Here is a 72,089-nt window from a genome sequence, read left to right as displayed (position 1 = left end):
ATATACAATAAGCTGATTGCATAAGTGTGCACACCCTTAAACTAATACTTTGTTGAAACACCTTTTGATTTAATTGCAGCATTAAGTCTTTTTGGGTACACACCTGCCATCAATTAAAGAGACTGATTAACACCAAATAAAGTTCAGCTGTCCTAGTAGGATTTTCCTGACATTTTCTCAGTTGCCTGCTACAGCAAAAGCCATGGTTCGCAGAGAGCTTACAAAGCATCAAAGGGATCTCATTGTTGAAAGGTATCAGTCAAGAGACGGGTACAAAAAAATTCCACAGCATTGGATATACCATGGAACACAGTGAAGACAGTCATTAAAAAGTGCCGAAAATATGGGACAACAATGAGGTTGCAAGGAACTGGACGTCCCTCCAAAATTGATGAAAAGACAAGACGAAAACTGGTCAGGGAGGCTGCCAAGAGACCTACAGCAACACTGAAGGAGCTGCAGGAATTTCTGGCAAGTACTGGTTGTGTATTACATGTGACAACAATCTCCCATATTCTCCATATGTCTGGACTATGGAGTAGGGTTGCAAGACAGAAGCTTTTTCTTATACAGAAAAACATCCACAGGCCCAGCTAAAATTTGGAAAACAATACATCAAGTCTCCCAAAGGTATGTGGGGAAATGAGTTATGGTCTGATGAGACCAAGATCGAATCTTCTGACCACAATTCCAAAAGGTACGTTTGGCACAAAAACAACACTTCTCATCACCAAAAGAACACCATCCCCATGGTGGTGGCAGTATCATGCTTTGGGGTTGCTTTTCTTCAGCTGGAACTGGGGCTTTAGTCAAGGTGGAGAGAATTACGAACAGTTCAAAATACCAGTCACTTTTCCCCAAAACCTTCAGAAGTCTGCTAGAAAGCTGAAGAGGAATTTCACCCTTCAACATGACAATGACCCCAAATATACATCCAAATTAACTAAAGAATGGCTCCACCAGAAGAAAATTAAAGTTTTGGAATGGCCCAGCCAGAGCCCAGACCTAACTCCAATAGAAATTCTTTGCGGACCTGAAAAGGGCTGTGCACAAGAGATGCCCTTTCACCCTGACAGATTTGGAGTGCTTTTGCAAGGAAGAGTGGGCAAATATTGCCAAGTCAAGATGTGCCATCCTGACAGACTCCTACCCAAGAAGACTGAATGCTGTAATTAACTCAAAAGTTGCTTCAACAAAGTATTAGTTTAAGGGTGCGCGCACTTAAGCAAACAGCTTATTGTACATTTTTTATTGTTTATATTTTTACCCCCTAACATTTTTTTAATTGAATTGTACATGTTATAGGTCACATTAAAGGCGGGAAAAGTTTTCTAATGATTTATTGTGGTCTTATTTTTTTTATATGACAAAAAACTGGCAATTTAACAATGGTGTATACACTTTTTATATCCACTGTATGTAGTATATTATGTATATAACATGTAAAGAATACTGCAACATTGAATAGAAGGACATCCCTGGTTATTGGTGGACAGGGTGGAAAAGTAGAAACACTCTTATCCATGGGAATGAGAAAGCATTGGTCTTCCAGGCCTGTTTTCAAGGAATCCTGGTGTAGAGTTCCTTTCACTGTCTGTTCTGATAGGAGAGAAACTAATCTACTTGGGGTGAGATTTACAACAGTAGTTCAGTGATAGAGTTCCTGGCGCCCATGCAGAAGTACTGGGTTCATTCCTCAGCTGGTACAGGGCCCTCTGTCTAAATCTGCTGGCTAACAAACTTGCCTCCAATTTTACTCCCCCCCCCCCCCCCCCCGCTGCCCCACAGAAAATATCAAAACCCTTCCCACTACCGCTAAGGAGCAGGTTCTAGATGCACTCTTCAAGGCCAAAAAAAGCACTGCATTGATGGGACCTGATAATATCCCAGGATGCCTCCTCAATAACCTGAAACAAAAGACTTAAAGCCCGCTGGAGTTGCTGCTTAACTATAGCCTTCAGACAGGCTTTGTGCCACGAGAACAGAGAACTGCAAAAGTCATTCCTCTGCACAAGGGGTGGGGGTCAATCAATGGACCCTGGAAAGTACAGACCCATAGGTTCTAGATGCACTCTTCAAGGCCAAAGAAAACACTGCATTGATGGAACCTGATAATATCCCAGGATGCCTCCTCAATAACCTGAAACAAAAGACTTAAAGCCCGCTGGAGTTGCTGCTTAACTATAGCCTTCAGACAGGCTTTGTGCCACGAGAATAGAGAACTGCAAAAGTCATTCCCCTGCAAAAGGGGTGGGGGTCAATCAATGGACCCTGGAAACTACAGACCCATAAGTCTACCTAGTCTTATATGCACAACCATGGAAAGACTCATGGAAATGATTAATAAAGACACAGAAAACCTTCAAACACTGGATCCAACCCAGTTTGGTATAGTCAAGGGCAGATAGTACCTACTCAACCTGGTGGAACTCTAAGAAGGTTACCAAGGCAATGAATGAGAGCAAAATTGTGCATATACTTGAGCATAGTAAACAAATTCCTGGATACAAACATAAAACCCTATGTTATGTCCTGGACAACCAGCTGGCTCTCATACAGGAAGTTAAGATAGGAGAGACCACCTCCACAGAGAGGCTGGCCACTAGCAGAGTTCCTCAGAGCTCTTTGCTCAGTACACTTCTTTTTGGCATCTCAGAAGTCAAAGCTAATGGCAATGTCCTCTGGCTGAAAGTTTGCAGACGACTGCAAACTAGGTGCAGTCCTAGAATTTCCCCCAAGACACTAAGAAAGGACTAAAATAGGCAAATGACAGGTTCCAAAGCCATGGCTTAAAACTCAGTCAAAGAAATGCATAATGGTACCCTTTGGGAACCCAGCCATCCTAGGAAATGACCTCATCGATAATACACCCCTATCAGCTAAAACAGTAATCAGGAATTTGGGTACTTATGTAGATAATAACCTGACTTTCACCGAACATGTGTATAAGGTAGTAAGGAAATCATTTTATGTTACTCAACATGTAAGCAAGGGCATGATATCTAGGTCCAAGGAAGTCCTTGTTCTACTGTATTCGGCCCTCATCAGTTCCATCACCAAGTACAGTGCCATCTTTGGTGTATACTTGGCTATACACAAGCAACAACTGGATTGTCCACAGGGGTTCCACATAAAAAGAACAGGATGTCCTATGCAGATCACCTCAAAGTCCTGTGTCTACACTTGTTTCCTATAGACTGTTGAGAAGTGATCTATGCCTGGCATACAAGGCATCTTTGGATCCCACTCTGATGGACCTTTTCCATATTCACAAAATAAATAGCATCAGAATTACTCAATCTAGGGATTTAAACTTTGCTTATGACAGGCTTAAGCTGGTTTCCTCCCTTTCCTGTAACTAGTGTTCCAGATACACATTTGCTGTATCCAGGACTGTATGTAAGCTTCTGAGCCCCCCAAGCCTTTCTGTGTTGGAGGTAAGCCTTCTAGCTTATCAGTGGGAGCGGTAAGCACTAGGTAACCTGTCTACCACATAAGGAGTGGTTCTGTTCCAGAAATTGTAGTTACTGGACGTTTGGGCAATCTCTTCCATCTCACTCAACTTTCTGATTTGAAAGCCTGCATTTGCACTTGTTTCTGTCCTGTAACTCATCTAGTGCAGATACAGATTCTTAGTTTTAGCACTTAAATTTGCTTATTCATGCTCAGCACTTGTTAGCACTAAATAAGCTACTAATTACTATAACACTCAATCTTCCTCATTACCTAGAGGAAAACAGATTTTGTACTTACTTTTCTCACTTGCTTAGAGAAAAACAGCTCTTGTACTCACTTTCCTCACTTATCTAGAGGAAAATATTTTTTTTTATTCAGGCATGTCCAAGGCTCAGCTCCCAGTGTTCTCTCCTATCTGATGAATCTGGGCATCTTGAGGCAATGAAAAAATTGCCTCATGTACACAGACAACCCTCTCCTCCTACCACCCAACACTACAACCTGTGAGAGATGCACTTATCTAGCCAAACTGGAAGTAAAGCTCTCTCCAACCAAGACTGAACTTGACAGTCATGAGGAGAAGGTAAACATTTGCACCACACCACACTCATCACATAGTCTCACTAAATCTACACCACCACAATCCACACATAGTAACACAAAAACATTCGTGGAGGCTCTCAATAATAATCTGTCTAAGCAACAGAGACCTCCAAAGCAGAAACGCAAGAAACCTCCATCCTTCAACACAACCCAAATGACACACAGCCCACAGACTCAGTGTGCTACTCAACCACAGCCAATAAGGCAAAACAATGTACCCAACACACTAGTCCTAGGTGACTCTATAGTCAGGCACACTGATGTCCCACTCACCAGGCTAAACAAGGAGGAGGTTACTGTCAGCTGCCTGTCGGGTGCCAGGATCTGCCACATAACCCACACACTCAGGTCTCTCCACAACAACTACAAATATGACTCTGTCATTGTCCATGTTGGTATGAATGACCGGAGACATACCTCCCTGGACTACATGAAAAGAGACATGGAAGAGCTCTCCGATCTTGTAGCCCAGGCAGGTATGACCCTAACCCTGAGTAGCATTCTGCCATTGCCCCAAATTATACTGCAGTACAAGGACAAAATGATTGACTTCAACAATTGGCTAAGCTTCTGGTGTCATTCTAAGGGGATCCAGTATCTGTCTGCTTGGGATGACAAGGTCGGCAGACCACGATGCTTTGCCACAGATGGCCTGCACCTGTTGCCCCTGGGATTCCGGATACTGGCTAAGGCTCTTGCTGCCCCTATATTGACTTTTTTAGGCAAGGTTCAAATAACAAATTCACCACCATAACAGGAACAGGCAAGCAAAAACTGAGGGTAATGCTACTCAATGCTAGAAGTCTAAATCTCAAAATGCACTCACTCGAGGCACTCCTTAAAATGGAGAACATCAATATCTGTGCAGTGACTGAGACCTGGTTCAAGGCTCCAGACAGCACCCCTGCACTATCAGGCTACAACTCATACCACACTTTTCGGCCATGTAACCTGGATCAAAACACCACAGTTGGAGGTGTGTCCATATTCATTAAGGATATCCACACCTCCAGGCTAGTTGCTCAGCATAATGCATCTGAAGTTATCCAAGTGCAACTAACTCGGGGCAAAACTGCAATCCAAATTGTAGCTTGCTACAGATCCCCTACCATGCCCCAGGATTCCCACTCCTCTTTTCTTGATGTACTGGAAAATATTAGGGTTCAACCAAACACCCTAATAATAGGCGACTTCAACTACCCCACCATTAACTGGGAAAACTACTCGTGTGCCAACTCCTTAGCTCAACGCTTTCTGGAATTCATAAACTCCAATGCCCTGGATCAACTTATCCACACCCTCACCAGGGGCAGCAATATCCTAGACCTAGTCATTACCAACATGACTGACCGGTGTTCCACACCTGAAGTCACCTCCTCGTTGGTCCGATCAGACCATAAGCTAATCACCTTTGATATCCACATCCCGCCCCCATTAAGGAAACCATGGTAAAAAATTTCTCCAAAGCCAACTTCATTCTTCTTAAGACAGAAGTGGTGAACTTCATGACACCCATGCAGATGGACAATACAGTTACAATTGCTGAATCCTACACAAATGCACTCTATAAGCACTTACACGAGTGCATGGATCGTGCTATCCCAAACACCAAACAAAACCAAGACCGGACAAGTTGGGTTGGGAGGGTGGCCTAATGGTTACTGTGTTTGCCTTGCAAACACAAGGTGCAGGGTTTGAATATCACAAGGGATAACTGGCTAGGCTTAAAATGAATCACAAGGGCAGTTAGCCTAGTACTAACCTATGAACCTATGAACATCCCAGGTTGCGTTTTACATGAACTTCAGAACGAACTGGCTCCCCACTTAAGCACCATGTACAATAATAGCCTCACATCAGGCTTTGTGCCCACTGAATGGTGTACAGCAACAGTTATCCCACTTCACAAAGGGGGAGCCATCACTGATCCTGGGAACTATCGACCTATTAGCCTGACGAGCCAGGTCTGCAAGGCCATGGAACGTATCATCATGGAACTCAAACAAAGACATTGGTAATCTCCAAACTCTGGATCCCACCCAGTTCGGGTTTGTGAAAGGCAGATCATGCCTCCTGAACCTGATTGACTTCTTTGCGGCAGTCACCAAAGACGTAGATGAGGGTAAGGTGGTTCACACAGCCTATCTTGACCTTGCCAAGGCTTTCGACACCATCTCCCATTCTGGAATTATAGCTAAACTCACTAAACTAGGTATAAATCCCTATGTCACAAGATGGGTTGCCAACTGGCTCACTGACAGAACCCATGCTGTAAAAGTTGCAGACTCCAAATCTGACCACAAAGCAGTGGACAAGTGGAGTACCACAGGATTCCATCCTGGGACCTCTCCTGTTTGGTATCTACTTCTCTGAAGTACAGTCTAACACAGAAGGCCTCTGGCTAACTAAACTAGGAGCCATAGTCAAGTTCCCAAATGATGTGGACATCCTACTGAAGGGCCTCGCTGAGACAGATGCCTGGTGTCAGAGCCATGGCCTCAAGCTCAGTGCCAAAAAGTGCAGTGTCATCCCCTTTGGTAAAAATCTGTACCCATGAACTACCACATAGGCAGCAATCTACATAACACTGAATGTGTGATAAGAGACCTCGGGACCCAGGTGGACAGTAGTCTCTCCTTTGACAGTCACATCGCCATAGTAGTCAGGAAGTCCTTCTACATGGCACACCTCATCATAAAAGGGTTCTCATCCAGGAAAAAAAAGGTCATTGTTCCCTTCTACTCAACACTCATTAGACCCATTATAGAGTACAATGCCTCTTTTGGAATGTACTTCACAAGACATCTGCAGCAGCTGGAAAGGCTACAGAAGTACCTCACAAAGAGGATTACTGGCCTCAAACAAATGCCCTACACTGACTGCCTCAAAAAACGCCAACTTTACTCTGTAGCATATTGCCTACTCCGAGGTGATCTCTGCCTAACATATAAAGCTAGGTCAAACCCAGAGCTGTTGGACATGCTACACCTAAAGAAATCCCAATCCCTCCGAGCTACACACTCTAGGGACCTAAACCTTGTCACCATAATAAACAGGACATGCTGCAGGGATAGATTCCTGTCCCAGAGACTTCCCATACTCTGGAACAGGCTACCCATCTATGTCAAGCAAAGTTCTTCATAAGTACTCAAGAAAAATCTTGATGAGTGGATGGGAAATAGGAAATACACCCCGGGATCACTTCTGTGTCTCTACTCGACAGTGGCACAGGAAAATAACTTTCTTGGGTGGTGTAAGCCAGGGAACCTTGTTGGCTAGGCTTACGTACGCCCTTGGGCCCATAGCCTAGTACCTACCTATGAACCTTTAAGTAGGACATATTGGAGGGACAGGTATGTGTCTCAGAGAATTCCCCCTCTCTGGAACAGGCTTCCCATCCATGTGAAGGAGAGTTCTTCCCTATTCAAGAGCAACTCTGACCAGTGTATGGGAAATTGGAAATACACCATGACTCTAGCACCTATGTCTCTAACGGATAGAGGTAGTCTGTAAATCTTGCTAACTTAATACCCCTTACAATAATCTATAAGGCACAAACTTGCAGGATACACTTGGGATGTTTGGCTAGGCTTACAAAGGCCCCAGTGGTCATTAGCCTAGTACACAGCTATGAACACGTTCCCACAGTTGGATCAAGTTTTAGTAGACCTCAGGATAAAGTTTCCATTCGTTAGTTTCTTGTCTGGTCTTACTTAGCTTGTTTACTACAACTCTTTGCTCTGACTGAATGAATGAAGCCTGAAGAGTCAAAATGAGTAGAGTTGCTGCCTCCCAGCCTACCATAGCAAGTGTCCAAAGGGAATAAGAGTTGGTACCCCCAAGCTTGTTTATCACATCTCTGGGGGTTGTCTGTGAAGACTTGCAGAAGTCCTAGAAATCAGAGATGATTTAGGGCTTTCAAAGCATTTATTACTGCTAATATCTCTGAGATTTATATGCTATTCTATCCATTTATCTTATTTGTTCCACATACTTTGTGCTTTCATTCCCTTTTGAAACTGTCCTCCAAACCAGTCTAAAGCATCTGTTGTAGCAGACTGAAAAGGAGGCAGAAGTGAAAAATGGGAGACCTGGTTTCCAAGAAAACTGATCTAAGCACCACAGAACCTCTCACACCTTACACACACCAAAACAGGGATCTGAAAAGAAAGGTGAAGATCCTGAGTCCAGACTGATCTGAGGTACCACTGAATTTTTCTCATATGAAGTCTGGTCGGAGGGAACAGAGAAGCCATGCAGCCCAGAATCCTGAAACATTTCCTAGCAGATGCAGAGTTTTGACTGGGAAATCTCAGGGATATCTTTTGGAATTGGAACATCTCTACTTTGTCTGGAAGAAAAGCTCTTCCCCAGGCAAATATAACAGACAAATAAGAAAAAAATCCAGTGAGACAGGATGACAGAAGATTTAAGTAAGTTCTACTGAACAAAAAATTCTGAATACTTTTCAAAGACTTTTGACAACTGGAAAAAAAAGAGTCTGCAAATATAAGACAATCATCCAAACAAGGAAAATGTGAATGAATTGAAGTCTGCAATGAGCAATTACTGGAGCCAGACACTTGGGAGCAGTAGGTAGTCAAATTGGTTAGGACAGAGAACTGATGATGCCATCCAGAAAGAGAAAACCTTAAAAATGAAAGACTGAAATGTTCGTTGATAGGTATGTTATGGTATGCATATTTTAAATCTAGCTTTAAAATGAACGCTACTAAATGAGAGGTAATAGAGTCTGAAGGGACAGTTTGAACTTTGGGACCTTTTGTAAAAGATTAAGAAAGAAGAGATCTAGCACAGGCCTCCAAGTTTCTTCTTTCTTTGGTACCAGAAGAAAACCATGAATAAAACCTTTTGCTCCTGTAGTCTGCTTGAACTGGCTATGTAACTCCCAGAGTTAACAGTTGTTGTACGAGGAGGAGGAAACAGGGATATTTGTTTACTGGGCAAGGGAAAATCCCCTGGAAAGAAGGGAGGGAGTTCCATTGACAAGTGGACTCATGTTGAATGACAGTCAAAACCAGACTGTCTGCAATAATGTAGTGCCACAAGGGAAAATCAATACCTAGGGAGATGAAAAGGTTGCTAGGGAAGTAGGGAGCCTAAAGAGACAAATGTTTGTGAGGCCTCCTATCTATTGCTTTTTTAAGTCCAGATTATTGGTTATTTGCTCCTTAAATGGCTTTTGTGAAAAATGGAACCAAGGTGCAAGGAAACACTTTACTTGCCTTTAAAGGGAATGTTAGATTCAACTTGCCCTTCAGAGGGGGGGTTACTTTCCCAGGACGTGGCATAATCTTCCTTGATGAAGGACAGGACCCCTTTTTCTGTGGTAATAGCTTCCTACTGGCCAGGGGACACGGTCTCTTTTGAAAAGTGGAGTCATGGAGCTGAGGGCAGGGGGAGCAGTGCTTCAAAGGTAGTTACACATTTTTGTTTCAAAAGGAAGGCCTCAGCTGCATGTTCCTTATTGGGTTATTCAGAGTACATTTTCAAGGGGGTTTTCTTGGTTTCTGAGATGTCCTAGAATCCCTTCTAATGAATGAGGTAGATTTAGATGTGTAGTTCCTATTGTATCTAGGAACTGAGGAGAGTAGAATCTACCTGCAGTCTTTCATGGTCTTACTACGGTCTTGGAGAATTTTAAATATACTGGCAGCCTGAGGACCAAACAGTACGCCTTTGTCCAAGAGAGAGTCTAAAGGTTTTGATTTGAAATCCTCAGGAATAAGCTGACTGCAAAATCATGCACATATGTGAACAACAGATCCAGTGGCAGCTGCCATAGAGCAAAAGTACAGTAGTGTACACTTACCATAAATGTAGATGTTCAAGTATATTCACTGTTGCAGTCATCACCTGTGGGTTATCCCTGGTGTGGTAGCCCTCAGCTGACCCGAATACCAGAGTCAATGTTTTTCTGCGTCGGCTGCTGTCGCTTGCTGCCTGACGTCAGGTCGTCAGTGCTATAAAAGAAGGCAGCAGATGCCATTACATCAGTTTTTCTTGCCCTAACCAGCTAGAGGCCCAAGTAAATATGGTAAAGTGGTCCTGGTGGCTAAAAGCCACTGTTAGAAACTTATGTCTACCTAAAGAAAGAAGATATAAGGGGGAAGGAAAGTGGGAAACCAGGACTGCAACAGTGAATACACTCGAACATCTACATTTATGGTAAGTGTACACAACTGTACTATGTTCTTCGTGTTTCACTGTTGCAGTCATCACCTGTGGGAGGATTCCCAAAGCCGAGGAGGAGAGGGGTGGTAGGATTAGTAAGAGACCTAGGAATGGGTCAGCATGCCCTGCAGAACTGCAGAGGCAAACCCTGCTTTAGCCTTAGAAGACAGAGGTAGGTGGTAATGCTTGGTAAAGGTATAGACAGATGTCCCTTTTGGAAACTCCTCTGAGGAATACTGTGGAAGTGGAGGCTGCCCTAGTGAAATGGGTTCAAATAATCTTAGGGGAGTTTCCCCAAGGAATCTGTAGCAGAAATGGATACAGTGTGATATCCATTTACCCCTGAAGCAAAGCTGACAAGTAGTTGGTCTGTTTTCCTGAAGGGTTTAGTACAGTCCATAAAGTATCTGAGCTGTCTGTGCACATCTAGTGAGTGCAGGATTATTTCCCACTTGTTTTGAAGGTTAGGAAAGAAGGTGGGTAGATGTATGGCCTGGTTGAGAGTTACATTAGATACCACCTTGGGCATAAAGGAGGGATTAGTCCCTCAGGGAGACCCTGTCTGCATGGAAGATGGTGAAAGGCTCAACGGCCATCGGTGCCTGAAGTTCTGAAACCCTTCTGGCTGAGGTGATAGCTAGGAGAAAAGCAGTCTTCCAGGAGAGGTATCTTAGTTCTTCTGAAGCAGCAGGTTCGAAGGGTGGTAAAGGTAGCTTTTCCAAAACATAATTCAGGTCCCAGGCTGGAGTGGGTGGCATCCTGGGAGGTCTGATATTAGAAGCCCCTATGAGGAATTGTTTAATCAAAGGATGTGAGAACAGGGGCTGTTCTGTATCAAAATGAGCTGAAACTGCTGAGATGTGGATTTTAATAGAGAAGGACAGGCCACTATTAAGTAGCTCTGCTAGGTAGTCCAGGATAAGAGGGATGGAAGGTTGTGAGGTATTGCCCCCTCTGGACTGGCTCCAAGAGCAGAATCTTTTCCATTTTCCTGCATAAGATTTTCTGGTGCTGGGCGTTCTGGCCTCTGTGATAATGTCTAGGACCCGTTTGCTTAACAGAGGCCCCTTTGTTTGCCTTTAGAGTATTAGCCATGCTGACAGTCAGAGTCTGCAAGTCTGGATGCAGCACCCTCCCACCTGAGTTAAGAGGTATGAGATCAGGGGGAGCTGCCTGGGAGAATGTAAGGTCAGGCTGTGCAGTAAGGGGTACCAATGTTGTCTGAACCAGTCTGGAGCAATGAGGATGGCCTTTGGTCTCCCCTCCCTTATTGTGATCAGTGCCTTGGGAATAAAAGGCAGAGGAGGTAATGTGTACACAAAAAGGGTGTTCTGAGGGAAGGTCAAGGCATCTACATTCCACGCTAGGTGGTGATATTCCCTGGTACAGAATTTTTTCAGCTGATGGTTGAGATGCGAAGCAGAGAGATCCACCTCCGGAGTCCCCCATGCCAGAGTGATTTGTAAAAAGATTTTTCTGTGGAGCTGCCATTTGTGGCGGTCCAGTAAGTTTCTGCTTAATTGGTCTGCCAGGGTGTTGTTGGTCCTGGTAGGTATTGGTCTATCAGGTGTAGTCCCATGGCAGAGGTGGTCAGCCAGAGGTTCATGGCTAGCCTGCACAGAGGGTAAGGATTGGGTCCCTCCCTGTTGGTGTACCATATTACTGTGGTGTTGTCTGTTTTGATACAGAGAACCTCTGGCTTGAGATGGGGTTTGAAGGGTGTCCCAGCCTTTTGTACTGCCATCATTTCCTTCTGGTTGATGTCTAAGGGAAGGTGCTGGGCACCCCAAAGACCTTGGGTGCACCTGCCTTCTAGGTGAGTGCCCCAAGCTATGTCTGTGGCGTCAGTGGTAATGGTCTGCCCGGATGGGTGGAGGGTGACGGAAAGACCCTTGTTCTGGGCACAGGCCTCTGCTCACCACAGAAACTCAGCCCTTAAGAGGTCTCTAGAGGTTGAGAGTGCTGACACCAAAGGTTCTTTAGGTACCACTGAAGTTTTCTCATGTGAAGCCTGGCCAGAGGAATTAGAAGGATGCAGGATGTCATGTACTCCAAGACTTGCAGGAACTTCCTCGCAGTGAGTTAACTTCTGGAAGCCAGCTGGGTAAAATAGAGAGGCAGGAAGCTCTGCTTTTCTGGGGACAGGAAGGCCATTTGGGATGCTGTGTCCAGCAGTGCTGCCAAGAAAATGATCTTCCTGGAGGGTGTTTGTCTTGATTTCTTCTCGTTGATGGTGTACCCTAAGGAGGTTAGGAGGGTTTTGACAAAGAAGAGGTCCTTGAGGAGCTTTTCTCTGCAATCTGCTTGAATGAGGCAGTCATCCAGATAAGGGTAAATGTGTATATTATTCTGTCTGCAAAAGGCTATGGCTGGGGCTAAGCATTTGGTGAATACCCTGGGAGCAGTATAAGCCAAAGAGTAGCACAGAGAATTGAAAGTGTTGTGAGCCTGTCCTGAAGCAAAGGAATTTCCTGCAGGATTTCCTTATGGGTATCTGAAGGTAGGCATATTTTAGATCTAGGGTAACTAACCAGGCATTTTCTTTGTCAGCATAGGCAGCAGCTGCTGCAAAGTTAGCATTTTGAATTTGGGGACCACCAGGAAGGTGTTCACAAAGTATAGATCCAGGATAGGGTACCAAGTGCCCTCTTTTCTGGGAACAAGGAATGGTCTGGAATAAAAGCCTTTGCCTGTTTGATCTGAGGGGACAGGTTCTACTGTCCCTTGGGATATGAGTTTGGATTTCAATGCCTCTGCCCACTGACTTGGAGGCAAGTCTGGGTACCCTCTTGGAACTGGGAGTTCGTTAAAGGAGAATTTGTATCCCTGAAAGATGATCTTTAAGACCCATTGGTCCTTTGTTAGAGTAAGCCAATTTTCTTTGCAGAGGGAGAGCCTTCCTACTAGTTTTTGGTGAGTGAAAAGAGGGCACAGGGGGAGAGGGAGTCATTGAGAGTCTTTGCCATAGAGGGATGGCTCCCTGCCTTTGGAGTGGAAGTGGTCTACTGTTTAGTTCTCTGCTGTCCCTGGGATAGGAGTCTGGGTGGTCTGTCCCTGCGGTGCTTACCTTGCCCCTGTCTGCTAGGTGCAGGAAAGGACCAGTGTTTTGAGGGAAAATTCCTGCTGAACCTAGGAGGTTGTATCTGAAGGAAATCTTTTACTGTTTGCATAGATTTTGCGTTGTCTTCAATCTTTTTAAGCACCTTTTCTGCTTTTACTCCAAACAAGCGTTCCTTATCCAAGGGTGCATCAAGTAATTTAGATTTGACATGATTAGGGAGAGGTTGTTCCTTTAACCATGCATGTCTCCTAATGACAGATCCTGACACTGCTGCCCTGCTTGAGGCTTCTAGGACGTCATATTCACACTGTAATGAGTGTTTAGCCACTTGACAAATAGACTGCGTAAATCTGCTAACTCTTTTGAACTGGCACAGTCAAGAAAGGTTGAACTCTTTTGCTTTAATAGTTACAAAATGTGTTGATGATATTTTAACACGTGGAACTGACAGTTGAGTGCTCTGCTAAAGTTGCAGAGGTGTATACTTTTCTACCCCATATATCTAGAGCTACTTACTAACTTACAAGTTGATTTTATGCAAACAGCATAGTATTCATAGTTTATTTTTATGACCAATTAGTTTTGTCTGTTCAGTGGTTAGAAAACTTGTCATGTGACTATGAATTAAAAAAAAATAGCATGCATTTGTTGATACAACTCAGTTCTGACTAAATCGTTTGTAGATGAAACTGCTCAACTAGTTTTATTGTGAATAAAGAGAAGAGCAGTTTCCATCTGTGTGATTTTATTTTTAAGGAAATATAGTATGTGTGATGACTGAAGTGTCTGAATTCCACTATGGGATAGAAGAGGCAAAGTAGATCTCCCGACCCCATTCTGAAAATGAGGCAGGCAATATGGTACCATTCAAGAGCTTTACTGAGATGGAATGGTACACCACAGGAATTCCATGTGGGTGGATTTGTGAACTACAGCCCACTTACCATAGTTTTCTACACCAGGGGCAGTACAGAGAACTGATCACTGTACACTTCTATACCAGAATCAGGATGGTTGTTGCTAATTAGCACTGTCATCTTCTAGAACAAATTAGTTGGGACAGAAGGGAACTAGACTGCATGACTCCACCTCCTTCTTTGGACATCAAGAAAACTTCCTCCTCTTTTGAAGTTAGCTAGACTTGGATGAGGAAAGGAGGTCGAAGGATGGGAATTGTAAAGGGCCTCCATAGTGGTAAGAGTTTGTTTCAGAAGTTCATCAAGCAGGGCCAGTGTGATGGCCATAGAGCAGAGATCCAATGTAAAACAGGCTTACAGAATGTTAATCTGGATGAAAATGTCAACAACTCCATCATGTGTAAGCGTATATAGACCTGTGTCTCTACAGAAGGCATCTGGAGAGTCAGAGTTAGAAATTCAACAGAATCTTAACAAGGTCCTGGTTTGACCGTTTCCAGCACCTTATTTACAAACTGGAAATGGAATTTTGAAAGGTGAAGTGAAAACCTATGAGTCTTATGCCCCAAAGTGGCAATGGAAAATACAATCACCTACCATACCTGTTCAAAGCTTTAGACTCATTTGGCTGTTGTGATCTCGGACATCTACGCTGGACTGAAGAGATCAGACACAAGATTCAGGATACTCAATAAGGGACTCTACCAACTCAAAGTGGCTTGGAAAAGGCATACACTCTCTCTAGGGGTGAAGAAGCAAAGTCAGGATACCTCAAGGCTGCCTATTTCTCATCCTTGACCACTAGCTCCAAATGGGGGTATAACTCCAGGGTTACTGCAAGGTGCAGGATAAGCCCAAATACCTATTCAAAGAACAGCTCAAACAAAAAGGAGGAAGATGGATGAGATGACTCATCCTACTTGACAGCCTCAGTGATAATGGTCCATGGAACCTTAGGCTCTTCAGTAGACCTCAAGAAGTGAGTTGCATGCCACTTGCTGTCAGCAGGCATAAACCTGTGTATGGTCTCCAGCAACAATAACTGTGCACCTGAATTGTGTTATGATGACATAGAAACTGACCATTAACTGAAGATGCAGCATTGGGGAATAAAAGCCTGTGCAGAGTCCAGCACTGGCTTTTAACCAAATTACCTTCAGTGGCAGCAACAAAATCCAAAACTGCAACCACTATCCAAAATTTACTACACAGCTAGGTCTTAAGCCACAGACCTTGACTTATGATGATTAAATGTACCCTCCCTCCAAATTTGAACCAGTGAGCCTGGATGGATTTGGAGATAATCTTAGGACGGCATTCTTCAGCCACAAGTCCTAACCCATGACCTGCTGATTCAAGGAGATACTTTCCAGGATCAAGCTGGTCAGTCATTGGCTTCAGCTGACTAAACAGGGGGTTGAGTACTGCCTGGGCCCTGGAAAGTAATCCCCATGGGGTCCCTTAGCAGAACTCTTTCTGTGGGAGAACCTGTGAACTCTAGTGCATGGCGGAGAGTGATCACACTTACAAGCCACTGGTCCTTTGTGATGGTTCTCCATGTGAGAATGAGGAGGAGAAATGCTCTCTCAGGCAGTCCAAAACCAAAATCAGCACTGCTTCAGTGAACTGGTGGGATCCTTTTCAGCTAAATTATCTGGCACATGGAGATGGCATAACTGTCCAAAGACACCTCCTTCCATGGGCAGCAAGGAAGTTTCCTCCTCTTTTGGGATAATCTAAACTAGGGTGATGAATAGGGGGTAAACAGAAGAAGATACTAAAGGCCCTTGGGTGATGTGAAGGCCTCTTTCCTATTCAGGAGGCTGTCCATCATGTGTTGAGAAGACGGATCAAAGAGCTCTTCCAGTTTAAATTCAGCATCCAGAATGTTATTCCCTACTTCCTACTTTATGATGACAGTCATAGCCGTGCCTTTTTGTGCAGGTGCATGCCTAAACCTAATGTTCCAGCTAAGGCATGTGGTAGCCCACCATGGAAATCATGGTGGGCTAGCACCATGACTTCAATAAATGTCATTGACAAGACTTCAAGGAAGTTCTCATCTTTTCCAGCACCTTACACACAGGGTGAGACTGGAACTTAAGAGAGGAAGTCTGGAGGGATTAAAGGCCTAAGCCTCAATGAGGCAGAAAAGTACATAATACTCTTACCACACCTGCCCAAAGTTTCATACTCCTTGTCAGGATGTAAGATGGCAAACTGTGACCTCTGGGGCTTGTGCTAGATTCAAAAGATCACAGAAGAATAAACTTCAGGATGCTACCTTTACTCATTCAGGCAAGGTGTATTTCCAAAAGGATTAAAGTTTACATGGGGGATGAGAAGGAAGTGTAAGATTGCCACCAAGCTGCTTGCATAGCATCTTTGATCACTGGCTTCAAAGGTGAGGTGACCCATGTATCTTCAGAATTCTCCAGATATGCAGCAAAGTATTTTCTACGAGGATGGGATATGCCCAAGAACATTTAGAAAGGAGGCAGAGGACTGGGTGGACTCAATATCCTTGCCTATTTCAGTGGCAATGGCCTCTGGGTCCTCCAACTTCTTACCGCTGAAGTAAGAGGAAGTTCACTGCCCCCGATACGAGCAGGCATAACCTCATACATAGTCTCACGATTTAATTTCTCCAAGTCTTTTTGGATTCTAATACCATGATGGGAATGAACCCCATTAAGTCAAAATCAGATTAAAGTTCATGAAATTACTATTGTTTCGATATTTGATGTTAGCCAAAAGTGCACTTCACAGCCCCCGCAATGTGCCTAGCATTAACTCCTCCTGTAATTCATAAGGAGTTTTGTGTATCAGTAGCATGTCTTAATATGACTGTACATTCATTTTTAAAAGACTCATTGCTCCTCCTCCTACTACTACTACTACTACTACTGGAACTATCTGGGTATCCTTCCACATTGTCCTTGTTTCTGCCTGCAAGTCTTTGTATTTTATGATGTCTCTCTATACACAAGACACTGTAATCACTGTGTTGCAATTTCAGTGATCGGTGCTACTTTTGTCTTTTCATGGACTACTATATCTTGTTTTCTCACATCTATTTTCTGAGCTGTTGATAAAGGGTAATCCCATGTGATATAAACTTCATCATTCTCTATAATGTTTCGTGGCTCATGTTTCCAATGCTTCTCAGCTACTTCAATATTGTAATGTTTGCACAATACCACATGCAACAGTTTTGTCACATTATTATGCCTTTCAGTATACAGGCCCTCTGCCATTACTGTATCACACCCAGCAACAAGATGTGCAACTGTTTCCAGTTCTGTTTTACAGAACCTGCATTTGTCTTTTTCTCCTACAAGTTCAACGGACTTTGTAAACCAAAGTAGCCTACTACCCTGGGCCTCCAACATTAATCTTTCATTTATTGGTTTAAATTTACCTCTCCTTAACCATTCCTGCATCAGATCTTTATCGACATGACGTTGTTACAGCCATTTTTTGTACTTGCAACTATATTTATGCCTTTTCCATGTCTTGCCTTCTCATCTGATCCTTCTCTTTATATTCTTTCTTTTGTTTTTTTGGCGCATTCAGTTGCCCGATTTCTGTCTATTAACGATTTGATTTCTATTCCCACTTGACACGGATATACTTCTGCTGAATAAAACAGGGAAGTCATTTTTAGATTTCTTTTAAAACTTTCAGTATGTTTGGATCTGGTGAAGTCAGCATATATGTATGCACTCTTATGAGTGCAGCTCTATACAAGTAATCAATTTCATGGAGGCCCATACCTCCTTCAGAATGAGAAATACATAATTTGGTATATAATGATTTTTATATCATTTGATAAGCTTGAAGCATTTCTCCTGTTTTTCTGTCCAACTGATCCAATCCTTTTGGAGCCAATCACCGCAAAACTGTAAGTTAGAACAAGAAAAGCATTTGGTTTACAGCTTGGACTTTGTTCCTAAATGTCAGGGCTGTTTTTAGTACTAATTTTAGTCTTCTAAAATACTCCCGAGTTTTATTCACATTTGTATATGTTTTACTGCTGATCCTTCATCAATTCTAAGTATTTATGCACTCCCTCCTGCTCAAGTTACTTAATATTACATTCCTGTCCCAGATTGAAATTTTCTTGGTGATGCAGCTTTCTTGCTTTAAATGTTGCTTTTGCACATTTACAAAGATTAAATGAACTTCTTATATCATCTTCGACCACTTGCAGTTGTGCTTTTTTGGTCATCTGCTGAACTGCATAGTATTAAATCCATCCACAAAAAGGTAAGCTTTTACACTTGGTTACAATTTGGCTCAGAAAGCAACTGTGACCCAATTAGTTACGTAGATAGCTTAATGGGTTAAAGGGACAATCCCAGTGTTTAAAATTCGGGTCTAAACTAAAGCTGACCAAAGTTACACCCACTTTACCACGTCACTCACTTTCCCACCCACAGTGTCATTTTTCTTCTAAACGTCCTGTATATCTTCAATCCCATTTGGCTCCCAGTGTTAACTGCATCCCGGATTTATGTTCCTATTACATTTAATTCTGACTTCCACTTCCAGCTTTTCTGTATCTTTGCGCCCATCTGTCTCTGCACAGGCAATAAATGCACAGCTGTTCAGTATTTTTTTTTCTGTAGTATCCTGAGTTATTTTCCATGTTTTATTTATTCATTTACTTTTTTTTGCTGATGTAGTTTCTGTCCCAACCGCAATGAACGAACGTTTAAAAAAAAAAAAAAAACTGTAATGCAACCAGCAGTTGTTGAGCACTTACATGCACATGCAGTTTTACTTTTAGTGCCTAACAACTGATGTTACATTAAAAGTTTGGTTTTAAGAAGGATCGTTCATTGTGGTTCCCTTGTGCAGGTTTTGAAGTTGGTATGTAATGACATGCTTTTTTCATTTCCGATTTCATATCCTTCAGAAAATCGAACCTAACACAAGACTTGCTATTTTAGCAACTTTCTAAGCTATCAAGGTCAGTATTTAAAATCTGTCCATATTTGTGGTTTTTTGCTCCACCCATTACTTTATCTTGCTCTGAGCAGCTGAGAGGTATGGCATGGAATTTCTCATGCTTTTCAACTATTCAACTTTAGTTTTTAGAATGATCATTCATTGTGGTTCATTTGTTTAGCAACCACCATGAATGACAGTTCTAAAACAAGATTGTAATATACGAAGCAGATGCTTTACCTGTAACTGCTTACTGAATACTCCTGTACTTTTTAGAACGATCGATCGTTGTGGCTCGTTTCTATAGCAACCACAACGAACGATCTTTTTTTTTTGCAGTTAGCCTGAAGACTGAATAGGAAATGTCTTGGGTTAGTAAAATAATCCTGTCCTACAGCTGCTAAGCTGCAATGTGAGGACCTGTTTTGAAATGGTAATGTCGAGTGGAAGAAGTAGTGCATGGTGTTACAAAGGATGTATAGTACAGCGCTGTGAACGCTAGCATTTTACAGATCACTGATGATGGCAAAGATGCACAATAATACAGCTTTATGTAGGACAACAGTGGAAATCCTGATTAGGTTGCACTGGTGTGGTGCTGACACAAAATATGAAATTATTACACAATTTCTTCAGGACAACAGTGGAAACACTAGCACATTTTGCTGGTAACATACATTTTATAGTTGTACTTCTAAAAGTAATAAATATGTCTTCCACCTGCAAGAATGTGTATTGTACAAACTGTAAAACATTAATGGCTTGCTAAAGTATTTATATAAGGCAGTCTGTTTAGTATGAAAGATGTGATTTATCTATTTTATTTATTTAATCTGACATTTCATTATCGGGAAAGTTTGAGTAGGTCTGGGACAACCTATTTTAGCAGCGGCACAGGGAGAAAAGCTCCAACAGTAAAACACATTATATAAGTACATATAATAATTAATACAGAAGTCAAGAGGCAAAAGTATAAAATAAACATAAACAGTAACAAAATGAAAATATTAAGTTACAAGTAAGAAACTGCTATAACAACATAATATATTATTCTAGGAGAGAATAGACTACAAGACAAAATATGTTAAAGTAAGTGGCAATCAGTGGAAAATCAAGTAGAGACAAAAGGGTAAAGGATGTGATAGGAGTGAGAGCAACGGGGTAAGTGCATAAGGAAGAGCACCAAAGTGAGATGAAGAAAGGCATGGAGTAGGGCTGTACTTTCAACAACAAATATCCCTAATGGTATAACATGTTTTTTCTATAGCGGGAACTCTAAAAAAGTATGTATGTTATACATAACAAATTTATATACACACGTGTGTGTTTGTGTGTGTAGATATCAATATTTTAGCCTGAAATATTACACATGCAATCAGTTCAAGTGCTTTTCACACTCTAAGTGACAATAAGCTAAGAATAAGCTTGGATAACTATCTTAGTTTTGATGGTGCTTATTAGAATCAGTACCTCCCAGTCATAAGTCCCTCAACTTCATGTTTCTGCAAACAGCTCCAGAAAAACAAATTTTCTTTGTGAATCAGGCTCATAATTGAAATAAAATAAAAAATAAAAACTGTCTCCTCTTTGGGTTACATCTGCCACCTTGGGCTTACATCTGACACCTTGGGCTATCTGTTAAGCTCTCTACTCCAGCTAGACATCAAGGGAAATACTTCCAAAATAATGCACTTATTTATTTTCTGAAAACATCCACCAAATAAAACTATGTCCTTCGATCTAGACATGCTTCTAGAAGTCTTTACAAAATATCAGATTCTTCTCAAGTGAACAATACAGATTGTGAGTCTATCACCTAGCTCTCACCAGCTAAACTAATTTCTGGAAATAATTGAGTGAAGATTGATTGCTTCTACTGTGGTTTGTCCCCAGAAGCTAGGATTACAACGCCAGCAAGGCAGACATGTTACTGGAAATAACTGTAGGAATTTGAGGTCTTTCCAATGTGGACCACCCCAACAGCAAAGGCTATGCCATCTCACCTAATTCTGTTCCTTGAAAGGTTTTGAAAACACACAGTTTTCCTTGTGAGCAACATGCAGCATCCAAAAAATGTATACTGTCCTCTCCATTTAGCCTTGTTTGTAGAAATGAAGGAAGAAAAAAATTATAGTGTCTACAACATGCTGCATCTGATAATATACAGTATTCCAGTAAGCAGCATATCAACTCAAATATATTTATTTATTCTAATGGTTGTAGAGAGACAAACTGTCCTGTTACACAAATCACCAAAAGTTATCCCTTGCAGATAAAAATGTTACAGAAAATAGCGGATCAACATGGTGCTAAATACAGACGGGCCCTAACAATTGAAGCTATGTCTTCCCATATAATAACATCTCTTGAATGTCTGAAAGAAAATACTATTGCCCTTATGGATTATACCACTTCCACATAGCTACCAGAACACACACACACACACACACACACACACACACACACACACACACACACACACACACACACACCACTGTAGACACAGAAAAGCTTTGAAGTGAAGTCATGCAAAATCTGACAATGCAGGTAACTGAGTCAGTTGATTAAAACATGTGTTAACTGATGATAATAAAGTTTGATTGCACTGTTTATATAACATTCTGGAAACACTTCTGCATAGTTTTCATTTTGAATGATTTTGCAGTACTGGATTAAAAATGAAGGTAAAATTACAATGCAAGAATGATGTATTACATCATTTTCTGAAGAGTTTTGTTTTTGGTTGCTTACAAGAGGCCTTTCTCTGCTAGTCAGCCTAAACCCTCTTATTGTTGCAGATGGCAGATCATATTAAAAATAGATGTACACAGTTATGAGTTGCCATGAAGGCACAGAGGCACTGTGCCCATCTGCATTGTGAGTGACCTGAGTTCATGAATCAGCCCACAGGTAGGGCTGGTTGGTGAGGATAGGATGGAGCAGTTTTTGACTCACTCTGCTACTCCATTAGGGAGTGCTTAGGGAACCCAGTGCCTGTGCAACCTCTGGTGGAGACCAGGAGCCTCACAAGTCATCTCACTTTATTATGAAGTAAATTCACAGAACTGCTGCATGTATGAAGGATCCCAGATCTATACTCACAACTGCTCATTGGATCCCTTGCTGCTTGGTGCTAACACTAAGTTGGCACTAAGCTACGTATTTTGATGCCTACCATGACCAGTAATTCTTGCAACTACTCTGCTCATTTAGTCACCCATAAGTTTTGGTCTTCATTATAATATGCAGGTAGCTTTATTTAATACTTTGTAGTGAATAGCATTAGAGAGAGAGAGGAGTCAGTTTTTTTTTCTGTGTAATGTCTAACAAGCAGAGACCTTGAATAACCAAGCATTTTCTTGGTAGTGCAATGGTCTTCTTTGTACAGATGAGCAGCTATACTGAGTAGCTTGCAGCACCGTCTCACACACCTGTTTGCTGGGTGTTGTCCCTCATGCACTTTCCTGAAAGAGGTACTTATATTTGGTCAGTATAGCACTGGGAGCCAGCCTATAAAAGGTATACAGTGAAGCTGTTTTGTAAGTCTGCCAGAGTGCATAAAGGGGCTCTGACTTACACTTCCTAATGTTGGAAGTGCACATTAGCATTTAAATTAGAGAAATGGCTTTTATTCTATAATTCTAAATGACAGCAATAGCACAGTCATTAAAACAGGAGTAACCACCACTAAAGCCATAAATGTTTTCAAACTAAAAATATTTTGAATACAGACTTCTTATATATGTGTACATTGCATGGTATGATTTCATTACAAGCATTCTGCAGCAGAAATGGACTTCTATTTTTACTTAACTATTGTTTATATGTCAACTGTTTTTGCTAAGGATCTTCCGGACAGCATTTATATTAAGTCTCTACATTAGGGCATAACTGATACTGTAATCATGATTTTGTTGCTGACATTTTACAGGGTACTTTAATAGCTTGTTGAAAGAATTTATTTACATATAATGCAAATAAACAAATGAAGGGCTGAACAAGTGTATTTTTTTATTGTCATATTTTATCATTTGAAATGAAATGAATACTTACTTCTTAACTATGTTCAAGCAACATATTTTTCTGCACTGTTTTTGCTTCCTTGTTTGCCAGTCTTCAAATCTTCCCCAGTCAGATGTGCCTGTGTGTTCTTCTACTTGCCAGTTTTACCTTGAGTGAGGGTAAGAGGTCTCTGGAGGTAGTTGTCATCCAGATACCATGAGGCTGTTTTGTGAAATCACCTGTGTCTGTACATCCATTTGCAATGCTATGGAAGTAGTGAGGCCCACACCTATCAACCTGCCGACATTGAAAATAGGAACACAAGACCTTGAACAACAGGAGCATCCATCTGGACGTCTAACATAAAATCTGAATCCCAAATACTGCATAACGTTTCCTCCTTTCAGTATGAATGTGGGATACTACTCATAATCACATGTTTAAGGAAGAAAGTATAACTATGATGGAAAGATATAAGCACATTGTATAAAATCTGTAAACTTTAATGAACTGCATCACAAAATTCTACCATACAATGTCTTTTATGTTTGCTTCAGAAAAAGGGAGTTGTAAGTTGTTTGTCTTCTTTCTTTAAATTATTGTTGCCACCAGTATTTTGGTCATATAGTGTGGCTGTCTGTGTACTAGACAGCTTCAAAAATCTCATCTTGTCGGGAAGTAACAGAAAACTGTGTAAAGGGGTACATCAAGCCTGAAAATAAGGACATAGGTCCAAAAATAGGGACATCCTAAATAAGGCCTGAAAATAAGAATGTTCCTCCAAAATAGGGACACTTGGGAGGTCTGGTGAATTCCCTAGCTATGATGAGACACATCCAGCTTTCCTCCAGGATAAGTGCCTGCAGACAGTATTATGCATCTGTCCTAATGATGACCAGGATTTGCCCAGGCCATTTCAACTTTAACTGGATTTTGTATTTTGTGGCATTCATTCATGTCAGGAGTCTTTTAAAGCTCTTGAGCAGTAGAGATTAAGTACAGATTAACATTTGTCATGATGCATTTGTGGTCTAATTCACTGTCATATATGTAAATAATATATTCAATGTAATAAAATGCATGCCCATTTTGTGGTTAGAGCCTCTAACTGCTGAAGATTCTTAAGACAGCCAGCTAGGAGCCCATATCCACAAAAATGTTAAAAATAATATTGCACTGTCTTTGACTGTCACTTTTATTTCTACATAAAACATGAACATGGCTTTCTTTGGAGTTTTTTTCTAAATTTCAGAGAAAAAAACCTCCTCCTCTCTCTGCAGTATTACTGACTACAAATCATTTAAATAAAGCTACCTGCCTATTATAATGAGAATCAACACTAATGGCTGAGTAGTTGCTGCAAGAATTAATGGTCATGGTACACATTCTTAAACTGCTGACTGAAATAAATCTCTCTCTTTGAGGTGCAGGATAAGTATCGGGGATGTTGAAAGGGAGTTTGGGGGGAATGGGATGGGTGAAGTTTCCACTGAACCTATCAGCTATCAGGTTGGCTAAGTCAACAGGATCAGTGTAAGTGGTACCGTTAAGTAGTAATTCAGAACAAACCTGGGCTTTGCCATGGAGTTTCCTGAAGTAACTGTAGAAGGCTTTGTGGTTTGTCATTTGTTTCGGAGGCTAGTTTCAATTCATAATTGGCTATGGAAGTTTATTCTAGTGAATTAATTTGTTTGTTGAGGCAGAGGAGGGAGTTTTTCTAATTTGGAATTTGTTTCATTTTACCCTTGGACAACAGTTTCTTTCTGATCCCCAGGGTGAATTTCCTATCTCCTATCCAATCGTCAAGGTTCCTTTTGAAGAGGGCCAAGGAGGCGCTCTGCTTGACATGTATGAGCAGTCTATTCCAGAGTATGGGGAGTCTCTGGGTCAGGAACCTATCCCTCCAGCATGTTTTGTTCATTGTGATAAGGTTTAGATCCCTGGAGCGTGTGGCTCTGAGGGATTGGGATTTCTTTAAGTGGAACATGTTCAACAGCTCAGGGTTTAACATGGCCTTGTATGTTAAGCAGAGATCGCCTCTGAGTAGACAATATGCCACAGAGTATAGCTGGAATTTTTTTTTAGACTGTCAGCATAGGGCATTTGCTTTAGGCCTGTGATTTTTTTAATGAGGTATTTCTGCGGCCTTTCCAGCTGTTGCAGATGTCTTGTGAGGTGCATACCAAACAGGGCATTGTACTCTATAATGGGTCTGGATGAAAAGCCCTTAGTGATGAGGTGTGTTACATAGAATGATTTCCTGACTGTTGTGTCAATGTGGTTATCAAAGGTGAGACCACTGTCCACCTATGTCCCTAAGTCTCTCATCACACTTTCTATGTTTAGTGTACTGCCACTGATGTGGTAATTCATGGGTACATGTTTTTTTCCCAAAGGGGATAACTATACATTTCTTGGCATTAAGCTTGAGCCCATGGCTCTGGCACCAAACATCTATTCCTGTAAGGCCCTTTTATAGAGTATCCACATCATTTGGTGATTCAGTAATGGCTCCCAGTTTGCAGTCATCTGCAAAATTTGTTAGCCAGAATCCCTTAGTGTTGGCCTGTACTTCAGAGAAGTAGATGCCAAACAAAATCGCTCCCAGGACTGAACCCTGAGGTACTCCACTTGTCTGGAGTTGGATTTGGAGTCGGCTACTTTTACAGTCTGGGTTCTGTCAGCAAGCCATTTGGCAACCCATTGAGTGACGTAGGGATTTATGGCCAGCTTAGTAAGTTTATCTATGATTCCAGAGTGGGGGGTGGTGTCAAAGGCCTTGGTGAGGTCCAGATAGGTAGGCTGTGTGGACCTCCTTACCCTCGTCCACAGCTCTGGAGACCGATTCAAAGAAGTCAATCAGGTTCAGGAGACAAGATCAGCCCTTCACGAACCCAAACTGGGTGGGGTCCAGTGTTTGAAGGTTGCCAATGTCTTTGTTTATAAGTTCCATGATAATGTGTTCCATGGCCTTGCAGATCAGGCTCGTCAGACTGATGGGACAGTACTTCCCGGGATTCAAGGTGTATCCCCCTTTGTGGAGTGGGATAACTGTAGCTCTGTGCTACTCAGTGGGCATGAAGCCTGAGGTGAGGCTATGATTAAACATGACACTTAGGTGAGGTGCCAGTTCCTTTTGTAGTTCAAGTAGTACACAGCCCGAGATGTCATCTGGTCCCATGGATGCTGTACATAAGTATAACTTGGAGTGCAGGCATTTATGCACTCAAAGTTTCATGAGGTGAGAGGTAGGAAGAATTAGAGCAAGACAGTACAACAGTGAAAGGTGAATAGGCAGAGTTATGAGAAAGAAGGGAAAAATGTTACTGAATATGTTTGGATATGTTACTGAAAAACAGTGAGCATGCTGTTACCTGCATGGATCCTTGTTTTTAAATTGTTGTTGAAGATGATAGCCTGGGCATCCAGTGATCATATCTGGAGTGACTTAAAATGCTGTTCATAGTTTTCATCTCAAGCTTCACACATAATTCACAATTTGTGTAATATATGTTATCACTTATTACATTTTGACTAACATTTTATAACTACTTATATACCAAGTTAAATTTATAAAAATTATGATAGCATTTCCATAAAATGTTGCACTATGTGAACAGAAAAGCCATAGCCATATTTTATAAGCTTGGCTCCATCATTCTTAGCTGTTTGTTAGAGCTTGAAGCTCCAATTAAAATAATCCTCTTTAGTGGTAACAAGAATTGCTCTGTAGGTGTGAAATGACAGGAGAAGGTCCCATTCAGCTTGATGAGGTGGTTAAAGAGGTGAAAATGTTCCTCATTTGCCTTGATAGGACAGTGGAGACAGAGGTACATTTTGCATACCTGAGAGGTTCCCATACCATCAATGTTTCACATTAAAGAGATTGTAATGTCAATGTATGAGAACTGTTGCAGAAGCTATTACTGATGGAGTGTGGCTTTGTAGGAGGTGAGATGTTTTAAAAATAATAGACAATGTTTGGCCCAGGTGAGAACCCACAACCAGAGTGAAAAGTTCTGTTGTGTAACACTTGAGTAAAGTTACTGTCCTCTACTCTTTTATCTTGGACTTTGGCAACCACTTTAGCCATTTAAATGTTTCTGTCAAGGCTTTTCTCTCTGCACTATAAGGTTGAGAGGTATGTCTTCAATTATAACTGAAATGTCATGAAATCACAAGAAATTAATGGCTTTTATTGCATGTATATTCCTATACACTAGACAGACTTTTTTGCATCTAATTATCACTAGCCAGTACAACTTTATACATACATAAATAAGTAAAGAAACATACATATTCCATGTGAAATTTCAGTTTCATTTATTTTACAAAATAAAGTAAACAAGCAAGCAGACACACAGATTCCATGTGAAGTCATAGTTTTATTTATTTGACTGCTTCATAGATATCATATCTAAGCATAGACAGATATTTTTGATGTAGTGTATCAGGTTTAAAGTAAAACAATGTAAATTGCAAGTGAAATCAAGTGTGATATTTTGTTGCAAATAAAAAAATATGCTGATGAATTATGACAATGAAAAACATCTATAATACGCGCTCGCTAGTTCAAGGAACACAATTGGACATAAAACTAGCAAAATAAATAACACTAGAGAGATCCTTCTATACTTAACATAGGCACTCTATTAAATAGCTTATTTATATTATATGTTCATTGGCGGTTGTTAGTAGGCTACTAACCCAAAGGTCTTTATAAGCCTATCCATCATTTGTTGTCGGTAAAAGCGTTTGTGCAAACATGGACATGCTACTGAAAGTGTTGCTGGGGTATATAACTCTTTTAGTGTCCATGTATGCAGAATCACTCAAATTGTACCATGATCCCTTCAGCAGTTTGTCCATGTGTCCACAAGAACACACACACACACACGCACACACACTCAAAATATTTAACCTTCTTCCTGCATCCAGACTGTAGCACACAGAGTGACAGAAAAAAATTGCTTCATAATTAATGAAATACGTTTTCTTGTGCATCCTCTTGCACATTAACTACTTCCTTCTTCTTTTATATATGTTTATATATATATATATATATATATATATATATATATATATATGTGTGTGTGTGTGTGTGTGTATATAGTTTGTGTGTATGTAATACAGTGTGTGCGTTAATGTGTGTGTGGGTATGTGCGTATATGTATATCTATACATATATATTTGTGCATGTGCGTGTGTGTGTGTGTGTGTGTGTGATTATATATATATATATATATATATATATATATATATATGTATATATATATATATATATATATATATGTGGATTCCATACATTTGGTCGAATTACACTTAGTCGAAAATGATACCAGGCATTGCACTCCATTGAAAGCTCACTTGACTGAAAGCTCACTTGGTCGAAGTTCATTTGGTCGAAAATGGAATATAGCCCCTGCCCCACTGCAGTGCAACCCTGGAGTGAGAATATTAAATAAGGGGGGATGTGGGGGCCACAGCCCCCCCCACATAATTTTAATGTATTCACTATTATAAAAAGGTATAGCCATTAGAAATGCATTGATATACATATCTTTAGTAAAAACTATTGGCATAATGTGGGGGCTATGCCCCGCACACACCCCCCTTATTTAATATTCTCACTCCAGGATTGCAGTGCAATGTGGCAGGGGCTGGAAATGCCTGGAATCATTTTCGACCAAGTGTAATTCGACCAAATGTATGGAATATATATATATATATATATATATATATATATATATATATATATATATATACATATATACACATATATATACATATATACACATATACATATATATATATACACATATACATATATATATATACACATATACATATATATATATATATATATATATATATATATATATATATATACACACACACACACATACACATACATGTAGTCTTCTGTATTTAATATGTTATTTTACATGTTATGGACTGCCCCCCCCCCCCCCAAATATAGGTGTCTCTGGAATACAGGCCAGTAGTGACCACTTAATCAGAAAGCTTGTTTGTGTGTGTGTGTGTGTGTGTGTGCACGTGCTCACTTTTTCTCAGGTAAATAAGGTAACAAACACCTGAAATTGAATTACTTAGTCAACTCAGTCACAATTCGAACATCAGGGTCATGGAACCCGACAAAGGTGGGGGGATAGTACTCATGGACAAAATAGTGTATGAGGGGAAAATGAATGATATCTTATACAACGGACTTAGATATAGGCCAATTTCTATGAATGAGATTCATGTCTCTTACAAAAAGACAGATTTGGCACTTAAGGATTTGTTTGATCAGGGTATCATTGATTTTGGGACGTATTCTTATCTTGAGAATACAACCCCTAGGGTTCCCTCTATATTTGGGATACCTAAGGTGCACAAAGATACTCAAAATCCTCCCCTTAGACCTATAGTTGCTGCACAGGGTTCTAAAACATCCCCTTTATCTAAATTTGTAGACATGAAACTAAAAAACCTTTGGGGCAAGGAAAACCACTTACTAAAAGACTCTTGGGAATTTCTGGGTAAGATTACATAAGATTTATATTCCCCGGATTTGGTTTTTCTTACCATTGATATTATAGATCTTTTTTCCGTGATTCCACATGACCAAGGTTTATCCTGGTTAGAGATAGCCCTTAGGAAAAATACAGGGGCTTCTGAGAATGAGATTTTTTTGATCATGGAATTAATGGAAATAGTTCTTAACAACTTTTTGTTTTTCTCAGGTGAATATTTTCAACAGATCTCTGGGGTGGCTATGGGGGCCAATTGTGCCCCCACTTATGCTGACATGGTGTTATCAGTTTGGGAAAATTTACACGTTCTCAATAGTGTATACAGCCAGCATTGGACTTTCTATTCTAGATTCTTGGATGATAATTGTATTTTTTGGATAGGGCCAATGAACATTCTTGAAGAATTTATTAGTTACATAATTTCCAGTACGGCATTTTTGAAATTTACACATCAAATTTCCAAGAACCAGGTGAATTACTTGGATGTCACCTTGAAAGTCCAAGGGGGGGGGGGGGGGCTTTCAATCAACCATCTTTAGAAAACCTACTTTTTCTAACAGTTACCTTAGATACACAAGCTCACATCCTAACTTTCAAAAGAGGGGGATTGTTAAGGGACAATTTGTCCGAGCTTCAAGGATGACGTCCGATGACTCTGATTTTGTACACGAATGCTTGGTACTTACTAAGTTATTTCAGGAGAGAGACTATCCTTTAGAACTTATTGACAAAGTAAGTGATGAAGTGAACGCAGGGAGGGCTACCAAATATCGGCCTGTATTAGGGACAGGCAGCCTGTCTACTACTGCTATCTCTCTTAGTAATGTCCAGGAATTAAATGGGGGTTATAATACGGTATTTGTTATGGATTATAGTGCCAATTCAGGCACTATTAGAAAAATTGTGGAAGAAGAATGGGCTTATTTCAGCGATATTACTGATCTTACAAATTTAAAAGGGAAAAATATGAAAACTGTTTTCCGTAAAGGGAGAAACATTAAAAATATTTTAGAACATGAGTTGGTGACCCAAGCCTCCTTTAATCAACGGAAGGGCGCATACAAATGTGCAGCTTGTGGGCAATGTAAGTTTATAGCACATACTGATAAAATACATATTCCAGCGAGAAACAGATGGATTAATGCATCTAATTATTCCAACTGTAATAGTCAAAGACTAATCTATTTAAGTATGTGCCAGATTTGTCATGGTTTTTATGTGGGAAAGACGGAAAGGCATTTAAAAAGGAGGATTTATGAACATATGTATGAAATACAAAAGCAGAATAACAATAATGCCTTATTCCGTCATACAGTGACATGCCCACAAGCTACATTTATCTTTTTCGTACTTGAGTCACAAAGGAGAGATCATAGAGGGGGTCCATGGGAGACCCGGTTAGAATATCGGGAAACTTACTGGCAGGTGTTGCTGGAAGCCAACAGACAGCCCAGTATGAATGAATATATATCTATTTTACCTTTATTGAAATTAAAAGCTGCTAAATTATAGAATAAATATTTTTATAATTCTATTTTTAAATATTTTTTAACTTTATATTCCGTTTTTTAAGGATGGATATTTTTTGACATGCATTGACTGGTACTTTTATGTAATACATTGAACTTACCTAGTTTAGTAAGAATTTATGGTGTACTACTAGGGTTTGTCTTTAAGAGCTAATTAAATTAAACTAATTGATGGTATATGATTGGATTAAGTAAAGTTTAAATTGATTGTTGGTGCATCAAGATTTCTTATCTGAAGTCGTCGGATATCTAAACTGACGAAAACGTTGTGATACATTTTTGACATTAATTTAATAAATCTTTTTGTGGTTGCGGTCCTCCTGCCATCTGGTTTGTGTTTCGTAAGGTAACAACTACATTACTCAGATAAGTTGGTTTAGAATATCAACGTTATTAAAGATAACAATTTTATTCTCGTGTCCCAAAGGACAGTGACCATGCAGTCACTTGCATGTATCCTAGGAAATGTGCTTGTTAACCTATTATTGTTGAAGCTGGTAGTCAACCTTTGCATTCAGTACTCGTATCCAGAACCATTTAAAAATGTTAATAGTTTTCATCTCAGTCTTCACACAAACTTTGTAATACTTTTAATTATGCCATTAGCTACATTTTAAGTAACAATTTATAATTACTTTCAGACTAAATGAAGTATCAGCATTCTAAAAAAATGTTAGACTGTTTGATGAGTAAAGCCATGGTGTGCATTTTTTTTTATTTCAGTGATTTATTATAATCTTGGTTTCATCCGTCTTAGCTGTGTGTTAAAATTCATTACTCACATGAATATTCAAGTAAATCAAAACTTTTAAGTGGCACAGAGAATTCCTCCAGTAAGTGTGAAATGAGGTGAAAATATCTCCATTTAGCTTGATGAGGCAGTCAGTAAAGGAGAAAATGTCCCTATTCATCTCAATGGGCCAGTGGAGACAGGGATTCATTCTACATATCTGAGAGACTCCTGCACTATTAATGCTTCTCAATATAGGGGGCTGTCATTTCAATATATCAGAACTGCTGCAGAAGCCATTATTGGTGGGGTACAGTTTGCAGGAAATGAGGTATAGTTTCAATGTCCTACAGGATTTCTTTGGCTTAATTGAGAACCCTAAGTAACAGTGAGAATAAAATAAAAAAAAAACATTTAGTGCATTTGTTTCTATATTACATCTCATTTTTTTTTAAGACAGGGCCGAGAGGATTTTGTGAAAAGCCTAATGGTTCTTTTGAGCTATATGCTAGGAATAATAGCCATGCTTTTTTACATGGGTAGTGGCTGAGTTTTCAGGAGAGTACTCCAAAGGTGATCTTTGTAGAAGACTGGCAACTGAGTACATGTATACAAGACTACTGCGAGATGTTACAGGTAAGTGGAGCGTTATTCTTGTGAAATTGTCAAACAGTGATGAATCATGGATTTCAACTCCTGTGTTATATGTAGATATTGAGTGCAAAATATGTATGACTTTTTGCAGTTATTTTATTTTTTTATTTAACATTTGTTGACCGGGAAAGTCCGACTAGGTTCCACAGATCCTGTTTTCAGCGGAGGCCCGGGGAGAAATGCTCCAGAAGCATGTCTTTCGAATGTGGGAGGACACCGGAGGAAACCCACGCGAATGCAGGGAGAACATGCAAACTCAGCACAGAAGGCACCCCAGCCAAGAATCGAACCAGGGAACCTCTTGCTGTGAGGTGACAGCATTAACTGCTGCAACACTGCGCCTCCCATTATTACACTTCTGCTGCAAAGTTTTATGACTAAGGAATGCAGTTTTGTGTAGTTTTAGTTTTATTTACTTGTTTATTTTACACATTCTTTATTTTCACTGTGATGTGAGTGAACAGTTATTTACACTTCGATGTTTTCCACCTCAGTTGTCTTGATTTTATTTCTGTTTTTTTTTTTTTCCTTTTTGATAACACTGAACATCTTATGGTGAGTTTGTTGGTTTTCTGACCGGTGGTAATTAGCCGAGTATTTGCTTGTGTTTTGTAATAAGTGTGTGTGTGTATGTATGTATATATATATATATATATATATATATATATATAATATATATATATATATATATATACATATATATATATATATATATATATAATATATATATATATACATATATATATATATATATATATAATATATATATATACATATATATATATATATACACACACACACAGTTTTTATGTATATAGATATAAAGACATTCTATCAGTGTAGCGCCTTGCAGGATGCGCAGTAGCAAATCCCTCCCCAAACACGCCTGCAGCCCGACAGAGGCAGCAGCTGCATGAATATTCACTCAAACAACAATGTTGCTTTACAGACATACAATAGCAAAATATGTAGAAATTTAGATTGAAATAAAGAACCAAAATCCATGCAACTTAAAGAAGAGTCTGCTCATTTACAAAGAGAAAGGAAAGAAATTAAGACATTCATTTAAAACAGCATTCCATTCAGTAAACCAGCTAATTAGTAAGTAATAAAGAGTAACTGATCATAATTTTTGGTGTTAACACTGGGAATTGGGAGTGCATTAAACAGGTGTTAATATTCTTATACTACGGTATTGCATGTCATTTTTAACATTTTATTATGTTAACAAGCCGATAACAGCTCATTTCTGACATCTGTAAGTCTGAGGATTTTTATTTAAGTTATATTTATTTCAGTTAAGTTTTATTTACATTTTTATTTAAGTGACAGTTACACCGGTAATGTATCCATGACGTGACATGCGAATTAGCATGACTGCCATTGTTCTGAGCTATCCCCTCCCATTTCACTTGCCAATCACTGTAGGCACGCCCAAAGCTGCACAGAACTATACCCAAGGTACTACACTGATAGAATGCCGATATAAATATATGCACACACATATCCATGTGGAAAAACTTTCCTCCGAGTGTTTTTGTATGTCTGTGCAATGAGTAGTAGCAGGCTACTCCTTTTGAAGGTAACTAACAGGAAAGTGAGTGTTTAGCTGTATCTTTCTTGTGAGGTTATCATTTATATTCTGCAGTTGACTAATTTAAAATTGCAACTTTGTATCAGTCCCCATTACCTTAGTTATTTAGAAGTGTCACAATGGAACATGTAGGGTCTTAAGGTTTCTCACACATTTCTTCTTTACATGATACAGAGTAACAAGGAGTCGGAGAGAAGCAGCCTAAGTAGTGGAAGACTGAAATGTATGCTGTTTTCATTTGTATGCAGACATTCTTATGTGAGCTGTTACTCATTCATTACTCTTAATATAACCGTATTCTGAATATGTCTGCTCATAATGTAAAGCATTAGAATTTTGTTATATTTTTCTTTATTGTCTCACATCCATTTCAAGATGTTCTTGGCTTCTTTTTTTATTGGGGAGAGCACACCTGGCTAATGACGGCTACTCTGGGGAAAGGAGCAGACATTTGTTTTGCTCAACATGGATTGGAAGAGAACTGATTGATATTGTTTTGCTCCTTCCCTGAGTTTATGTACAGTTCCTGTCATAGAGTCTAATAGTAGATGCTTTAACCAGATTGAGGTAAGCTGCATGAGATCTCATCCTTCAACAAGGTTGGTGGTCACGGTCTCAAAGAATTTATGAGGTTAAACACATGAGATCTGTAAAACTATACTGGCTTATATCATGGAGGAGGTTTCCTATGCCCATATGAGTAAGTTCCATGATGAGTCTCTCCATCGCCCTACACAGTATGTTTGTGAAACTGATCAATCAGTAATCACTAGGGTACATGGAAGTTCCTCCCTTGTGGACTGGGATCTAAATAACCTGACTGCAGATAGATTCCTGATACCATGGACATAGCCAGTTTTTTAATAATGTATTAAGAATGTGTGCAAGAGGGTATATCAAGCTATTTTTAGTTGTAACATCAGACTTGCTGGTATTTCATCTGATCACATGACAGTGATACTTCTGACCATACTGGGGGTAGAAACAATCATTTCTGATTGTAATTTCAGGTAATTTCACATTACAGGGAGGAAAGAAAAGGAGATGTTCTCTTGTATGAGCTGACATTTGCTCCGAGTATGTATGCTACTGGATAAGCTCTATATGTTGGGCTTGCGTCTAGATCACGTTATCGAAATCTTACTACATCGAATCACTAAAAGTTGACCTCTAGTGATCGATGTAGTAAAACACCGAATAACACTTAAACAAGAAAGAAACAAAAATAAAAACTAACTAGCTTAGGCAGCGGGGTCTTGTACTGACCTTTCCAACTATAGGCCTATAGCTATACTATCTCCAGGTGCCAAAAAATGTCTACGTAAACAGACATTAGACCACCTTCTAACACATAACCTTCTATCTTCTACTCATCAAGGTTTCCACCCCAAACATAGTATTAACACTGCCCTATTAAGTTTCACCAATACTGTAAACCACCTCAAGAAAACAATAACCCACACCTCCAGGTTGGTGGCACAGCACGAAGCATCAGAGACTATCCATGTACAACTAACAGTGGGTAAAACTGCCTTCCAGTTTTTAGCCTGCTACAGATCACCCTCCCAAACCCAGGAACCCCACTCAGCCTTCCTGAGAACACTGGAAAATATGAAGGTCCCTCCAAACACCATTAAATTGGGCAACTTCAACTACCCTAACATAGACTGGGAGCATTACTCTAGCTCCAACACCCTAGCCCAAAGGTTCCTAGAATTTATAAACTCAAATGCTATGGAACAACTTGTTGCCACTCCCACAAGAGGGGAAAACATACTGGACCTGATCATCACCAACATGGGGACTCTATGCTCCAGACCAGAAGTGTATCCCTCACTGGTAAGATCAGACCATAAACTAATCTCACTAGATATTCACATCCCGACCCCAGCCCCTGCCCAGAAAACCACAGTGAAAAACTTCTCTAAAGCAAATTTCACACTCCTCAAAACCGAGGTGGAATCCTTCAAAGCCCCCGGGCCTGTGAAAAATACGGCCCAGACCGCAGAATCCTTTATAAACGCATTCTATGAACACCTTCAGGAATGCATGGATCATGCAATCCCAAATAAAACCATGACCCAATCCTCCAAAGTTAGGCGTCCTGTCTGGTGGACCCCAGCCATAAACAAACTATACAATAGGAGGAAGCTACTACATGATAGAGCAAAATCCCAAAAAGGGAAGGCATCTCTGATAACTATTAGCAAAAAACTACAGGCACTCATAAAATCGTCTAAGGCCAGCTTCGAGAGAAAAATTGCACAGGACACGAAGGATAATCACAAGGCTTTCTTTAATTATGTTAGGAACCTGGGTGGGAATTCCCAGATATGCTCAGAATTAGTCCAAAATGACAAAAAATACACCAAACCCACAGACATTGCCAACATCCTAGCTGACAGGTTCAGCGCAAACTCCCCCCCCCTTCCCCACCAAAAGGGCAAATATTTATCCCAGCAGAGTGCTGCCCCCCTGACATCTCAGATGCTCAGGTAAGAGCCGCCCTCTCCAAAGCAAAAAACACAGCATCAATGGGACCAGACGGTGTCCCGGGCTGCGTCCTACATGAACTCCAAGAAGAACTAAACCCAAACATAAAACTACTGTTCAATCTCAGCCTTACTATAGGATATGTACCCAAAGAGTGGTGTAGAGCAACAGTGGTCCCTCTCCACAAAGGTGGTGCCTCAACGGATCCTGGAAACTATCGCCCCATAAGCTTGACTAGCTTGGTCTGCAAAGCTATGGAAAGGATCATCATGGACCTCAAAGATATTGGGGACCTACAGACACTGGATCCTACCCAGTTCGGCTTTGTTAAGGGCAGATCCTGCCTCTTAAACCTGGTTGATTTCTTTGAAACAGTCATCAAGGCCATTGACGATGGGAAGGTGGTCCACACAGCCTATCTGGACCTTGCAAAAGCCTTCGATACAATACCCCACTCGGGCATTACAGATAAGCTCACCAGCTTAAATATAAACCCCTATGTCACTAGATAGGTTGCAAACTGGCTCAAGGACAGAAACCACATGGTTAGAATTGCTGGAGCCATGTCAGACTCCAAACCAGTTACAAGTGGTGTCCCACAAGGCTTAGTCCTGGGACCTCTCTTGTTCGGTATATATTTCTCGGAGGTACAGGCTAACACGGAAGGACTGTGGCTGACCAAGTTCGCAGATGACTGCAAACTGGGCGCCATAATAGACTCTCCAGCCGACACAAGCATCCTACAAAAGGGCCTCATAGAAACAGACAACTGGTGCCAGAGCCATGGCCTCAAGCTAAACTCCAAAAAGTGTACAGTCATCCCCTTTGGTAAAAACAAGGTGCCCACAAAGGGTGGTAATCCATTAAGTACGGAAGAAGTAATTAGGGACCTGGGGAGCCAAGTTGATAGCAATCTCTCATTTGACAACCACGTGGCCAAAGTGGTTAGAAAAACATTTTATATAGCCCACCTAATCATGAAGGGATTCACATCTAGATCAGGGGAGGTCATCGTGCCTCTTTACTCATCCCTCATCAGGCCCATAATTGAGTACAATGCCCCTTTTGGGATGTACTTTACCAGACACCTGCAGCAACTGGAAAGACCCCACAAGTACCTCACCAAGAGGATCAAAGGGCTCAAACAGATGCCATATGCTGCCCGGTTAAAGAAACTCCAGCTCTACTCAGTGGCATACTGCCTGCTCAGAGGCGATCTGTGCCTGACGTATAAAGCCATGTCCAACCCAGAATTAATGGACATGCTGCACCTCAGAAAATCCAAATCCCATCGAGCTACGCGCTCGAGAGACTTGAACCTCAGCACTGAAATAAATAGGACATGCTGGAGGGACAAATTCATAACCCAGAGGCTCTCTTCACTCTGGAATAAAATCCCAGTCCAGGATAGGCAGAGTCCCTCATTGACTCTCTTCAAGAGGAATCTTGATGAGTGGATGGGAGATGGTAGGTTTACCCCGGGTATCACTTCTGTGTCACTGTTAGACAGAGGCACAGTATACTAACCTCGAAAAAGGGCATAGCAAAATTAATTTAAAATGGGTGGCAAAAGCCAAACACACTCTGGCTAGGCTTATAAATGCCCTAGGGCAGATAGCCTAGTATGAACCTATGAATAGCCGCCTTGTCGCTGCCACCTTCCTTGATATTTCAAAAGCCTTTGACACTGTATCCCATCAAATACTCTTGAACAAACTTGCCACTCTCAACTTCAGCTCCGCTCCCCTACACTAGTTCCTCAGCTAAGCTACTTCTCCAACCATAAACAAGCCACATATGGGAACACAAACTATCACCTCTTTTGCCCATCACTGTTGGCATCCCACAAGGCTCTGTTTTAGGCCCACTTCTCTTTATTATCTTTACTAATGATCTTTATACTGCAGCTTCACCTGCCTCTATCATTCAGTATGCTGATGATTCCCTTATTTGTTCCACTCCCTCCTTAAATGAACTCAAACTAAAGTCTCAGACTGCCCTACATAACACTGAAAAATACCTATCAGACCACCAACTCATTCTAAACCCTAACAAGACCAAACGTATGGTATTTTCTAATTCTGTCAATAAAAACAAACAAACTCATCTCCCTGTCTTTGCCTCCAATGATACAAAACTTGAACCTGTGAAACATACTAAACTCCTTGGTGTTACCCTAGACTGCATCCTAAAATTCGACAGACACATTGCTTTAACCATCAAAAATATCCACACATAATTAGGTGTCTCTGTAGGGCTAAACCACATCTATCTAATCATGCAAGGATAGCCACTGCCAGAACTCACCTACTATCCACCCTTCTCTACTGTTCTCAAATCTTCACAAACATTCATAAATCTGACTTGAATAACCTAGAAGCTTGCTATAATAAAATCACCAAATTTGCCACTAACCTTCCCCACAGAGCTCACCATTGCATCACCCTTCAAAAACTCAACTGGATTGAATTCTCAAACTTATTCGCCCTAACCCAGCTATTAGTAGCCCACTCTGTTATCCATAAACCAAACTATTGCCCAGCCCTATCCAAAATCATTCAACCTTATTCTAATCTTACCTTACTCAGGTCAGCAGATAAAATATTGCTCAAAGTTATCAAAACCCACAACTTTTATGGTGATTCTTGTGATGCCTGTGCACTGGCCCAGCAAACAAGGAGCCTCAATCCTCACCACTACCACCAGTGAGGGGCATCCATATAGGGAAAAGATAATAAACACACATACAGTAATGTACAATTTCCCTTAAGAGCACACAGAGATCACAGTCTGTAGTGGGTTTATCCCTTTCTCTCCAGGTCCCCAAAAATACTCCCCATTGGCACAGCTACAGCACCAAGAAGGAGCAACTGCCTAATTGGAAGCACCTCTCCTTAGCTTGAAGAAGCAAATAAGAGCACTATTTCACAGGGGCCCAAGGGCATTAAGGCTTCTACTGCTAAAAATCTTACCCCTTCTGATAGAGACTCCAGGGCGCTGGATAGATGGGGTAAGAAGGTTTACACTTCTGCAACCTTGGCCATTAGGGCTTTAAACTGCCAGTTTAATATGTTAAAGTATCAGCAACATGTTACTGGATTGCTTAAACAGAAAATGATGTTGATTCCTGACTGTGTGAAAAATAAAGAATTACAGGATTTAATGCATTCTGCTGAACAAGTTGGAAAACATACTTTGCAATGTGGTTTTGATTCATTAGAGGCCTCTTGGAGGGCTGCTGTTACTGGGTCTGTGCTCAGAAGGCATGCTTGGCTTAAGGAGTAATCTTTGCCTGATCATGTTAAAGCTAAATTGTTGGATGCTCCCTTAAATTAGGACCGCCTATTTGGCAACAAAGCTGAGGAAGTTCTTAAAAAGATGGAAGATAAAGCTAAATCTATGCAAACTGTTAAAGATTTCTTACAAGTTCAGCCTCCTAGATTTAGTAGACACTGGCCCTCTAAGAATTGGTCCTTTCCAGCCCCTTCCAGGTCTTCTCAAGCCAAACTCAGACACAGCAAAAACCTCAGGTTTCAGTCCCAGGGGACATACAGGACTAAGCAGTGGGGGGCCTCCACATCCAAATCTGGGAGTAATAAGACTCCCCCCATGGTAAACTTTCTCAATGACTTCCTTTTAAAATTTCCAAGCACTTATCAACTGACTGCCCCTTTGGGGGGGAAAGATTGCTCTTCATGCAAAGAACTGGGAACTCATTATCCAGGACAAATGGGTTTTAAATATAGTGTCCCAGTGATACAGCTTTCACTTCCACATGTTGCCAACACCAAGTGGATGGCCGGACCTACTCCCAAATCAGAGGGCAGAGGCCCAAAAGCAAGTACTTTCTCTCTTAAGCATGGGGGCTATTCAACTGGTACCAGAAGAGGAAAAGGGACAAGGTTTCTACTCAAGACTTTTCCTGGTAGCCAGGAAAGACAATTCATGGCGTCCTATCCTGGACCTATCTACTCTAAACACCTTTTTGGAGATTCCAAAGTTCAAGATGCTGACTCTTCTCCAATTGCTTCCTATGCTAGGCAAAGATGCCTGGTTGGCAACACTAGATTTAAAAGAAGTATATCTGTACATCCCAATCAGGGAATCTTGTAGAAGATACCTACACTTCAAAGCAGGCTATACTCACAATCAGTTCTCTGCACTGCCCTTTGGCTTATCTACTGTGCCCAGGGTATTCACAAAGTGCGTAGCTCCAGTTATTGCATTTTGCAGGCAAAGAAATATTCAAATATACCCATACCTGGACAATTGTCTAATTCAGGCAGAAAGCCAGGACATACTTTTGCATCATCTGGCCTTTGTATAAAGGGTTCTAATTTGTCTGGGGTACACCATAAACGAAAATAAATCACACCTGGTACCCTGTCAACAAATTATATTCCTGGGAGCAAGCTTGAATACAACTTCCCAGATGGCCTACCTCACGCCAGATAAACAAATTCATTTGACAACCTACTTCAAACAAGTGGCCACAAAAACCCTGCTATCTGCAAGACGAATACTGCAAGCCTTGGGGTTCATGGCCTCTTGCATTCTTCTAATTCCATATGCAAGACTGCATATGAGGAAACTACAGTGGTATCTAAAAAGGCTATGGTGTTAACATTCTCAGGATCTAGAAGCAATGATTCTTATCATACCTTGCCTATGCCTAGAGATTCTTTGGTGGGTAGAGGCCTGCCACCAAAACAAGGGACAACCTTTCACACCACCACCTGCCGTCCAAACCCTAACAGATGCATCAGACTATGCATGAGGGGCTCACCTGGCAGGGAAGTGCATTCAGGACAAATGGAACCCAAGTCAAATGCACCTGCATATCGATCAAAAGAAATGTTAGCTGTACAGAATGCTCTGACAGCCTTCAAGAACCACATTCTTCCAGGACAACTAATGGTAAAGATGGACAAAACCACTGTTATGTGGTACATAAACAAGCAAGGGGGTACACATTCTTACCCCCTCTGCAGACTAGCCATGGCATTGTGGAACACAGTCTTGAGCTACCAAGTGCACCTACAAGCTCAATTCCTGCCAGGAAAGTTAAATACATTGTCAGACGGACTAAGCAGAAACCTCATCGACCCACACAAGTGGAAACTGGAACCAAGGATTTTCAACATGTTGACAAGCAAATGGGGGAGCCCAGATATAGACCTGTTTGCCTCTCCCCAGAACTACCAATTGGACAAATTTTGCACAAGGACTCCCCACAAACAAGCCTGGAAAGTGGATACTTTGTCCTTCAGCTGGAAAAATCTATCAGTCTATGCCCCCCCCCCCCCACCTCTGCTCTTCAAAGTACTACTAAAAATCAAACAGGACAAAACAAGGATGATTTTGATTGCTCCAGACTGGACACACCAACACTGGTACCCCCTCCTGCGCAATGTGTCATGGTTATCCCCATGGCACCTGCCTCCGACTTCCTTCCCTGTTGTTTCAGCAGGATAACCATATTCTGTACCCTCAGCTTCTAACACTGAACCTTGCAGCCTGGCTAATTACATAATTGCTCCTTTACCATCCCTCAGTAAACCTGTGATGGATATCATTTTAGAGGCAAGGAGGCCTAACGCTAGAAAATCCTATGCTGAAAAATGGAAAAGATTCTGTGCCTGGAACCAATTTCAAGGGATGAGCACAGCAGCGCCCAATTTACCTCAGATTTTACAATACTTAACTAAGATGCTTCACAAGGGCCTGTCTTTTTCCTCCATTAAAATCCACGCCTCAGCCATTTCAGCTCATTATAACACAGAACCCCCCTCTTCTCTCATCCACTGCTCAAGCAGTTCCTCAGTGGGGCCAAAAATTTGAGACCACCCAGGAGAGCTCCAACCCCAGCCTGAGACCTTAACTTTGTTTTGGAGAAAATCACTCTACCTCCTTTCGAGCCAGCTGCTACTGCAGACTTAAAATTTCTTTCTTGGAAAACAGCTTTCCTTTTAGAAATCACTTCGGCTAGAATGGTATCTGAATTACAGGCCCTTATGGCAGTGGAGCCTTTCATCATCTTTCATGCGGACAGGGTGTCCCCTCAGAACCAATCCATCTTTCATGCCCAAGGTGGTATCCAGTGTGATTCTCATTTGCCAACCTTCTTTCCCAATACACATAACAAAGGGGAACAGATACTGCATTCCTTAGATGTACACAGACAACTCAGATTCTACTTGGACAGGACTAAACCTCAAAGGAAATCTGAACAACTGCTGGTAGCATTTGCTGCAGGGGCAGAGGGGAAGGCCATTTCAAAGCAAACCATTTCTAAATGGATAGGCCATTGCATTAATTTATGTTATAAGCAACATGGAAAACCTATCCCCCAGGGCTACATCTACCTCTACAGCCTATCTCAGAAGTGTCCCTACCAGGGACATCCTAGAAGCTGCTACCTGGAGTTCTGTACATACTTTCATCAAGCATTACCATTTGTCAATTTTCTCTAAATCCAGAGCTGGCTTTGCCACTGCAGTCTTGCAGGGCCTTAAAGCTGGTCCTAATGCTATCTAAATTCCTCTTAACCACAGCTTTGGGAATCTACCCAAATGTAATGACTGCAACAGTGAAACACGAAAAACATAGTACAGTTGTGTACACTTACCATAAATGTAGATGTTTGAATGTATTCACTGTTGCAGTCCTGGTTACCCTCCCTCCAGCCCCCTAACCTCTTTTGGCTATACCTCTACTTTCCTTTACTATGCTTAAAAGCCTTTTTGGTGTATTTGCTTCTTTGTTGGAGGTATATCATTGTACTTTTATATTTAATTGCTCCCCAGGGCACCTGACATCTGGGGCAAGAAAAACTGATGTAATGGCTTCGGCTGAATGTCTTATACCCCTGACGACCTGACGTCATGGAAGAAAGAACAGCAACCAACACAGGACCCAAGACTTTGTTAATAAGGCTGACTGAGGGCTACCTGCAAGCAGATAACTCAAATGTAATGATTGCAACAGTGAATACACTCTGACATCTACATTTATGGTAAGTGTGCACAACTGTACTTTTCCTTCCACATTCCAAAAACATGCAGTAGGTGGATTGGACACTCTAAATTGGCTTTAGGTGTGAGTATGTGTTACGACTGAACTACTGCAGCAGGGCTAGCTGTCCAGTGGTGTAAACCTTGGCTTGAGATGATTGTCACTGTTGAAGTGACACCCTGACCCCATGTGCAAAAATAAATAAATAAATAAATAAATAAAGTACAATACACTGGTTGTATAAGTGTGCACACCCTTAAACTAATACTTTGTTGTGTGTGCACACCCTTAAACTAATACTTTGTTGAAGCACCTTTTGATTTAATTGGAGCATTCAGTCTTCTTGGTTACACACCTGCCATCAATTAAAGAGACTCTGATTGACCCTCAAATAAAGTTCAGCTGTCCTAGTAGGATTTTCCTGACATTTACTCAGTTGCCTAATATAGCAAAAGCCATGGTTCGCAGAGAGATTACAAAGCATCAAAGGAATCTCATTGTTGAAAGGTATCAGTGAGTAAGAAGGGTACAAAAAAATTTCCACAGCATTGGATATACCATGAAACAGTGAAGACAGTCATCAAAAAGTGGAGAAAATATGGGACAACAATGACTTTGCAAAGCACTGGATGTCCCTCCAAAATTGATGAAAAGGCAAGATGAAAACTGGTCAGGGAGACTGCCAAGAGACCTGCAGCAACACAGAAGGAGCTGCAGGAATTTCTGGCAAGTACTGGTTGTGTACTACATGACAACAATCTCCCGTATTATCGATATGTCTGGGCTATGGGGTACGGTTGCAAGACAGAAGCCTTTTCTTACACAGAAAAACATCCAGGCCCAGCTAAAATTTGCAAAACAATACATCAAGTCCTCCCAAAAGCATTTGGGAATATATGGTCTAATGAGACCAATGTTGATTTATTTGGCTACAATTCCAAAAGGTATGTTTGGCACAAAAACAACACTTTGCATCACCAAAAGAACACCATCCCCACAGTGAAGCATGGTGGTGGCAGTATCATGCTTTGGGGTTGCTTTTCTTCAGTTGATACTGGGGCTTTAGTCAAGGTGGAGGGAATTATGAACAATTCCAAGTACCAGTCACTTTTGGCCCAAAGCCTTCAGGCGTCTGCTAGAAAGATGAAGAATGTTGCCTTTCAACATGACAGTGACCCCAAGCATACATCCAAATCAACAAAATAATGGCTTCACCAGAAGAAAATTAAAGTTTTGGAATGTCTCATCCAGAGACCAGACCTAAATGCAATTGAAAATTGTTGGGTTGACCTAAAGAGGGCTGTCCACAAGAGATGCCCTCACGATCTGACAGATTTGGAGTGCTTTTGCAAGGAAGAGTGGACAAATATTGCCAAGTCAAGATGTGCCATGCTGACAGACTCCTACCCAAGAAGACTGAATGCTGTAATTAAATCAAAAGATGCTTCAACAAAGTATTCGTTTAAGGGTGTGCACACTTTTATGCAACCAGCATATTGTATGTTTTTTTTATTTGTTTTAGTTTTTCCCCTAATAGATTTGTTTGTTTTTCAATTGAATTGTACAGGTTATAGGTCACATTAAATGTGGGAAAAAGTTTTGAAATGATTTATTGTGATCTAATTTTTTTAGATAAAAAAAAAAAACTGGCATTTTAACAGGAGTGTGTAAACTTTTTATATAGTACAGTTTTGTACCTACCATAAATGTAGATGTTCGAGGATCCACATTGCTGCAGTCATAACCTGTGGGTAGTCCGCTGTCCTCGGTCGGCCCGAATACCAAAGAGTTAAGCTGGCGTCGGTCATGGTCACCCGGAGCTGACGTCAGTACGTAGCAGTACTTAAGCGCATGACCGACGCCATATCCTCAGTCTTTCTTGCCTCAGATGTCAGAAGGCCTTAAAAAGGAAAGGCCAGAGTCAAAAAAGAAAATGTCCAAACCCCACCAGGGAGAAAATAACAATTATCCCAAAGGAACAACAACAACAACCACCCCAAACAATAGAGGGGAAGGAGGGAGGGAAAATAGGACTGCAGCAATGTGGATCCTCGAACATCTACATTTATGGTAGGTACAAAACTGTACTATGTTCTTCGTCTCACATTGCTGCAGTCATAACCTGTGGGTAGAATCCCAAAGCAAAGGAAAAGGGAGGCTGGCAAACTAAAAAGCATTAGGGGCTGCTAACATGCCCTGTAAGATTGCAGTTGAAAACCCAGCCCTGGACTTGGAATAAAGAGGGAGATGGTAATGCTTAGTAAAAGTGTGAACAGAACTCAAGTAGCTGCTTCCAAAATATCCTTAGTAGCTACACCCCTCAGAAAAGCAGTAGATGTGGCCGTAGCCCTAGTGGAATGCGGTCTGATCCCAGCAGGAACATTTTTCCCATGATGAGAATAACAAAAAGCAATACAATGACCAATCCACTTTGAAACAGTCTGCTTTGAAACAGCTTTCCCTTGTGAACTCAAAGCAAAAGAAACAAATAACTGTTGAGTCTGCCTGAACTCCTTAGTTCTGCTCAAATAGTAACGTAACTGCCTGTGGATATCCAAAGAATGCAAGACTTTTTCCCCCTTATTTTGGGGATCAGCATAAAAAGTAGGCAAATGGATAGACTGGTTCAAGGCCACATTAGAAATAACTTTTGGCATAAAAGTAGGGTTAGTACGCAAAGAAACTCTATCCTTATGGAATATCAGAAAGGGTTCAACTGCCATGAGAGCCTGCAATTCAGATACCCTCCCAGCAGAAGTAATGGTCAACAAAAAAGCAGTCTTCCAAGACAAAAACTTCAATTCAGACGTAGCTGCAGGTTCAAAAGGAGGCAAAGTAAGCTTTTCCAACACAAAATTGAGATCCCAGGAAGGAGTAGGAGCTCTACGTGGGGGTCTTATATTTTTTGCCCCTCTAAGAAATTGCTTAAATAAAGGGTGAGAAAATAAAGGAGGGTCACAATCATAGTGAGCAGAAATGGCTGCAGCATGAACCTTCACAGAGGAAAATGACAAACCCTTGTCTAGTAATTCAGTAAGGTACTGTAGTGCAAAACTCAAATTAGGCACCGAAACATCAAAGCCCTTTGCTGTGCTCCAAAGAAAAAATCTCCTCCATTTATCTGCATAAACTTTTCTAGTGCTGGGCCGCCTGGCTTCCAAAATGACACCCAAAACCTGTTGAGGAAGATGAGAACCCACAGGCTCTAAAACAGAATACGCCAGGCCGTTAGATGCAGGGACTGCACCCTGACATTGAGCAAATGACTGCTTGACTGGGACAACAAGTGAGGAAGCTGTGGCAAAGGCCAAGGAGGCTCCTGAATTAAACTCCTCAGCAGAGGATACCAGTGCTGACGTGGCCAATCTGGTGCTATTAGAATCATGCAAGGCTTGTCCCGCCTGACTTTCCAGAGTACCTTGGGAAGGAGAGGCAGAGGAGGAAAAGCATAGACGTGAAGGTTGTTCCAACTGAAAGATAGAGCATCCACTTTCCAAGCTTTTGGGTGAAACATCTTTGTGCAAAATTTTGGTAGTTGGAAATTTAGAGGAGAAGCGAACAGATCTATGTCTGGAGTTCCCCAAGCCACTGTCAACTGTTGGAATACCTGAGGATCCAATTTCCACTCGTGGGGGTCCACAATTTGTCTGCTCAATACATCTGCTAGGGAGTTCTGTGCTCCTGGCAGAAACCGTGCTTGAAGAGTGATGTGCAAACTCAGAGCAGTCTCCCACAATATCATTGCTTGCCTGCAGAGAGGGTAAGAATGGGTTCCCCCCCTGCTTGTTGATGTACCACATGACTGTAGTGTTGTCTGTTCGAATCAACACCTGTCCTGGTTGAAGTAGGTCCTTGAAAGCCATCAGGGCAAATTGGACTGCTAACATCTCCTTCATGTTGATATGCAAATGCTGTAGTCTGGGAGGCCACGTGTCTTGAATCCATTTCCCATTGAAGTGTGCTCCCCAAGCCAGGTCTGAGGCATCCGTCGTTATGATCTGACTCGCCTCTGGTCGGGTCACAGAGAGTCCCTTGTTTAGGTGACATTCCTGTGCCCACCACAAGAATTCCTTCTGGATGCAAGGTATTATCTGAATGACAGTGTCCAAATCGTGGCAGTGTTGAGTCCATACACTTTTGAGATACCATTGTAGCTTCCTCATATGCAGTTTGGCATTGGGAAGTACTAGGATGCAAGATGCCATGAACCCCAAGGCTTGAAGGACTGTCCTTGCAGTCAGCCTGGACAGTACTGATAATTGCAGGAAGTATAGGTGAAGAGTTCTTTGTTTGTCCGGGGTCAGAAAAGCCATCTGAGAGGCTGTATTCAGTCTCACACCCAGAAAGCACATGTCCTGAGAGGGTACTAGACTGGACTTTATTTCGTTCACAGAATACCCTAGGCACCTTAAAACTGCCATTACATACTGTAGCTGTTGAAGTAACTTGTCTTTGTCTTGAGCAAGAATCAGGCAATCGTCCAGATAAGGATACATTTGTATTCCCCTCAGTCTGAAGAAAGCTATTACAGGAGCCAGAACCTTTGTTAACACCCTGGGCACAGTAGATAAACCAAAGGGCAATGCAGAGAATTGATAATGAGAAGTACCAGCCCGAAAACGCAGGAATCTCCTGCAGGTGGGCCTGATAGGAACGTGAAGGTAGGCCTCTGAGATCCAGAGTTACCATCCAGTGATCTTTGCCTAGCAGAGGCAGAAGTTGCTGTAATGTTAACATCTTGAACTTTGGAATGTCTAGGTATGTATTGAGAATGGACAAATCCAGAATAGGCCTCCAAGTGTTTCCTTTCTTTGGCACTAGGAATAGACGAGAATAAAACCCCAGGCCTTCTTCTGACGGAGGTACCACCTGGATTGCCCCCATCTGTAAAAGCAAAGAAATTTGTTCCTGAGCCTCCAGCCTTTGCTGAGGAGGTACATCTGGCATGCCTTTGAAAGGAGGAAAAGTGTGAAAATAAAACTTGTAGCCTTGATTTATTATGTCCAACACCCATTTGTCCTGGGTGACCAAATGCCAATTTTGTTTGAAAAGTGCCAAATTTCCTCCTAGAGGAGCTGCCAGTAAAGAAGGATCTGGCAGCTGAAGATACAGGTCATTGGGTCTGTTTATGAAAGGGCTGACCCCTGCCCTCACCAGAAGATTGTGCAGGAGAACTCCAAGTCCTAGGTCTGAAAGAACCCTGAGCGTGAGCTCTGCCCCTACCACGTCTAGACCTGCCCTTAGACTGAAAATCCGAAGAAGGGTAAGACCATCCTCTTGCAGGCCAATTCCTGCTAAACTTAGGGGGCTGCACTTGCAAAAAATCCTTAACCGTCTGCATAGACTTAGCTTTGTCTTCCATCTTTTTCAAAACTGCCTCCACAGGGGAACCAAAAAGAACTTCAGATTGAAGAGGAGCATCCAAAATCCGAGCTTTAACATGCTCTGACAAATTTTGATCCTTAAGCCAGGCATGTCTACGAATAACTGAACCAGTAGCAGCCACCCTGGATGAAGCCTGAAGGGCATCGAAGCCACACTGCAAAGAATGTTTACCAACTTGATCTGAAGCATGAACCAAGTCCTGCAATTCCTTACACTCTATACCCTCAGATAAAGCCTCTACCTTAGATTTCAATTGACCTAACAGAAAGTTCTGATACTTCAGCATATGAAATTGGCAATTTAAAGCCCTCATAGCTAACGTAGAAGAGGTGTACACTTTTTTACCCCACCTATCCAATGCTCTAGAATCTTTATCCAAAGGAACTGGATTCTTAACCACAGAAGCCCTGACACCTTTAGGCCCTTGAATAATAGTTTCCGGGTCAGCTCTAGGACTCTTATACAAATATTTATGAGCCTCTGGAACTCTGTAATACCTGTCTGGCTTGATAGGGGCAGGGGGGTAAAGAATCAGGATTAAGGGAAGCTTCAGAAAAAACATCCTGAACAACATCCAAAACAGGAGGAATAGCCAAAGGTCTATGTTGTGGCAAAAACAAAAATTCCCTAAGTCTCTTACGAGAATCTGAAAAATCCTGACCTTCCCACTTGAAATGCTCCCTCATGGAATGCAAGGTTTCAGAAAAGGAAAAATCCTCTGGAGGTGAAGCAGAAGGACAGGAATCCTCTGCATCCGAATCTGAATAGGGAGGAAAATCCTGAATATCCTCAGCCGAGGACTCAGAGTAATCTGAGGAATGCTCCATTCCCTCTAAATCTGTCTCCACCCTAGGCCTCTTCTCTGGAGGGGGCATAGAACCCCTGATCAAAGTAATCAAATCCTCTGCCATTTTCAACATATGTTTTTTAGGAACAGAGCCCGAAGAACTAAGGCTATGGCCCGTACCAGAAAGACCAGGTCTAGCCTTAGCAGGGCCTTTAGTGACTGAAGTAGAAGGCCTAATAACCTTTTGCAAGGATGGGACCACAGAAACTTGAGAAGCACCCTCGGCCTGGCTTGACTCCTGAGAGGCCAACTCCTGTAACAGTAAAGGTTCCCCCTGGGATTCAGCCGAGACCTCGGCTGGATCCACAGATTCAACCGTAGATTCCATAGAACCGGCATCCGCAACGGACGACTCATCCGGTTTAGGCCTTAAAGATTTATCTTTTCGCTTTTTAGCGGTAGTGGGCGTCGGAGGATCCGACGGCATGTTGCAGTTACACCGCTTACCGAAAACAAGCCTGCCACAGTCTAATCTGCGTTTAATGGTGCGCTTATTAAATCTAGCGCAAAAGCGACACCCGACTACGTCGTGCTCAGGCCCCAAGCAAGGAATACAGAGAGAATGATAGTCCCTATGAGGTATCTGTTTCCCACAAGAAATACAATTAACTTTTTCTGACATCCGGATTAACTGAGGCAAGAAAAGACAAAAATTTTCCCCAACGGGGTACTTAGCCCAACTTGGTCTTCGGTCTGAAACTCGAAAATTGAAAATTTCAGAATGCCGAACGGCACTTGCAAACGCTGCTTCTGCTTTGGACCACGCGGCAAGAAAGACTGAGGATATGGCGTCGGTCATGCGCTTAAGTACTGCTACGTACTGACGTCAGCTCCGGGCGACCATGACCGACGCCAGCCTAACTCTTTGGTATTCGGGCCGACCGAGGACAGCGGACTACCCACAGGTTATGACTGCAGCAATGTGAGACGAAGAACATCCACTGTATACATATATGGGTCTACTTCGTAACAACGAAAGAGCAGAAGAACGAAACGCAGAACACAGAGACGAAAACAATGAAACCCCAGAACACTGAAAAACACGCAAGTTTACAAAACACACATAGCACACAAAAACACACACAACTGCCCCACACTGCTAAACAAAACACCCTACACTAATGATAGGCAGGGGGGCAAGCTCCCCACACCCCCCTACTTTAATATTCTAACTCCGAGATCACACAAACAGACACACAAGGCAAACTCACACCCACAAAGTACAGTCCCTCACACACCACAGTCACAACACACACTTACACACAGCATTTCCCCTCATAAGTACACTCACACACACACTTACCTACAGCAGAACACCAAAAGTGCTAATTCAAACTCCCGTAACAGCTGGATTTTGAATTTCGCGCTTTTCAGTGTTTTGCGCGTTCGTTGTTTTCATCTCGGCATTCCGGATTTCAATCTTCTTATCTTCGTCCAACTCAAGTAGACATATATCTGTGTGTGTGTGTGTGTGTGTGTGTGTGTGTGTGTTTGCAATCTGGTCCAGGAAGGAGGTTGTGTTTACAAAATCCAGGAGTCTCTGTGCCTGTGCATTTGGTGTCATATGTAATACCCAGTTAATAGTGGGGTAATTAAACTCACCCATGAATATCTATTAGTTTGGATTTTGAGTGTTTCCAGTAAGTTTAAATATATGTTATGGGTTTCCTTGGTGTTATATAGCTTGTAAGGAGGTGGTACTGGATTATGCCTATGGTGATTATTATATGTAGAAGCTCCAAGACTGGTGGTGTTTTTTTTTTATGTAAATTGAGACACCTTCACCTTTAGTTCTCGTCTGTGTAGTGGGTAGTCTAAATGTATAGAAGGCATTATAACAGTGTACTGTCAAGTGTGCTCTACACTGCTTTAAACCATATCTCAGTGATTGCATAGATATCCGCATTCTCTAAGGTTAGGAATGGATAGCTTCTAGGGAGTGATATTTTTGTTTAGATTTCTAGTATTGAGCAGTAACACCTTTAGATTTTCTTGGTTTTGATTTGTTATTTCAGAAATACTTTCATTTTTGAATTAACTAACAAAAAAAGCACTATGTGTGGAGGAATTTTTTTTAGCTAATATTTGAAAGCGTAGGAGGAGTGGTGGAGACCATCCCTGATCTAGCAGCATGGTCTCTTAGCTATATCCTTCCATACTGACCAGTATTGCATCACATTGGAATGACACCGGAAACAAAGTCAATTATTAAAGTCAGTCACTTTTTTTTCATATTGTGGCATCATGCTTGTAAGGTAAAATGGTGCTTAATGCTGTTCTCATACCAGCCCGAGACACAAAGATTCTGAGACCTCCATGATGTCCCTCTTCATGTTGTCTTGGGAGGTACATCTCAGGTCATTTATACTCACATGGATTATAACGGAGTCATACTGTTACTTGTGGTCCAAGGACCTGCATGCATTTGTAACGTGGTGGATCCTGGCCCATGATAAGCAACTGACCATGACTTTCTCTTTACTCAGCCTGGTGAGGGGGACATCAGTGTATCACACAATGGGGCATCCATTGACTAGAATGTTAGATTTTGTGGTGGCTTCTTGCCACATGGGGGTTAGAAGTAGAGGTTCCATGCAATGTGGCTGTATGGGTTGATGTGGGTGTTGTTTTGAAAGTGTAAATTCAGGGTTGCTGAGGGAGTTAGTTATGTGTACTTCACTAAGGTCTTTGGGGTTTAGGTAGGTTACATTTAAATGCCTCATCATATATGGGTCTATGTTTCTGCTTTGAGTGGTGTGTCATTGGTGCAGTGTGTATACTACTGGCAACCTTATTGACATTAGGAATGCTTTTATGTGAGAGCTTTGCATCCAGTGACATTATGTAAATACATCTCTTGCATACCACATCAATTTGTTTAATAATTAACTGGTTGTCTATAAATACGAGGCAGTTTCTACATTACCTCAGGATGCCCATATCCACCAAGCTGGTAACAGATGTAGTGGGAAAGTTCTTATCCATAGCAACAGACCCTTTTTCTTGATTAGACAGTTGGAGAAATTGTATTGGTTTTGTTGAGTGCACTCAGTTTTTAATTGTAAACAGTTTTTGCAAAGGACTACAATAAACATGAGATTTTTTGGTAACAATTTGGAGCCTGATAAAAGGGAAAAAGTGCCCCACTCCTCTGATTGTGGGAAATAGCTGCATATGTGTTAGCACAGTCTGTGTGTGTATGTATGTGCCATGTCTTTCAACTTTTACTTGGAATTTTGGACAAAGAGAAAATATTTAGGGAAAAGGTACTCTTAGTGGGTGCTATTCACTCAAAATAATTTCCAGGTTTAGGTGGGATGGAACAAAAATTAGAGAACAAATTACATGTGTTCCCCCAAATTTGGGAGAGCCGAGGTGTGGGTGTATGCGCGTGTGTGCTTCTGTTTTGGACCTTTATGATTAAGGACTGAAAATTGATTACTTTTTGGATTCAATACATTTAAATACATACACATACACATACACATAAATAAATGAAATATTTAGTTGCAAGGCTTCATTACCAAGATGGAGGAGGGTTACTAATGTTGGTTTACATCTGCACAAAAACCCAGGGAACCCCCCCCCCCTCTTGCTGGCTGGCATTTTGAGTTGTAACCAGTGATGATGGTAGTTAAAAGATAACATGATGTGCTAATAGCTTATGTTTGTATTGCACAGGGACCTGTTTGTACACATTTAAAGATCACCACTTGTGAATGTTTTTTGTCATTTAATGAGATTGCTTACTAAAGCTGAGGACTATGCAAAGACAAATTTAGGTATGAATATGTTTTGGGAGTAAATAATTTAGACCTAACCTGGCTGAAAAAATATATATATATATCATAAATTGCAACTGACCTAAGTAATGCATTGTTGTTATTATTTTTTGTATGTTAATAAGGCAGTATATAACACACCCAGACTCCCATTAGTAGTTTTTCCTGCTGGTAGATATAACAAGGTCAGAAAAATGAAACTGAATTCACCCGCAAAGACAGAATGAAAACAACATTTGCTTTTCTTTGGGGAGGGGAAAACAACACACTTTTCAAAAAAAAAAATGGATTTGCTGTTTTTATTGGTTTAGTCCTAAATTCTTACATTTATCCAAACTGTTTATGTATGTATATATATATATGTATGTATGTATTATAAATTAGAAACTGATGATTTTCATTGTAAAACTGTACTAGGAGCTTTTCTCCCCGGACCTCTATTGAAAATGGCCTCATTTTGGCCCAGTGGACTTTCCCAGTAAAAAAACTGCAAATAAATAATATTATACCATGACCCCCTCATTAATATTCCAAAACGTGCACGCCGATTGGTCAGCGTGCACGTTGCAAATCGACTTACACTAATGAAAAAAGGTCCGGTCGCCCGTGCTTTTTCCATTAGTGTAAATCTTTTTTAAAACACTGTCTCATTATGTTAAAGGAGTTTAACATAGCGAGACAGGTTTTAAAAAAAGCAATGGAGATCTCCGTTGCTTTTTTTAAAGCTGTCTCGCTATGTTAAACTCCTTTAACATAGCGACACAGTGTGTAAAAAGCAACGGAGATCTTGCTTTCTCCATTGCTTTTTTTTAAAACCTGTCTCGCTATGTTAAATGGGTTTAACATAGCGAGACAGCTTTAAAATAAGCAACGGAGATCTCCATTGCTTATTTTAAAGCTGTCTCACTATGTTAAACCCATTTAACATAGCAAAAGAGTAAAAAGCAACGGAGAACTTGCTTTCTCCATTGCTTTAGCCTACAGCTCTGATGTACTGCATAGGCATACTTAGGCGCAGTACATCAGAAAGTACAGTTTTGTACCTACCATAAATGTAGATGTTAGAGTGCTAATACAGCTGCAGTAATCACAGATGGGTTTTCTGCCATCAGGCGGGTCCTCGGTCGGCCGAATTCCAAAGTCTAGGTCCGGCGTCGGTTGCTGTCGCTTTCTTTCCTGACGTCAGTGAGGCAGGAGTATATAAGACACAGCCGACGCCATTTTCTTCAGTCTTTCTTGCCCCAGATGTCAGGTGCCCCCAGTAGGAAGGCAATACATAAATTATAGGTATATACATGCAATGCAATATAATCAAAAATCAGTAGTTGCAAGCAAATATACCATAGAAGGATAACCCAATCAGGTTGTATGAAGAGGGGTTAGGCCCTAGGCCTTTACCAAGAGGGGAAGGAGGGAGGGAAAACTGTACTGCAGCTGTATTAGCACTCTAACATCTACATTTATGGTAGGTACAAAACTCTACCATGTTCATTGTGCATACAGCTGCAGTAATCACAGATGGGTAGAATCCCAAAGCTACGCACAGGGTGGTAGGCACTAGGTGGAACTGGGATGAGCCAGAATGCCCTGCAACACAGCAGTGGCAAAGCCTGCTCTAGTTTTGGAATATAAAGGCAGGTGGTAGTGTTTTGTGAAGGTATGCACAGAACTCAAAGTGGCTGCCTCCAAAATATCTTTGGTAGGAACTCCTCTGAGGAAGGCTGTAGAGGTAGCTGTGGCCCTGGTGGAGTGGGATCTGATGCCTGTAGGGACAGATTTTCCATGATAGGAGTAACAAAACCGTATGCAGTGGCCTATCCATTTTGAAATTGTCCGTTTGGTAACTGGCTTCCCTTGAGCTCCTACAGCATAGGACACAAAAAGTTGTTCTGATTTCCTGAAAGGCTTTGCTTTGTCCAAATAATAACGTAGCTGTCTATGGATGTCTAAGGAGTGTAGCAGCGTTTCCCCTTTGTTTTGAGGATTGGGGTAAAAGGTAGGTAAGTGTATAGCTTGATTTAAAGCTACCCTGGATGCCACTTTAGGCATAAATGACGGGTTGGTTCGAAGGGAAACCCTGTCCTGATGGAAGATGAGAAAGGGCTGCACAGCCACGAGGGCTTGTAGTTCCAAAACCCTACGAGCTGAGGTAATGGCCAGAAGGAAAGCTGTTTTCCAGGACAAATATTGCAAATCTTTTGAGGCAGCTGGTTCAAAAGGGAGGCAATGTTAATTTTTCTAGAATGTAATTAAGATCCCAGGCTGGCACTGGTTGTTTCCTTGGTGGTCTTATATTCTTAGCCCCTCTGAGGAACCGTCTTAAGAGTGGGTGAGAGAATACGGGTGGATCCATGTTGAATTCTGCAGAAATGGCTGAGGCATGGATTTTTATGGAGGAAAATGAAAGTCCACTGTTCAGCAGCTCAGCTAGATACTGTAATACCAGAGGCAAATTCAGTTTTCAAGGGTCCTGGCCTTTTTTCTCATTCCAAGAGCAAAACCGTTTCCATTTTGCGGAGTAAGCCTTTCTAGTAGATGGCCTTCTGGCCTCCAAAATGACATCCTGCACCTCTTTGGGGAGTAGGGTCTGTTGTGGTGTTAAGGAATTTTCCATGCAGCCAGATTGAGTGTTTTCAGCTGACTGTGAAGAGTTTTGTAGCTGTGCTGAGTCAGCAGAAGAGGCATTAGAGGTAGGGGCCAGGGAGGAGTATGTGTTAGGCTCCTCAGGAGTGGGTACCAGTGTTGTCTAGGCCAGTCTGGAGCGATCAGTATCATCTTCGGTCTGTCTGCTCTTGCTTTCAAGAGCACCTTGGGCAGAAGAGGCAGAGGTGGGAAAGCGTAAACTGTCCATGCTGTCCAACTGAATGAAAGGGCGTCTACTCTCCAGGCCTTTGGATGAAAGGTCCTGGAACAAAACTTTTCCAATTGATGATTCCTGAGGGAGGCAAAGAGATCTATGTCTGGCCTCCCCCATGCTTGGATTATCTTTGTAAACACTTGAGGATGCAACTTCCATTCGTGTGGATCTGTCATATTTCTGCTTAGATTGTCTGCCAGCGTGTTTTCCAAGCCTGGCAAGTACTGTGCTTGAAGTTCGATTTGCCATTCCAGAGCCAAGTTCCAAAGTGTCATGGCTAGTCTGCACAGGGGGTATGAATGTGTTCCTCCTTGTTTGTTTATGTACCTCATTACTGTGGTGTTGTCTGTTCTTATCAATAATTGTCCTGGATGCAGGAGGTTCTTGAAAGCTGTAATTGCATTTATCACTGCTAGCATTTCTTTTTGATTGATGTGAAGGTGCTTTTCCTTTTGAGACCATTTGCCCTGAATGTACCTGTCTGTCATGTGCGCCCCCCAGGCGTAATCTGAGGCGTCTGTTGTGATGACTTGATTTGCTTGAGGCTTGCAGAATGGGAGACCTGTGTTTGTTTGACATGCTTGGGCCCACCATAGAAATTCCTTTTGCAAACATGGAATTATTGGTATTATTGTTTCCAAACTGTGGCTGTGTTGAGACCATAGGTTTTTTAGGTACCATTGAAGTTTCCTCATATGCAACTTTGCACATGGGATTAAAAGAATGCAAGATGCCATGAAGCCCAGAGCCTGCAGGATTTTCCTTGCAGTAAGCCTGGTACAATTTGCAAGTGTTTTGAAGTACTGAGTTAGTTGCCCCTGTTTTTCTGGCATAAGATAGGCCATCTGGGTGTTTGTGTCCAAGTTGGCACCCAGGAAAGTTATTTTCTGAGATGGTGTTAGCCTGGATTTCTCTTTGTTGATTGTGTATCCCAGAGAATTCAGTAACCGTGTTGCATAAGCCAGATGTTCCAGAAGTATGTGCTTGATGTCCGCTTGGATCAGGCAGTCGTCCAAATAAGGGTAAATTTGTATCCCTTGAAGTCTGCAGTAGGCAATTACTGATGCCAGGCATTTTGTGAATACTCTGGGTGCAGTAGATAAGCCAAAGGGCAAAGCAGAGAATTGATAGTGGATTGAACCTGCAAGAAATCTGAGGTATCTTCTGCAGCTTTGTCTGATTGGGACATGCAGGTATGCCTCCTTGAGGTCCAATGTTACCAGCCAAAACTCCTTGCCCAGCATGGGAAGAAGCTGCTGTAATGTGAGCATCTTGAATTTTGGTACGAGTAAGAATGTGTTTAGGATGGATAAGTCCAAAATGGGTCTCCAGTCGGTTCCTTTCCTTGGTACCAGAAATAGCCTGGAATAAAAACCTTGACCTTGTTCGTGAGTAGGTACCTCTTGAATAGCTTTCATGTCTATGAGCTTTGAAATTTGTATTTGTGCCTCTGCCCTTTGATTGTGTGGCAGGTTTGGCATGCCTCTCATTTTTGGGAGTGTGTGAAAATGAAATCTATAGCCTCTGTTTATAACGTCCAGGATCCTTTTGTCTGTTGTGACAATATGCCAATTTCTTGTAAATAATGCCAGCTTTCCTCCCAAGGGTGCTGCCAGCTGAGACTTGCTTGGCATGGAAAGGAGGAAGTCATTGGGTTTGTTTCCTGTATTGTTGTGCACTGTCTTCGCCACCTCTTGGTGCTGGAGTTTGCCATTGCCTGCCTCTATATGATCCTTGTGCTTGCCCTCTGCCCCTTGCGCGCCTGTATCTACCTCTTTGGGGCTTGTCCGTGGCTGGAAAGGACCAGTTTTTAGAAGGCCAATTTCTGCTAAAACGTGGTGGTTGAACCTGTAGAAAAGCTTTGACAGTTTACATAGATTTGGCTTTTTCTTCCATTTTCCGTAGTATCTCCTCAGCATTAGTACCAAATAGCACATCCTTTCGTAAAGGAGCATCTAGTAGTTTAGCTTTCACATGATCAGGCAAGATTTGTTCCCTAAGCCATGTATGTCTACAAATGACTGAGCCTGTAACAGCAGCTCTACTTGAGGCCTCTAGGGCATCATAGCCACATTGTAAGGTGTGTTTACCCACTTGTTCTGCACTATGCATCATATCCTGCAACTCCTTCAAATCTGGTTGTTCAGGTTGAGACATTTTATTTCTTAATTGTGATAACAGAAACTGCTGATATTTAAGCATATGAAACTGACAATTTAAGGCCCTCATGGCTAGGGTGGCCGAGGTATATACCTTTTTTCCCCACCTTTCTAAGGATCTTGACTCTCTTTCGGAAGGTAGTGGATTCTTAGCAGTAGAGGCCTTCATTCCCTTGGGGCCTTGAGAAATGGTTTCAGGGTCAGCATTATGGCTTTTGTAAAGAAATTTGTGAGAGTTAGGAACTCTGTAATACCTATCAGGCTTGACTGGGGCAGGAGGCAGGGAATCCGGATTAAGGCAAGCCTCCGAATAAACATCATCAAGTACGTCCAAGATGGGAGGTATCGCCAGAGGTCTGTGTTGAGGTAACAAAAGAAATTCCCCAAGTCTTTTCTTGGAATCAGAAAAGTCTTGGCCTTCCCAATGGAAGTGTTCCCTCAAGGTGTGCAAGGTTTCCCCAAAAGAAAAATCCTCAGGAGGAGATACAGAAGGAATGGACTGCTCTGCATCAGAATCTTCAAAAGGGGAGTAAGAGTGCTCCTCTACATCAGAATGTTCTGAAAAAATGGAGCCCTGATCAGAAGAGGGAGAATCTTCCTCCACTCTGGGTCTCTTGTCTGGAGGGGGTTGGGAACCCCTGATAAGAGTAATTAAATCCTCAGCCATTTTAAGCATCTGCTTTTTAGGCATGGGGCCTGGGGATGGACCCTGTGCAACAGGCCTCTTGGGATGCCTGGCTGATTTGGACTTAGTAAAGGCCTTAATGGAAAAGGAAGATGAGGGTCTAAAGACACCATAGGTGGAAGTGGACCTGTCCACATTAGGAGGCTCAACGCTCACAGTGGCTTCGGTGGTTGTAGTCTGGGTATGGGCCGAGGTACCTACGGTCTCGGTTACAGAAGACACCGCCAAAGAAGTGTCGTCGGTAGTCAGGGACTGCATAGGCGTCTCTCTGAGAACCGGACCACGTGTAGCCGGTTTTGGCGTGGTGTCGGTGGGAACCGCGGACCTCGCGTGTCGGTCCTTGTCCTTGCGTTTTTTGGACAAAACGGTAGTTGCACGTCTCAGACGACATTTTATAATCAAAGGCTTTACCAAAAAAGTGTTGGGCGAACTCCGCCCGATGCTTAATAGTGCGTTTATTGAAAGTAGCGCAAAAGCGACAGCCCGAGACGTCGTGGTCTGGGCCTAAACAAGGTATGCAGAGGGAATGGAAATCCTTATGCGGTATTTGCTTCCCACAAGAAATACAATTGTTAACTTTTTCTGACATCGGTCTGAGGCAAGAAAAGTTTCCCCAACGGGGTACTTAGCTTTAATGAAGACTTCGGTTTCCAATTTTTCGTAAATTCAGGAGCTGGCCGACCGGCACTTGCGAACTGCTTCTGCTTTGGGCACCGCGCGGCAAAAAAGACTTAAAAAATGGTGTCGGCTGTGTCTTGTATACCCCTGCCTCACTGACGTCTGGAAAGAAAGCGACAGCAACCGACGCCGGACCTAGACTTTGGAATTCGGCCGACCGAGGACCCGCCTGACGGCAGAAAACCCATCTGTGATTACTGCAGCTGTATGCACGATGAACATCTGCCGCAGAATACCAGACAGCTGCGGAAGGGCAGCAAGGAGGAATTAGACAATGCCATTATTTAAGAAAATTAATTATTTATTTTCTTAAATAATGTCATAGTATAATAGCAATAACCCACTTCTGGGTGTGGGTAATGCTGGATTTACCCACGATTGGCTTTGTTTGGTCCCTCGGGCTTCGCCCTCGTGACCAAACCAGGCCAACCATGGGTAAATCCAGCATTACCCACACCCAGGCGTGGGTTATTGCTATAATACACACCCATTAGTTTAAGGAACACCATTGCACACAACACTAACAAAATAAATAAAAATGGAGAGATCCTTCTCTACTTAACATAGCCACTCTGTTAAACAGTTTATTTGTATTTGCACATTTTACATATGTACATACATACAAATATTTCAGGTGTGAGCAATAATGCCCTTCTTGCCTGCAAAGCTGTATTTATAGGTTGACCTCATTTCCATTTCTTATATTTTTTCAACTATCACCCTCCTTGAATTCCACTTATGCATTCTGTCTAACCGTTTGACAGTCTATCTGAAAGCAATATAATTATTCATTCTATTTACAAAAATTATGTTTGTGCCTTTCACCATGGAGTTCAGGTTATGACTCAAAAGGGTCTGTCAGCCTCCCACTTACATGGTTATCAAGCTGCAATTAAGTACACAAACAAACAGCTGAATAAAGAAGTAAGGAGAAAAAATTTAATTATTTCAAACGGAGATTAAATTTAATTCATGGTACTTTGGAGAGTACAGCACACATCTATTTGTTGTTTTCATTATAGGTTCATAGGTTGGTACTAGGCTAATCAGCCCTAGGGCTCATACAAGCCTAGCCATAACAGTTTCCTGGCTATTTCTTCCCATACTATTTACTTCCCTGGACCCCTGTCTAGCAGGGCGACTGACATTATCTCCAGGGTGAATCTCCTTTCTCCCATCCAATCATCAAAGTTTCTTTTGAAGAGGGCCAAAGAGGTGCTCTGCTTGACATGTATGGGCAGTCTATTCCAGAGTCTGGGGAGTCGCCTCGGAGTAGACGATATGTGACCGAGTATAGCTGGAGTTTTTTTAAGGCAGTCAGCACAGGGCATCTGCTTTAGGCCTGTGATTCTTTTAGTGAGGTATTTATGCAGCTTTTCCAGTTGTTGCAGATGTCCTGAGAGGTACATACCAAGTGGGGCGTTGTATTCCATAATGGGTCTAATGAGGGATGAGTACAGTGGGACAATGACCTCCTTTTTTCTGGATGAAAAGCCCTTAGTGATGAGATATGCCACATAGAAGGATTTCCTGACTGTTGTGGCAATGTGGTTATCGAAGGTGAGACCATTGTCCACCTGTGTCCCTAAGTCTCTTATCACACTTCTGGTGTTTAGTGTACTGCCACCTATGTGATAATTCATGGGTACATGTTTTTTCCCAAAGGGGATAACTATACATTTCTTGGCAGCTTGAGCCCATGGCTCTGGCACCAAGCATATGTTTCTATAAGGCCCTTTTGTAGAATATCCACATCATTTGGGGATTCAATAATTACATATTGAAATAAACAAATGTTTGTTTACAGCTACCTTGTTATATGTGTATATTGTTGGTACTCTTACAGGACATAAAACATAGTAGTGGGTATTCAGAAATGAAAAACAGCACAGTGTGTAAAGCTAAACTATGTAGTCAGCGTTAACATGTAGGGCATGTGCAATTCAGAGATATCTGTTATCACAGTCATGGTCATATGAAAATTGGAGTGGTCAGTAGTATATACTAGTAACCATATAATGACATTCAAATAAGATGGCTTATAGAAATACATTCAATAAACTGATGTTTTTGTCTGCAGATATATTCTGTATGCAGCATGCACATTTGTAGGATACCTGGTAATTATATAGTAGTTTGATAAGTTCATAGGTATATACTATGATTGCAGTTTAAAAGACCACTGATAAGCATAGCCAGCTAAGTCTGTGCACAGTTGAGTGAGTTAAGCTCCATGGTCAAGAAACACAGTGTTATTATACCCCAAAGAGGATTTATGATTTCCAGGCTATTTTTTTTCAGAATATTACTGAATACAGACCATGTGTAGTATTGCTTGACATGCATGGGAAGCTTATTCAAGAAGTGTAGGATTCCTTGGGATAGAAATCTGTTGTGCCAACCATGTTCCATTTCTGTACCTATAAAAGATTACAGTCTTTGTTGGGGTGTTCATGGTAGTGTGCATGTTGCACAGCTGTAAGAGGTCAAGTAGGGTGGAATGGGCCATGTACCAGTCTGCTTAAGAACAGCATACAGAGCAAGAACTGTACATATCAAAAATGCCATTTAAATCCATGACACAAGTACCACCATGAATAGTAGGCAACAGTAAGGATTTTGGAAGGGTGTACAGCTCAGCAAACTGCGTGGCCTCAGTGTAAATATCATAATTTGGGCTTTAACACAAATGTTAGATGTTATACCTTTGGTACCACAATACATCGCAGGTAATTTCAGCATGTTCCAGAAGGTGATTTATAAGACAGGTGTTTCCATTCACATGGAAGAGCACCAGCAAGGTTCCAGGTGATAAAACATGCAGGAAGCTCCAGTCAACAAAAGGTAATGTTGGAAGGTACAATGTGCGTCTCACAGGTTACACCCAGGTTCTGCAAATAAAAGACAACAATGTTAGGCATGGTAGAAGAGGTTCTTTTTCAGCTATCTTTCATAAGGGTTGTACTTCCATCTTCCTAATTTCTTGATGTTCTCTCAATGTCCTTGCCCCACTGCACATGTGAAGTTGCCACTATGCTAAATGAGCACGGAATCTAATTGAACATGGGGTATATATTTGGGGTCCAAGCTTCATCACTACACTATTTTCTTCAATACAGCCCTCACCTGAAGCTGGATAAGCAGGGTACCCTTCTCATGGCAAGAAAACGTGCTCCTTAAGTACAAGTCCATGATGAAACTGAGTGAGTGGACTTCTATGTTGGAAGCACAGTGTTTGGTAATGTTGCAGGCACAGTACTATATTCCATTCTGTGGCCCTTGAGGCTAGAGCCAGCCGCTAGTTCTTCACCTCTTGATCAGTCATAGGTTGCTTCTATTTATCATTAGAATATTCTTCTTTTGACCAGCTAAATGCTCCACATAGGGCTGAAAAACAATCTGTTGTATTACTGACGACATGTATTTTGGAGTTTGTCCCATAAGGCTCACACTGCCTCCCCATGGCTTTGTGCAGCCAGCCGATAGCTTGCCAGGTGTAATGTTGCTTTCAACTTATTTTAATCAGGCTCTAACAGTCACAGGGTGTGTGCTCTCCATGGTTGTACTGCTATGAGCCATACAACTGGACAACCTTGCACCTTCCTAGTGTCTCTAAAGTGCTGTAGTACCCTTCTGTAAGCCACCTAACTACCTGTACTGAGGGTGCTTCTTAACTGTTATTCTCATATGTCCACTGATACTTTGAAGGAATTTGTACCCGCACTGGTACTGGTGCTGTTTCCAGTGTCACTCTCTTGAGCCGAGCCCACTGTGAAAGCAGCATAGTATAATGTCCAATTATTCTTCACCTCACCCTTTTTGCTGATTGCCCCCTTGTTGAACTACACATTTGTTGTCCGATTTTGAGTTGGGAGTACCTGGTTTGCCTTCTGGTTGTATATCCAGGAAGAACTCCAACTCTGTAATGGCAAATTAATGTCTACATGTAATTACTATTGGCCACCTGCTGCTGAGCTTGCACCCTCCTAAGCCTGCCCCCACAAAATCCTTATGGATATGGCAACAGTTATCCTGACAAAAATGCAGTGCAGTCTGATAGTGTGCCACCACTCAAGTACGATTATCATCTATAAAAAATTTAGATAACTGAAGGCAGGAATACTCGTTACTTGATAGGTTCATAGGTGGTTACTAGGCTACTGACCCAAAGGTCTTTATAAGACTAGCAGTGGGTACCCAATATAATACTAGAAAACCCCAATATAAAGGATATATCCTAAAATCAAAATCTTAGCAATGGATGCCCATTTCTGGGAGGGTCATAGGTGAAATCACTGGCAATGAATTTATGGTTTCCCATCCAGTTATCCAGGTTACACTTAAACAGGGTCAAAGAGGGACTTTGTTTGATGTGAATTGGTAGCATATTCCTGAGGAGAGGCAACCTCTGAGAGGCATATCTATCTCTCCAGCAGGTCCTATTTATGTTGCAGGCCAGGTTAAGGTCCCTGGAGCAAATTATCCTTATCCCATTTGTCTTGCAGATGTGAGCATTTCCATTGGGTTTGGATCAGCGATTGCTCTGTAGCCAAGGCACAAGTCTCCTCTAAGTAGTCTGTACACTGCTGAGTACAACGACAGTGACTTTAGTCTGTCAATGTATGATGCGGTGGAGACCCTGTAATTTTCTTGGTTAGAAATCTCTGAGGTGTCTCAAGTTGCTGCAGGTGGCAGGTAAGGTACATACAAATGGAGCATTGTACTCAATTATTGGTCTGCTGAGGGTCGAGTACAGGGGAGTTATGACCTGTTTCGCTCCTGAGACAATGCCTTTGCTAATAAGGTGAGCAACGTAGAATGCCTTCCTTACCACCATAGACACATGATGGTCAAACTTTTGGCTACAGTCAACTTGCATTCTCAATTATCTCACTACTGAGTTATTACATAGTGTATTATTGTTTAGATGATAGTCTGCAGGGATATCACATTGTTTTTACTGAATGGGGTGATAATGCATTTTTTAGCATTGAGTTTGAGTCCATGGCTCTGGCACCAATCTTTCATTTGTGTAAGCCCCTCTTAAAGCATACGGACATCCTTTGGGGATTCAATAATTGCACCCAATTTGCACTTGTCAGCAAACTTAGTCAGTCACAACCCCTATGTTTTGGCCTGAACTTCTGAGAAGTATATTCCAAACAATAGAGGGCTCAGCACTGACCCCTGTGGAACCCCACTACTGACAGATCTGCTGGTGTGATCTGAAGGTGAGCCAGTTAGCAACTCACCTGAAAACATAAGGGTTGATATTCAACTGGGTGAGTTTATTACTAATGCCCGATTGTAGGACTGTGTTGAAGGCCTTTGCTAAGTTAAGGTAGGTTGTATGCACAGATCTGCATTCATTTATGGCTCTGGTGATGTTTTTGAAGAAGTCTACCAGGTTTAACAGGCATGACCTATCTTTGACAAAAACCAAAATGTGTCAGATCAAGGGTTTGGAGATCACTTTTTCCTTATTTATAGGGTCTGTGATGATTCGTTCCATTGGCCTTACAGATAATGTTAGTTAAGCTTATGGGTCTGTAGTTTCTGTAGTCAGTCACACTTTTAATACTCTTTTGTCAAGTGGCAAATGACAAATGGAAAAAAATGTTACTTGTAAAACTAGCAATATTCGGGTCAGTGAAACGAATACTGTTAGAAGCGACTATACTGTCACCTTAGTCAAAAGACCTCCTGCAAGACAGTGTATGAGAGTGTGCAGGTACACATCCACCAACACACATATAGGTTTAATTATATCCATATACATTAACAGAGACACACAAATACAGAGACAGCTTTATATAGATAGACACACACACACACACACACACACACACACACACACACACACAGATACATATGTATGTGTATATATATATATATATATCTATATCTATATCTCTCCACCAAGACACCACACATAGGTGTGCACGTCTGTATAGATAAACAGATGCACACAAACTCAGAGACAGATTTATAGGTGTGTGTGTGTGTGGGGGTGTGTGTATGTGTGTGTGTGTGTGTGTGTGTGTGTGTGTGTGTGTGTGTATATATATATCTATATATATATATATATATATATATATATATATATATATATATATATATAGGTGTACTTTCTTACAACGAAAATTAACTTTCAAAATGGGAAAGTACATCCCCACTTAAGCGAAAGTGCACTCAAAAGTGCAGTTTCGCTTAAGCTCACCAGACCGAACCTACCGCACCACAATGGAGGACATTGAAAAACAGGCTATGTCCTCTACTGTAATGCAATAGTCACAGACCTTAGGGTTAGCGTGGGGGTCAAGGTAAGGGGATAGCCCTAATAACTATCCCCTTACCCTAACCCGTGCCCTAACCCTAAGGTCTGTGACTATCGCACCACAGTGGAGGACATAGACCGATTTGGAATGTCTTCCACTGTGGTGCGATAGTCATGGATCTTAGGGTTAGGGCACGGGTCACGGTAAGGGGATAGCCCTACTAACTATCCCCTTACCCTAACACGTGCCCTAACCCTAAGGTCCGTGACTGCTAGCCCGTTCGGTCTAGCGGGTTCGCGAGAGTGCACTTTCGTGAAAGTGCACTTTCACATTAGTGTGGGTGTACTTTTGAAGTTTGAAGTAGTGAACTTATAGATATATATATATATATAGATATATATATATATATATATATATATATATATATATATACATACACACACACACACACACACACACACACACACACACACACACACAGAGGTTGGATGTATAACGACAAAGATATATAGCAAATACATTTTAAACAGCCAAAGCAATGCATATGAAAAACACATAATGACACAGACATTCATTTATTTATTTAAATTATCTATTTCCAGCTTGATAAGGGGGGGTAAGTGGTCTCATCAACATAGCCATCTGAGTCACAAAAGAGGCAAGATTGAGAAAAATTATGAGAATTCCATTAACAACAGTGAAGTATACCACTAAAATAATAAGCTGCAGTGCATATAAAGTTTTAATAAAATACACGCATTATCACATACCCAGCATATACAAATTTGACAGACATTCAAGAATGCCTTGAATTGCAAGCTGGTCAGTAAGACATAGCAAGGTTGTGGTTCTACAACCACATGAATATAAACTTAGATTACATATTGCATACATACTTATGCACACAGATAGGAAATTACAGGGAAATAAAGAGATTACATTTGCCTCAACTTTGAAATGGTAAGCAGTGCAACTCTCCTGAAGTCAAACATTCAGGAAAGGAGTGGAAAAGTACAGTTTTGTCCCTACCATAAATGTAGATGTCCGATAGGTATGCATCTGCAGTCATCACATATGGGTTGTCCTGCCTCAGGCAGCCCTTCGGTCGGCCGGATTCCAAAGTCTGGGTCCGGCGTCGGCTGATGTCGCACTTTCCCCGACGTCAGAGCGCCTGGGGTATAAAAGCATCAGCCGACGCCATCTTCCTCAGTTTTTCTTGCCCCAGATGCCAGGTGCCCTCTAAGGAAGGCTAAATTTGGAGAGATGCATTTAAAAATCCAAACATGCACAATGATATAAAAACAAATACACCATAATAGATCACCCCAGCTAGCTATAAGAGGGAAAAGTACCCAAGAAATACCACAGAGGGGAAGGAGGGAGGGTAAACCTGACTGTAGATGCATACCTATCGGACATCTACATTTATGGTAGGTACAAAACTGTACTATGTCCTTCAAGGATGCATCTGCAGTCATCACATATGGGTAGAACACCATAGCCAATCTGGGGGTAGAGGATCTATGTAAAGGATGGTGTAGCTAAAATGCCCTGCAGGACTGCTGTAGCAAAGCCTGCTCTGGATCTGGAATATAAAGGTAAATTGTAATGCTTGGAAAATGTATGCACGGAGTTCCATGTAGCAGCTTCTAAAATGTCCTTGGTAGCCACCCCTCTTAAGAAGGCTGTGGAGGTGGCATGAGGTCTAATGTTAGCTGGCACAGTTTTTCCATGAAAGGAGTAACAAAAGCGAATGCAGTTTCCTATCCATTTAGAAATTGTCCGTTTTGAAATTGCTTTTCCTTGTGCACTAGCAGCATATGCTACTAACAGCTGGTCAGTTTTTCTGTTACTTTTAGTTCTGTCCAAGTAGTAGCGCAACTGTCTGTGTATGTCCAGGGTGTGGAGAAGCTTTTCCCCTTTGTTTTGTGGATTTGGGAAGAAGGTAGGCAGGTGAATAGCTTGGTTTAAGGAGACCCTGGATACCACCTTTGGCATAAATGAAGGATTGGTTCTCAAAGAGACTCTGTCTTGATGAAAGATAAGGAATGGCTGTACTGCCATGAGGGCCTGTAACTCAGATACTCTTCTTGCTGAGGTTATGGCCAGAAGGAAAGCAGTCTTCCAAGACAGGAACTGTAGTTCTGCAGATGCTGCTGGTTCAAAGGGAGGCAGTGTTAGTTTTTCCAACACGAAGTTAAGGTCCCAAGTAGGCACTGGTGGATTCCTTGGGGGGATTAATGTTTTTAATTCCTCGTAGAAACTGAGAGGATGAGAGAAGACAGGTGGATCAGTATTGTACTCTGCTGAAATTGCTGAGGCATGAATTTTAATGGAAGAGTAAGACAGGCCATTGTGGAGCATTTCTGCCAAATATTCCAGGATATGTGCCATGTTCATAACTGTTGCATCTAGGCCCTTTGAGGTGCTCCAGGTGGGAAATCTTTTCCACTTTGCTGAGTATGCCTTTCTTGTGGAAGGCCTGCGAGCTTCCATGATGATATCCTTCACTCTCTTGGATAGCTTATCCTGGTGATGAGTCAAGGTATTTTCCAGGCAGCTAGTTGTAATGTTTTCAGGTTGGAATGCAGAGTTTTGTAATTGTGCTGTGTCAGGAGAAGCGGCCATTGTGGAAGAAGCCATGGTTTCATCCGTGACATGCTCTTTAGCAATGGGTACCAGTGCTGTCTTGGCCAGTCCGGAGCTATCAGAATCACTCTTGGCTGCTCTGCCCTGATCTTCAGTAAGACCCTGGTCATTAATGGAAGAGGTGGGAATGCATACACTGTTAGAGTTCTCCAGATGAAAGAGAGGGCGTCCACCTTCCATGCTTGTGGGTGGTATGTCCTTGAGCAGAATTTCTCCAGCTGATGATTGTGTGGGGAGGCAAAGAGGTCTATGTCCGGTCTCCCCCATGATTGTGTTGGAAGATGTCTGGGTGCAGCATCCACTCGTGTGCATCCATGATGTTCCTGCTTAAGCTGTCCGCCAGTATATTGTCCTTTCCTGGTACAAACTGGGATTGCAGCTGTATATTGAGTGTCAAGGAAAGTTCCCATAGATTCATCGCCAGTCTGCAAAGAGGGTAGGAATGAGTGCCTCCTTGCTTGTTTATGTACCACATAACTGTAGTGTTGTCTGTCCTTATTAGCAGGTGGCCTTGATGTAGAAATAACTTGAAGGCCTCGATAGCATGTATCACTGCCAGCATTTCCTTTTGGTTTATGTGCATGCGTAGCTCTTTTTGTGACCATAGTCCTTGAATGCATCTTCCCTCCATGTGCGCTCCCCATCCGTGGAAAGAAGCGTCCGTTGTAATGGTTTGGCTGACTATTGGTTTGCTGAAGGGCAAACCCCTGTTTGACTGGCTTGCTTGAGCCCACCACAGAAATTCCATTTGAAGGCATGGAATGAGTGGTATCAAAGTTTCCAAGCTGTGGCTGTGCTGAGTCCATAAACTCCTTAGGTACCATTGTAGTTTCCTCATATGTAGTCTTGCTTGAGGAATCAGAAGAATGCAAGAAGCCATGTAACCCAGGGCCTGCAGGATTTTCCTTGCAGTCAGCTGAGTTTGTCTTGACAAGTTTTTGAAGTAATCCGGTAGTTGGTTTTGCTTTTCTTCTGTGAGGAAAGCCATTTGGGTGGTTGTGTCTAGATCCGCACCCAGAAAAGTTATTCTTTGGGATGGTACAAGTCTTGACTTGTGAATGCTGACTGTATATCCCAAGGCCTGAAGAAGATAGATGGCATAATTCAAGTGTTTTACCAAAATTTGTTGGCTGTCCGCTTGTATAAGGCAGTCGTCCAGATACGGGTATATTTGCATCCCTGAAGTCTGCAGTGTGCAATTACTGATGCCAGGCATTTCGTGAATACTCTGGGCGCAGTAGATAAGCCAAAGGGCAATGCTGAGAATTGATAATGCTCTGAACCTGCAAGAAATCCGAGGTGTCTTCTGCAGCTTTGTCTGATAGGGACATGCAGGTATGCCTCCTTGAGGTCCAGAGTTACCAGCCAAGACCCCTTGCCCAGCATGGGAAGGAGTTGCTGCAGTCTCAGCATTTTGAATTTTGGCACAATGAGATAAGTATTTAGTGCGGACAAGTCGAGAATAGGCCTCCATTGCTTTTCTTTTCTTGGAACAAGGAAGAGTCTGGAATAAAATCCTTGGCCTTGTTCTGAGAGAGGGACCTTTTCTATTGCTTTCATTTTCATTAAGTTGTAGATTTGTTTTAAAGCCTCTGCCCTTTCATTTGGTGGCAGGTCTGGCATGCCTTTTCTGTTCGGTAATGTGTGGAAATGGAACCTGTATCCTTTGTCTATTATTTGTAGTGTCCATTTGTCCCTTGTAATAATGTGCCAATTTTCTGAAAATAAGGAAAGCTTTCCGCCCAAAGGTGCTTCCAATTGAGCCCTGGTTGGCGGTGTCAAAGTAAAGTAATTGAGTCTGTCCTTGTGCAGCAGTCGTAGGCCCTGCACTACCTCTCTGGTTGGGAGGCTGCCACTGAAGTCCTCTGTAGGAGCCTCTAGCTTGCCCTCTACCTCTGGCATGCCTGTTCTTCTGAAAATCTGTCTGTGTCTGGATAGGACCAGTTCTTGGAAGGCCAATTTCTGCTGAATCTTGGTGGTTGGACTTGCATAAAATCTTTGACTGTTTGTACAGATTTTGCCTTTTCTTCAAATTTCTTTAAGACCTCCTGAGCAGTGGAGCCAAATAACTTTTGCTTTTCCAGTGGAGCATCCAGAAGCTTTGCTTTAACATGGTCTGGCAGAGATTGTTCCTTCAGCCAAGCATGCCTACGTATGACTGCACCTGTCACAGCTGACCTACATGAAGCTTCCAATGCATCATAACCACACTGCAAGAAATGGTTGCTAACCTGTTGAGAGTTATGTACCAGATCCTGAAGTGATTTGCGATCTGGGGGTTCAGGTGAAGACAGTTTTTTATGCAATTCATCTAACAAATACTCTTGGTACTGTATCATATGAAATTGACAGTTTAAAGCCCTCATAGAAAGGGTAGCAGAAGTATACACTTTTTTACCCCATCGCTCTACAGCCCTGGACTCCCTTTCAGAGGGGAGTGGATTTTTTGTAGTGACAGCTGCAACCCCTTTAAGGCCCTGGGAAATAGTTTCCGGATCAGCAGAGTGGGCCTTGTAAAGGAAAAGATGCGATTCCGGGACCCTGTAGTACCTATCGGGTTTGGCAGGAGCCGGAGGGAGAGTGTCAGGGGTTGTGCTAGACTCAGTACACATCATCAATGACATTCAAAACGGGGGGAATAGCCAAAGGTCTATGCTGAGGCAAATGCAAGAAGGTCCTTAATCTCTTCCTGGAATCAGAGAATTCCTGGCCCTGCCATTGGAAATGCTCCCTCGTGCAGTTTCCCCAAAAGACAGTTCTTCAGGAGGGGAGGCCGAAGGGATAGATTCCTATGCATCAGAATCCTCGTAGGCCGAAAAAGCCTCCTCCTGGTAGTCCGAGAGAGCAGAGCCATCAGAGGCCTCATCAGAGGAGAGGGGATCAGAGGGCTCAACCCTGGGCCTTTTTTCTGTAGGAGGTTGAGAGCCCCTGTCCGGATGAGGTTGAGAGCCCCTAATTAATGAAATAAGGTCCTCTGCTAGACTAAGGATCTGAGAACCTGTAGTGGGTCCCTGAGGGATAACCCTGAGGGG

Source organism: Protopterus annectens, chromosome 9.part0, assembly GCF_019279795.1.
Source record: "Protopterus annectens isolate FY-2018-M chromosome 9.part0, PAN1.0, whole genome shotgun sequence".
In the NCBI taxonomy this organism is placed as follows: domain Eukaryota; kingdom Metazoa; phylum Chordata; order Ceratodontiformes; family Protopteridae; genus Protopterus; species Protopterus annectens.
Note: the sequence above shows the minus strand (reverse complement) of the source record.